This window comes from Crassostrea angulata, unplaced genomic scaffold, assembly GCF_025612915.1.
Source record: "Crassostrea angulata isolate pt1a10 unplaced genomic scaffold, ASM2561291v2 HiC_scaffold_74, whole genome shotgun sequence".
Taxonomy (NCBI): Eukaryota; Metazoa; Mollusca; class Bivalvia; order Ostreida; family Ostreidae; genus Magallana; species Magallana angulata.
The window spans coordinates 4,643-70,695 of NW_026441629.1; the positions used below are offsets into that span (position 1 = coordinate 4,643).

At 33.3% G+C, this 66,053-nt stretch overlaps 1 long non-coding RNA gene across 1 annotated transcript; it reads right to left on the bottom strand.

The window, feature by feature from the left end:
- Window positions 1–28,204: 28,204 nt before the first annotated feature.
- Window positions 28,205–41,960, bottom strand: LOC128168970 (uncharacterized). Its single transcript, XR_008241478.1, has 6 exons — window positions 41,826–41,960; window positions 38,789–38,906; window positions 32,276–32,368; window positions 30,239–30,260; window positions 28,997–29,095; window positions 28,205–28,874 (listed from the first exon to the last, which is right to left on the bottom strand). It is a non-coding gene; the product is annotated as an uncharacterized LOC128168970 (long non-coding RNA).
- Window positions 41,961–66,053: the final 24,093 nt, after the last annotated feature.

Consider the following 66,053-nt stretch of genomic DNA (forward strand, 5'->3'; position numbering starts at 1 on the left):
TAGCTTTGTTTGAGGCTTAAATGTTTAGTAAACACAATTCTTGAAAAAAATGTTTTAACTGTCATTCTCTATGAAAAATGAGAGAGATAAGTACAAATTTTGGAGATTTTTTTTATTTTTGACAAATGGAATATATCTAGAGCTAGATCAAGCAAACTCCGTACAAGAGCGGGAATTAACTCTCTACACATTAATATGATTTTAACAATTAATTTATTTTCACTCAAACAGTTTCTTCTTTTTGTATTACAAATTTAGTTTAACTAAAATCATGTATTGATTAACGTATTTACTGAAATAATAAAAAAAAAAAACTCTGTTCAAATCTTTGTTGTATCATATTTGTTTTATCTTTGCACTCGTTTACTTACACTTTAAAGCTGTTTTTTTTAATTACTAAAGAATGTGCCACGCCCCTGTTTCTCACGCTTATAGAGCTTTGCAGTTAGCTATTACGTTTACTGCTTTACATTATTGTGTTTATATTAATTGGACATACTTAAGTTGACATTCCTTGTAAACAGACAAGAAGTCATCAAAACATGGACGCGAAAGCTCCACAAATTATACAATTTCAACATAATAAATTTTCAATATAAAAGATAGCGAGAAAATTTCCACGCATTTATATAAATGCGACAAAATTATAACGCAGAATAATATTTTGACTTAATCAAAGTCAATAAAGCTTGAAATGAGCGGTTAAATCATCCAAAATATTTCGATTTGTATGTTTTTTCTTTGTACAAGTCGACATAATTTTGACAATATATACATTTTATAGGAAGATGACACTAATTTTATTTTGCAGTTTAGAGCTTAAACACAACATTAAGAGGCGGTTATACGGTTCCGTAGTTCACCGCTAAATTACATCTTTGCACTTTCAGCAGTGAAAAAAGTGACGTAATGAGTTCATAATAGAATATAACCCTTTTGCGATACATTATCATATTCCTTCTTTGATTTTATATATAAATCACATAACATAAAGAGGCAAAAGGAATTTACTAAACTCTGAGATATTTATCGCGCATTTGACAGCACAGTATTCTGCACCGCATAGTGTCCTTTCTGATATATTTCATTTTATCAAAAAAAAATATAGAACATGACTACTTTAAATTATGACTTTATAGTCATTTGTTGGTGTATCATAAGCTCTACGAATATTAGTCTGACCCTAAGTGGAACATAATTCAAATTACAGTTTGCAGAGTATCAAATCATCATGTACAGGGATCTTATTTTGTTAAGAAAAAAATCAACGACTTTCTTGCAGTTTACTTGCAATTTACAGGAGTAAACATTTATTAAAAAGAGGAAAAAAATGCAATGAGGTAAAATAGTATTGGTTACCTCAAAATGCGATGCCGTTCTCAGCAGCTGTTTGATCAGAAACTCGGAACAAATTATTGATTTGTGTTATATGTGTGTTGTTGTTGCGGGGAATCGATATTTTACTATCTGTAGAAAATCTGATGAGACACAATTTCAATTTTCCAGCATTCAATAAGTCAATACCTCACTAGTTTACTGAAAGCATATACTTAATCTTATCTGGTGTGTTAGAACCTACTAACCTGAATCCAAACATGTGTTAGAAATGTTGAGAGTCGTAATTTTGTGTTGTTTTAATTAGAAATGTTATAACCATGTCTCCCATGTTTTGATTATGACAAAAGTTTACAGTGATGACCTCCATTTCTTTACATGATAAACATATTGTGTAGACCCGCTAATGGACATAGGGAAAATTAAAATTTAGCGTTAAAAAATTGGCTGAGAAAAAAAAAGCAAATCAAATACAGACACCCAACATTGTTGTGATTACAATGGCGAAAAAAAATTAAGAAACCAAATGTAATGAAATATTTTAAGGTCTATTTTTTGTTGTGGATTAAACAAATTTTACAATTAAGAAGTTTTTTCGTCGAGATTTAATTAATAAATGAAATTAATTATTATCAACATGATTGTCAATATTACTACTTTGGATGGTAGTATCATTGTAACATGTACATGTATGAAAGGAAAAAATATCTTAGATAGAGCAAATCTAAATAAAATGTGAATTTTGTAATTGAATTAAGAGCATTTTTGTCATTTTGCCAGTTCTTAATACTCCGTTTATATTTGTATTACTTCATTTCTGGCTACTATCTACTGCACAGCTGGCCCGTAAAGGTGTCGGCTTGAATAACAACATTGTGTTTTCTTTTATTAGAGGGATGTGCGCTCCGGTGTGCAATAGATTGAAATTGTTATGCTTGCAAAATATTCCATTAAAATAAAATCTAGTTTTTTATCGATTATATTCTGAAACCAATGAAAGGATGATCAAATACAAAATTAATATAGCATTATGTTCATGTTTTCGTTATGTGTAGGGTGTCCCTCACTATTATCAATAGTTTAAGTTTCGGTTTCAGTTTCAGTTAAGAGCTCCATCTATTTTTGGTCATTTATTATTGACATAATAGAACTTTCGTCGAAAACCTGTTTTCTGAAAATCATGATGCACGTTGACATATCAGATAGAAAACTACAAGCATGAAAGTGTGTTGTTTCGTGGTAAACATGGTTTTGGTTTCTGTTTAAAGCAGTTTTTAAAAAGCAAATCTGCAAGTTAGTGTTTCTGTGAATCAATTTTAAAAAAGAAAAAGACCGTTTAATAAGACAGACAAGATGAATTCAGAACTACTTGCATGCCTATATATTTTTTTTATTGCTTAGCTATAGAAAAAGACAGATAAAATGGCTTGGGGTAAAATGCTGACGATGGACCCTCCACTTTGGAGGGTCCATAGTGGAGGGGGTGAAGCTTGGTATGTCAGTCTTAATTCAGAGTCCGTTTGATCTGTCATTCCAATTAAGTTATCAGCAACAAAATGGGGCACATTGTTTTATTTATATGACTTTTAAACACAAGCACATAAAACTTCTCTCCCCTAATTGACGATGACAAATGGTGGCACTTTCATTTTGGTGCTGGGTTTATTGTTCATTAGTTCTACACAAGATGTATATACCCGGTAGTAAAAATATTACAGTTGCATATCTTATTGCTGAAATGGACAAAATTTTTAAAATTTATAACAGCTTATGAATTTTATTCTACAAAAGTGTAAGTCTTGTAAAAATAATTAATTTATTTTATATTACATTTCCTTTAAATGTCCCTATGTTCTGAAGATAATTGTGCTGAAATGTCTAAATGCACTATGACATGGCGAGACATTTCAAACACCGGACATTGTCTCCGACAACAATCCGCATTGTTAATACATATTTTGCAACGAAGCTGACACTCTTGGTGACTTGGAATTCGGACTCGGATATTTCCGATAATCATACTGTTTGAGAACAAGATCATTGGGTGGTTTTCTAAAATTTTCTGTGAACAATTGTCCACATCCATAGCATTTTTTTTACTATTAATATATTAACATTTGTTACTCGGGGAAGAAAGATAAATCTCTCCCAACGTTGAGGTGAGTTAACTTCCTGTTCACAGTCTCACTGGACTCAGAATAATTGTTACACAAACATAGAGTAATTTATGTATCCTGATAAAGTTCATTTGAAGTTGCTAAATTCATTAAATGTAAGGACCTCCCTCTCCTTTTTTTTCAATTTCTAATAAACAACCCATATGTTTTAGCTATTAGGTGCATGATGAAATTGGAATGACAGATCAAACAGATTCTAAATTAAGATTGACACACAAAGCTCCACCCCCTCCACTATGGACCCTCCAAAGTGGAGGGTCCATCGTCAGCATTTTACCCCAAGCCAGATAAAATGTGTAAATACAGAAGACATAAATGTTTAAACTCAAAGTAATCGTTAGAAGCGTTAGTTGAATATGCGTTCAGGATGTTCTTTTTCTGTTTTTGTCTTTATTTAATAAGTCAAAACCTTAATCTACTTATTTAAAGATTTATAAGAGTTGTTGGATTTCAGGTTTGTCAAATTCGCCCTTAAGCTGTGTCGTATTATATAGCGTTGGCGTTTTTTTTTTTAGAAAACTTAAATGCATTTTTATTTTTTTTAACACCGATATCACATTTTTGAATATCTTCTTATTACTTCCTCGTTTTGTTTTGCATTGTTTTTTTCTTCTTTTTACGCATTATTTAGTCAAGAATTTAAGCAATGCATATGATGACCTACACATTTAAAAAACAATTTGTCGTAGCCATCTTGTTACATGCGCTGTGTAACTTCACAGCTGCTAAGGTCCATACCAATTTATTTTTTTTTCTTTTCCAAACAATACTCATTTTCACATCATTTATTCAAACGTTTAAAATAAAAAAAATACATGGATGTAGAATGGTTATATTTAAAATTTAATGTTATTAAACTACCGCAAATACAAAAAATAATTTTCAATAGAAAGTAAAAGAGGGGCATTGGATTCCGGTCACTTAAGTAGATAAAACACCATGAATCTTACCTTTTTTTTTTATTTTGGTTGCAGATTTTATGATAAATATTAGTACTTTCATGTATATTTTTAATTTAGCTAGATTTATGGGTAACATACGTATTATAAAAATCGAAATCATATTTTATTCTTGTGTTCTCATTTTTTTTCCAATTTTACTACATGTATAGGTAATAGCAATCGACTGGTATTCCATTTTATGAAATTACACAATAGGTTTCTAGTGCATATTACAACAACTATATGTAACCGATGGGAAACACATTAATTTTTCATATAAATGTACTTTCGCTTCCTACAAAAAAAATTCCCTAATAAACCCAGCAGGACATCAGAAACACGCAACCTTAGTATATAATTTTTTTTCAATTTTTGTTTAGAATTACTTCATTGTTTAATAACATCATGCAACCATTTTTCAGTTTTGAAGAAGACAAGTAAAAATATATTTGTAAAACTAATTATAATAGGTTTGATAGAAAATATTCCCTGCACCATGACTTATGATGATGCCATTATACATGTATATGTTATTAGTGTTGATTAGAAATGAAATCACTGCTTATTGAACAAAGCCACTTCTAAAATGCATAAATATACCGATAATCGCTGACCATTATTTCGATTGTTTTACTACATTTATATGTACATTGTCTTAGGTACTTATTTTAAGGAATTCTATTATTTCTAGTTTTTATTGAGAAATAAAATGCAAAAAACAACGAAAGAACATTATATTATTATAGTGTTAAATTGTATCAATGCAACCGAAGAGTTTTGACCGTCCTTTACACTTCATTGCTCATGAAGCTCAAGGGGAAATTCCCCAGAGTTTCCCCAGTTTTGTAGTTTGAGCGCAGGCTAACTTGTACTTATTTTTTTTTTATTTTATTGGTTAACCAAAATAATATCAACTCTGGGACTTACTTTTAAATAAAATCCCTTAAAAGCAATATATAACATTTCTAAATAAAGCACCCTTCTTCTATAACAGTGGCAGTGCAAGATGAAAAGAAAAATAACGATTACATGTAGCAAAAAAAATAACATCACAACTGACCGTCAGCTTGAACAACTCTTATGCAGTGCTATTGTTTAAAGGAGGCTAGATCGTCGTCAAATTGCCAGTCATATCTGCCATAACCATCAAACCCACTTTAATAAACTTTCATTATAAACGATGAGCTTTTTTTCTAGTTATTTGTTTTGTTTTGGTTTATTTCCGCTAAGATCGTCATAATGCTAGTTTTAAACAACGTGTGTCTTAATTGGAAGTGTGTATGCTTGATCTGTATTTTAAGGAACGATAATTCAGAATATCTTAAGATAATGCAGATTTATATTTCTTGACTGCCATAAATAATTTGGTTTTTTTAAGCTTTCGTTTTCTGCTTTACGTTTAATATTGTGCTGTATGTATGTAAAGACATTTAATATACAAACCATTTCGGATTTTTTTTAGAAAACTTTACACATGAGATATTATACGTATATCAAGTCTTAATGTGAAAAAATCACTTAACGATAAAATAAAAAGTTGAGCATAAAATAAATCAATGTACTGATAGACAGAGGTATCATTTTGAAGGAGATTAAACTAAAAATAAGTATTGAAGTACTGACAAGAATTGATTTATCAATTATTGTTTATCTTAAAATCAGTGATAATTAATTTCGCAACGATTCACAATCCATGTATATATTAAAGAACTATATATGATACGAGTCATATTTGGCCCCCAAAGTTAGCAGTTTTTGAAATTGTTATATCATTTTGTAGAATAGTTAATATACATGTATGTTTTTCATCAAATTATATGATTTAGAAGCATTTTAACCAGAGCTTTGGGTAGTTGTGTCAAACTGCAATGTGATGTAAGTTTGTCTAATTAATTGCTAGCCACTCAGCATTAGCTTTTTGAAATCAACAAGATTTGTCTAGCTTTTGAGCTAAGATTATGCAATCAGTGCATATTTCGCTTGAAACCGTGTCATTTTCAACTTGTTTTGACGGAAGAAATAGATAATTACTTCCTACTGAAAGTCCAATGTCTTGGTAAAATGGTTCTTTTTGCACTCACTGGCAGTATATGACGTCACATCTGACGCTATTTTTGTAATTCAATCAAATTCAGTCAAAAAATGACATTTTTCTTATATTTTTTGAATGGATAATTTAGAGCGACGTTTTAAACAAAAACAAACGTTTTGTCACTTATAAGTCTCGGATGGATACTTCTTTCATAAAAATATTTTATTTGTTTAAGCAATCGCTCAATGTCTGACAAAAAAAAAAGACTGCTTTAAAAAGCCGTGTTATGCTTAAATTGCGAAAATGGCGGGAAAAGGTCAACATTTTGATGTCAGATATCAAGATTTTGGGCATCCGGATCAAAATGAAAATTTTGCAAAAATCTTCATAACTGTATTTTATCTAAGAAAGCAAATAGTTAGAGTAAATAAATGATGTTCATTGAAAGAAGCCATATTAGGCCCATATCATATACAGTCATTTTGATCAATAATAACTCTTGAACAGTGAACTTTTTTCATATGAACAATTCGTTTCTGGTTGAAAACCTATAATGTTCGGTAATACATGCATGATCTCAAAAAAGCAAAGTTCTCATTTTTTTCTTTTGCAGAATGTACAATTCGTTTGTAGAGAGTAATCAAATACATAATTATATTTCTTAGCGTTTCCAAAAATTATTGAAATAAACTAGATACGATCTCGTTACGAGTAACGTTCTTTCGCCTATCTAAAATTTTTAATCATTTTTTTTTAGATACAAATGATTGAATATTATATGAGCCAGTCTTCTAGATCCTTAATGGGGACAAACATTGGTCTTTTGATTAGTGTATTCGATTAGAATCATCAATGCAGACATTTTCTCTTCTACAATGTTTAACAAAATATGTCTCCTTCCATAGATATATTGCGCCAAAGTTTAAGTACTTTGGCCCCTACAAATCCATAATTACGTAATAAATGGGCTTGGCAATGAGTTTACCTGATATATATTGTTACGATCAACAACTTTGCTTCTATAATGAATTACAAAATCGTTTTTTAAGTTATTTGTAATAGAGTTTACGAGTGTCTTGGCCCCTAATTTAAGGGACCAGCCACTTTTTCATGATTTTGTTGGGACGGTCTTAAGAATACAAATATTTTTTTTTTGTTCCTACACCCATCTGAAATTGTTGATCATTTTTGAGATACAAATGATTGAATATTTTAGGGGCCAGCCCTCTAGATCCTTAATGAGGACAGAAAATGGTGTTTTGATTAATGGAATCGATTAGAATCATCAATGCAAACATTTTCTCCTCTACAATGCTTAACAAAATATGTCTCGTTATCTAGATATATTGCGCTAAATTTTAAGTACTATAAACTTCTATGATGCATTGCAAAATCTTTATCATTTTTAAGTTATTTGTAATAGAGTTTACGAGTGTTTTGGTCCTTAAAAAAGGGGCCAGCCCTTTTTTCTTGATTTTGTTAGAAAGAACTTTTAATTCTCTACCACTTTTGTTATATATGTCTTCACAAAAATATCAACTGATAAAAAGATACAGATCAAAAAGTATGAAAATTTTGATTAAAAATTCCTACCCAATTTTCGTGCCTAGGCGAGCTCCAAAAAATGGCGCCACTGGCGTAAAACAACATAATAATGCAAAACATCAAACTATAGACTTTATATCCTGAAAATTTCATAGTCATATCTCTGATAGTTTCTGAGATCAGCTCTGCACAAAATAGGTCGTAAAAAATGGAAAATCGGCCGTAACTCGGTTCCGGAAGTGACGATTTCAAAAAACCAAAAAAAGTCTAGAATTATGACCTCTTGCAATCATCTCTGAAAAATGGTCGAAATCGGCCGAAAAGTTTCTGAGAAACGCGTGCACAAAATCTGTGGAAAAAAAATAATAAGAAGAAACAGTACGAAAACAATAAGGTCTTCCGTTGGAAACGGAAGACCTAAAATATTCATATTAAATAAATGCTACAGATCATTTTGCGCAAGTACCATTAAATGACAGTTTTACCAAAACTTACATTAATTTTAAAATAATGCTTTGTAAAATTTGAAAATTCTCAATGTACCGTAAGAGTAATCATATTAGACGGTGCAAACAGCAAATATTGCCAGTTCAGCCTTTTGATCAACAAATTAGCGCATCGACTGTAAACATTTCAGCGTCATTTCAGCGTGCAAAGGGGTGAACAGATTACGAATTTCTACAAATTTGGCATGTGGTCTAAACAAAAATTTTAAGATAAAAATCCTGTATTCAGGAAAAATCTTTAACGCGCAATTGCTAGCTTATTATTGCAGTAAAAAAGGATTCAATCTTTCAGTTCATGCACAATTCTATACTATTTGTTTAACTAAAGGGAAATAACCAAGATAAGGATAATTATCTTTAATGTCTCTTAAAAGCTTATTTCGAAAACAATATACCAGTAGGACTTCTATAAAACCCCTGTAATTTACTTTCAAAAGAAAACATATATATTCCGTCCAATGTTTTTACACTTAATTCACGCCCATTACTCGTATCAGCTTTTAAAACACACACTAACTTCCATCCTTGTTTTGAAATCGACAGCGCTGGCCGGACATGCAGGATTAATTAAATGTCACCGCACGTGGCCTGGGTACTCTTCCTATGCACCCACTGACTGTGGGGTTTTTATACGCTAAAGGATGAAATCCGGATGCTTAAATTTTTTGATTCATTATACCCTTGTAATTGGGTTAGATACATGTCAAACGCTTTACTGGTTATAGTCAAAATGAACAAAGGTAATGCTCGTAAATATCAAGCGCAGGAGATTAATTGATAATGCACAATTAACACACGATACAGACAAAAAATCACGCCATGGTTATTCATTGAATCTCATAATTATCAAATATCCCGGTCTAAGAACATAATTAACATAATCAACTCGCATGCTGACATATATTTGCTTCGTGTCTACATAATTATCGCCATATCAACATAAATAATTCGTTTGTAGTCACTGTTATTTTGCATCTTGCATTTATGATGACAGAGCCTGGCATTAATAACTCAAAGTCATTTTACCCATATAAAAATCAGATCATCTAAACATATATATTTGTAACTTGCATTTTAACATAATCATCTTGCATGTAGACATAATAATATTTCATGTTGACATAATTTATCTGAAATATGCAACCATACAAATCATATCCGAGTTTAATTGACGATGGTTTTCGTTCTGTTTATACACAAGTGTCGCTTAAGCTTAAAACATAAAGCTCAAAGCTTTCATTTTACTAGTATTTCTGTTTGAGCCTTCATGGTACATGTTGCATGCAATTGTGCAATAACATCCTTACATCTTACATCCTTCGAATGAATTTTATCTATATGTAACATTAATTTTACAATAGTAATCCCTATTAAATTAATACATTGAGCAGTATGACTTATTGATCTTTCAACTTTTCAATATCAAATATCCATGGAGGCTGCCATCACTGCACCATTGACGTTTGAATTACACGTCTGATTTATTTACAGGCTAGGTATCACGTGACGAAAAAATTCTCGACTTCTGATTAGTCAGCCCGCGGGATGACTTATTAAGTTAGGATTAGTTAGATTGAAAAGTAAATATTTTGGAAGTAGTTTGCCACCATACCATGAAAATCAGAGAGCTATGTCTACAAAAGAACAACTTTAAGTATTAAGACTAAAGTAGGCGTGCATTCATACATTGCACGTACACAGCTACACGCTTAACTCCTCACCTACATGTACAGCCATAAAAATAAGGCTGCAAACTAAATGTGCATCCGCATATTACTATTGTTCTAAAAACTATTTATCTAGTATTTTAATAGACTGTGTATTCACTTTTGCCCCCAAAAAAATTCAGCTGGCTGACTTTTTTCAAGTTAGCAGAAACCGAAAGCGAAGCAAAGATATTTAAAAAAGGGCAACTTAAGTTACACGTGCAGTACTTGGACTGTGAACTTTTATTTAGATTATTCAATTTTACACAGACCTATGAATACATGCACGTTCTTTACATCTCTCATTTCCAGTGACCAAAAATATTAAAATTCAATTGGATGGAAATATTTCAGAATTACTGACATTAATCTTTAAAAAAAAAAGCATTGCTGATTTTGATAATTGGTGCTGGAATTAATGTTGAGAAAAGCTGTAATCATGGATCTTCTAGTATCTTATTCAACATGAACTACGGTTTGAATGGAAAAGGGGGGCAGACTCATCCAAAACATTTGAAATTGATATTTTAATACAATTCGTGGAATTAATATTTAATAATGGTTAACAGGGTTATGAAATGATCAAATGCGGTCGGAGGGTGATCAAATTAAAGCCCGAAGGGTTTTGTAAATGATTTGATTATACAACTATACTTGATCACTTCATACTATTCAAAGAATCATTCTTTATCTTTTTAACTTTAAGGAATTGTGCGATATATTATGGGCAAATAATTTGATGAGCTGTCTTGGACAATACATGATAAAATCGACTTGCAGTTTAATCACAGTCAATTATTGATGAAACCACTATATATATATATATATATATATATATATATATATATATATATATATATATATATATATATATATATATATATATATATATATATATAGTGAACACTTAGAATTTCGGTTGAATGTATACATTTACTAAGTAACCTGCACGATTAACCCATGACATAACTTTTATTAAATAGTTACGGTTATTCGATGTTATTTCTGAATTATAGGAATAACATATGTGTATGCACTTTTTTTTAATATTACAATTGTGTTGTTGAGTTTGTTTATCAAATGATAACAGTAAATTTGACGAATTACCTTTTTATGCCGGCAAGCTGCGCTCTTTGTTACATGTATAAAAGACTAACCATTAAAGACCTGCATCTCACTTGTTATCAAACGTTTACAATTTTCGGCACTTGGGGTTGGGTGTAAAATTTCGAGATTCTTTCGACCCCTGTCCATACCTCCTCTATCTCGATTGAATATTTTATAAACATTTAATTCTGATTAGGGTTTAGACTCCAAAAAATACCTGAAAAAAGTGTTAAAAATATGACCCTTAGACATGTCAATCTAAGATTCGTGGTACTCAGGTGACTGTTAAGGTATGTGTGTCTCTTGTTTATCGATTATAACCTACCAAAAGAATGATACAAAAAAAGATAGGAAATTGATGCAGTTATTGTATTTTATTTTAATTTTCCCGTCTTGCAGAGGCTGCTCTTTGTGTTGATTGTAGTAAATGGAGTTTTGGTTTTAGTTCCTTAAAGTGCTTTGTTGATGTGTCGTTATATAAAGAATGGACACCATTTTCTACTAAAGAATGTTATGATGTGTCGTTATATAAAGAATGGACACCATTTTCTGCTAAAGAATGTAATGATGTGTCGTTATATAAAGAATGGACGCCATTTTCTTCAAAAGAATTTTTTTGGCTTAAAGGTTTTTAAATAATAAAAAATATAAAACCATAAGCGTGAACATTTGCATATGAAATGGGTTGCTTTCTAAACAAGATTTGGCTTCTTTTCAGTTTTTAAAAACATTTTTTTTCACATGCACGTTTGTATGGCTTTTTTCGTATATCAATATCCATTAGTATCCATCATATAATCGTGTCGTATTATTAAGTGTTGGACTCACTGAATTTCTGAAAACCAAAATGAATCTGAGATAATTTTGATTTTAAAAAATATTCAATGTTCATTTTCATTATGTTGAATTGCTTCTTATTGTATTTGTGTTGTAACAGTTGTTATTTCACACTAGAAATGTCCAAAATGTTTGTTAAATGTTAATAAGCTTTCAAAACGTATATATCTCGGATTCTTCTTGTATCTTCTCCTAATGCCTGGTATTAAAAGACATGATAATAAAACTTGTTTAAAAAAAGTATTTCCTGATACAGTCGACATTTTTGCTGACAACCACTACTGCTACTGATCTCAAATATGCCCTTCAAAATACCAAAGTCACATACGTCTATATGGTAAAGAGACTGTCTTACTGACGCCTAAAAGGTATGTAGGTTGAAAATGTTTATGCAGAGCTAAAACATAAATTAAACATTACAATGTTTTATTGTTGTGCCCCATTGTTAGCAGACCTTTTTTGTATTCTGATGAAGCAGAATGTATTCAAAAACTTGTACGTGAAAAAATTAAATCACTCGCTGTGGCCTTCAACTTAATATCCAGGTATATCAACGACGTAATATCAATTATTACCTCCTAGTGTAAACAGATAGCCATGCTATGACCTTGAATTGCTAGTATTACATAACGGTCACTGTGATATTTATGTGTACCTAGATGCTGCGCACTGAATGGTGTTAATGATAATTGACAGAATGAACTCTATGCTTGTAGCAATGCGTAGTATTCCTAAATGATGTTATGAAACCAGGTGCATAATACGGGCAGAATAATATCCAAATTGAGAGTTTAACAACATGTGACATATTTGGCGATTCTGTGTCTGCAACGATAGCTCTAGTATTCTATATTGAGTCATGTATTGTGTATTCTATATATTAACCTTTGTAACCTTTTATGCCGTGTATGAATGAACGTATTGTGAGTAAGTGATGCCTCATACTAGGTGGGGGACTCCGAGACCCAGGACTCGGAGACTCACATCCTGCATCCAGACTCTTTGATTGGCAGTTTTGACGGTTTTGTTACTTTATTTAGAAATAAAAAATTAATCTTAATTTTGAACACTAAATGTTCACTCATGATCGTCGTATATGGGCCGAACTAGTCAAAACTGTCCATCATAAGTAAAACCTTATATATACCCATATGAAATGAGATTGTGCAGACTCCTGATTTGGGCTGCTATTAGCTGATGTTATTGTAACTATACGATCACGCTTAATAAAACCGCTTGAGAAAGAAATACTGGACTTGTCATCCATAAGCTTGAGCTGACCCTCAATAGGATCCTGTAAGACAGAAGGCTTACATGAACTTTCTTGGTGCCGTGACCAGGATTGAGCGAAGTTCAATACAGAGTAAGGTAAGAACCATTTCTATATGTCTCTTATAGCTATCTCGAAGTAAACAACTTTGTCTAAGCAACCAATATGGCGACAGGTGATGGGTTTGATAAAAAAGAATTTAAAAATCAAATGGAGCAATTAGAAAAACAATTCGCGGGGTTGGGTCAGAACAAAGAAAATAAAGGGCAAGAAACAGGTCAAAAATCCCCAGAAAAAGAGCAGATTAAACAAAATACTTTTGAAACATATCATGATGCTAGGCCGTATGAAACTCGTGAAACTCGACACCGAGTCCCAGATCAGGATGATGAAAAAGATTTTTTTATTAGTCAAGTTAAAGCTATAACAGCTGCACTCTCAGTGCCCCTATCTTCTGTGATAACTCCTTTTGAGGGAGATGCTCAAAAATTTAAACAGTGGATAAAGGAAGTTGAAAAGTACAGTGTTATGTCTGGGAAACAAGGTCATGAGATCCCCATGCTTGCATACATAACGAGCAAGGGTTCAGTTGGGGATTATATTAAAAGGTATTTAGATGAAACAGATGCGTCTGAAGAAATCCCATCTTGGAACGATCTTAAGGAATCCCTTAAAAATAGATTTGCAGAAATAACAGACCCCCAACACGCGTTAGCAGTAATGCGTAAGACTCGACAACATTCAAATGAAAGTGTTCAGTTGTTCGCCGAGAGACTATTGCAAATCGCGGAAGACGCCTACAGTAATGACAGACTAAAAGACCCTTTGATACAACAACAGTTAGTAGATATCTTTTGTGACGGGTTGACATTCGACTACCTCAGAATGAAAATTTTGCGAGAAAACCCTAAAGATTTAGAATCCGCAATTCAAATAGCAATGCGAGAACAAAATCTGAGACAGAGGCTAGCGATAAGAGGGTCAAATATGACAGAAATTGTACAAAGTAATGACAACAGACGAACTCTTTCAAATTTTGATACTACTCTTCCCTTATTAAAGGATAGAGCAGATAATCTTACCTCAGTAGAAACAAGGCATGTAGAACCAATGGAAATTGACCATGCGCGTAATAGTAGGTGTTTTAAATGTAAACAGACGGGTCATAGGGCTCGATTTTGTACTCAAAATAAATCCAAAGTCAGGTCCCGTCCTCAAATAGATAAACGACCCAGTCAAAACAAACCCGTCCATAATATAGAGCAGAGACCCCGTTCGCCTGTGGAATGTTGGAATTGTGGTAAAGTAGGTCATGTGCGTGCAGATTGTTGGGGCTCGCATATGTATCAAAGAACGCAGCAAAATCGGGGCAGACCATCAAATCGTCAAGGCCGAACATATAAATCTAGCGACCAAGTAAATAGGGGATCGTCTCAAAATTTCAAATCGCGCTCTTATATTGACAAACAAAAACAGGAAAACTAAGACGTTCTTCCTTCGTTGAAGCCCGAAGAAAGAACTTTAAACAAAGACCTACATATGAAATTAATTTTACTAACAACCCCAGTAGCTGTTTATTAAAAGTAGGTAAAAATAAATTTAGAGCTTTGGTAGATACAGGTTCAGCCGTATCTCTAATTAGTAAGAAAATGTATGATAATCTATTTCCCCGCCCCAAGTTGTTTAATAATGACATCCCCTCTTTACAAGCAGCAAATGGCAATTCTTTAATTGCGATAGGGTATGTAAATATTTCCTTTAAGATTTCAGGGTTAACTTTAGACCACAAACTTTATGTGACAAAGGGACTCAACCGAAACATGATTCTCGGTCGTGATTGGCTCAAGAAAAACAATGTTCGTTTATACTTTGATCTTGGACTCATGCGTATTGATGGCAAAGTATACGCGGAACTTAAAGAAGATTTACACATCTCAACTATTGTAAGAACTCCTAAGAAACTTATTATGAGACCAAACACGGTGACTGTATTCTATGGAAAAATAAATAACAATTTTCCTCTGGAAAAAAATGACTTGGTTGAAGTGAACAGCATAGACAATAACTGCATTATGGAAGACCCAGGACTATATTTAAAAGACGCCGTTTGTATAGTTCGGAAGGATAAGAAAGTTCCAATGATCTTCGTTAACCAAACTAACAAAAATTATTAAACTCCAAGAGGCTACATAGTAGGACGAATTACCGCATTAAAACAGAAGGAAATCTCAGAAATACAGACTACTCAAGACACAAAAGAAGAAATTGATGTACCTAGAAGATTTGAACACTCAATCAAAAGACTTGTGAGCAAAAACAATGATTTATTTGCAAAGAAAGACAGTGACCTTGGAGTGACTGATACTGTAAAAATGAAGATAGAAACTGGAGATCACCACCCAATAAAGAACAAACCCTACCGTGTACCCTTAAATAAAAGACAGATAATTGACAATGCCATACTGGAAATGATGGACGCAAAGATAATTGAGAGATCACAATCGCCTTGGTCATTTCCCTTAGTAGTGGTGAAGAAAAAGGACGGATCAGACCGGATGTGCGTTGACTTTAGAAGCTTGAATAAGATAGTGAAACCCGTATCATTCCCGCTACCGTTAATTGATGACATCCTGTGTTTACTAGGTAAGGCAAAATATTTCACTGCACTAGACTTAAAGAGTGGATATTGGCAAGTGAAATTAGAAGATTCAAGTAAAGAAAAAACGGCCTTTGCATGTCACAAAGGACTATTCCAATTCAACCGGATGCCATTTGGGTTGAGTAATGCACCAGCAGTCTTTCAAGAGCTGATGAACATAGTTCTTCAAGGACAAGAGGAGTTTGCCATCGCATACCTGGATGACATTCTTATATTCTCAGAGACACCGGAAGATCATCTTCGGCATATTCAAGACGTTTTCAACCGCCTAAGGAAGCATGGACTTAAAATGAAGCTAAAGAAATGTAGTTTCTTCAAGGAACAGACAGAATATCTTGGTTTCATCATTGATGAACATGGCGTTACACCTGATCCAAAGAAAGTCGAAGCTATAAGAAAGTTACCAGCGCCCACTACAGTCCGAGAAGTTCGTGGCTTTATAGGTATGTGTAGTTATTACAGGAGATTTATACCGAACTTCTCTAAGATTGCGGAACCATTGATTGACTTCACCAGAAAATATGCAAGGTTCAAATGGACGCCATGTTGCCAAAAAACGTTTGACTTTATTAAAGAAAGTTCAACGGTAGTGACTTTACTAGCATATCCAGACACTAATAAGCCTTACATCCTGTACACCGATGCCAGCGACAATTGTATTGGAGCGTGCCTTACTCAAAAGACAGATGAGGGAGAAGATAAGCCAATATATTACTTATCCCACAAGCTGAGTAAAACTCAAGAAAAGTGGTCAACCATAGAAAAGGAGGCATTTGCAATCCATTACGCCCTTCTGAAGTTAGACCATTATTTACACGGTGCTCAGTTTACTATAAGAACAGACCATAAGCCGCTCAAGTATATCTTAGAATCTCCAATGCAAAATAAGAAAATTCAACTATGGGCATTAAGTATTGCAGGATATAACTGTAAGGTAGAGTACATAGAAGGAAGATTTAACTGCTGTGCAGATCTCAAATCCCGATTACCGACAGTCAACCTCGAGTGTGAAGAGGAAGAACAATCAGAGCATGATGAACCAGATGTTAAGGACAATTTCTTTGAAGTGAACGTACTTAACTCCAATGCCTTTTCGCCTAAGAGAAAAGCCAGATGTGAAGTAAAACAACACGACGAATTGGTCAAACCCTTTATTGATCTACCAGAAGAAATCAACATCAAAGAAAGTCAACAACACGATGAGCAGATCAAGAAACTGAAGAATCGGTTAAATAAAGGAACAGCAACGGCAACCGAAGAAAAGAAGTTTTTGGAAATTGATGGTTTAATGTACTATCTTTCAGATGGAGACTCAGAAGGCCCAAAACTTCGCCTGTATGTACCACGTGAGTTAGAACTTTTAGTAGTGCAGCAATATCATGACGGACTTGGACATATGGGAGTGGACAAAACCTATGACGTAATCAGACAAAAGTACTACATACCAAATTTGTACAAAAGGTTATACTCTTATATAGAAGGATGTGTAGTATGCCAAACGAGGAGCAATAAGAAAAATCAACCTCCACTTCAAGAGACAGATATACCACCTTTTCCAATGGCTAAAGTAGGACTTGATCTATCAGGACCATATCCAACATCCTTGTCGGGAAACAAGTACATAGTTTCTTTTATTGACATTTACTCTGGTTGGCCAGAAGCTTTTCCCGTTCCTGATAAGTCAGCTGACAACATAGTACATCTAATCTTAGAAGAAATATATCCAAGATATGGCTGTCCTCTTCAAATCCTCACAGACAACGGAACAGAAAATGTAAATAAGAAAGTGGAAGAAACTTTAAAAGAATTGAATATCAACCATATCAAAACATCTTATTACAGCCCTCAAGGTAATGGTAAAGTAGAACGATTTCATAGAACTCTACATGACGTGATGGCTAAGAAAACAACAGACAACGCTCAAACATGGGATATTCATCTTAATCAGACGTTGGCAGCCATTCGTTTCCATCCTAACGATTCGTCAAAATTTTCCCCATATTACCTTATGTACAACAGAGATGTCGTATTACCTCTTGATACGTTAATGAAACCTCGAAGGAGATATGCGGGAAAAGATCAACACAAGATCGCCCTACAAGAACAACATAAAGCTTTCCTGCTGGTACATCGTAATATGAAGGAAGCCAAGAAGAAACAGAAAGCTCAGGCCGATAAGAAAAGCAAAGACGAAAATTTTCAGGTAGGTGACCCTGTCTACCTTAAGAACAACAGGAGACAAAATAAGTTAGATAAAAAGTGGCTACCATATTATCGAATCATAGAACAGAAAGGACCAGTTAGTTTCGTGGTGAGAGACCAATTGACTGGATTAACCACCAAATGCCATGCACGACAGTTAAGACTGGCAGACATTTCGCACTGGCCCCTTTCACAAACTACTGAAGATGGTGGAAGAACTCTAAGAAAAACTAACAATGTGGTGCCACCAGAAGATGAATCGTCGTCAGAAAATGAAGACATGCAACCAGAACCATTAGAAAGAGCTATACAGTCCAAACAATGGGAAAGAGAAGGATCTTCAGACGAAGAAGATATACCCCTCGCAGAACTTCAAAGACGTATAAGAGATAAGAAGATCATGGATGATCAGCAGTATAAACACGAGAACGATCAGACCGTAGATTCAGAATCGGATGAGACCCGTGAGTCAGAACAATGTGGTGAAAATAGTGGTCAAGACTATGAAATACCCTTAGATAATCCAAATGTACCCTTAGATGAAAATATGGAAATAGATGAAATAGTCCCTAAAATAGGTCGAGGCTTCAAACCAATTCCTAAACCGTGTAAACTAATCCCTAAGCCCCGTAAGGAAAATAGCAAACAAAGGCATACTGAGGATTGTTTGGCTATTATGAAGCAATTACTCAATTTAGTAGGATAAATAAGTTAAATTTATCGTATATTGTAGATGTAAATAATCTTGAATAAGCTTAGCTTTGTATATATAGCACGCTTTTAAAAAAGATATGACAGGATGACCCCCTGTGACATAAAACATGTATTGAGATTCGCCGACTAGCAAATGCGGAATCAGCACCTCGGTTATTTGTATGTATGTGCGGAGTTAAAGAGATTTAACATATACTCGAAATACATGAAACGGCGACTAAGTAAGGAAACTATACGACTGATTTTTGTAAGTGATTTAAAGATAATTCGTAAAAAAAAATCAAAAATTGTGACCGACATCTTGAGTATGGGACAAGGTTGCTCAGATTTTCATGGTTTAATGTCTTAAGACTAAAGTTTTCCCTATGAATTCACTTATGGCGGAATTGCCAGTAATTAATTTGCAACCCATGTAATTCTAGTCTTGGGTGGGAAGCCCCTAGTTTTATGTGTGTTTAACTTTGGCAGTAACAATAACGATAGGACTTTGTATTAAGAAACGTAAAACTATTAAAAAGTGGGGTGGTATATGCTGTAGTGGTTGCTGGACAGGTTGTCGAAAAAGGGGTAGTGACGGAGATAAGAAAGGTTCTTCCAAAGACACTGTATTTTGTTGTGTGAATCCAGAGAAATGGACCACTAGTGACATTATTGAACTTGAACCAATCCCAAAAACACTAGGATCCAAGAGAAACCCCGACGAAGCGGAAGAATCGCAACTCGCAAATTGACCAGTAACACGGGGACAATTTCGACTAAACAAGCACAACAATTTCTTGGAAAGGAGGAAAATGAAGACTATCTATGGACCAAATACTATCGACCGGACCCAGAGCTGGCACGTAAATACCTGGAAGAGAAGGCCGCGATGTCTACGCAACAGAGGAACGCAGGAGACGCTCCGCGAGAAGTCGCCTCGCCATCCGCGCCGACCTTCTATCCACGGGTGCCGATGATGGATGAATTATTTTAGCTACAGCCGCGAAGAAGTTGTGTATTCCTTATGAAAGGATTGTGAAATTTAGCGAAAATTAAAAAATGTGAAATGTGTTAAAGTAGAAATTGGCGTTATCTTGTGCTAATGTAAATCTTGTATTTGTTGATTCACTCTGGAGAAATTCAGGAAGAAACCGATGGACTCCGAACTTATGACGCTAACCTCGCCCCTAGGAAGGAAGAGATATTTTTGTGAACTTATAAGCATGCACTGACTTTGTATATATATATGTGACATCAAGCTTAACCATACTTAGTATATATTACTTTGATGATGAATTACGATTATATTCAACTATGGTTATTTCATCTTGGTCATTATTATCATACTTTATTCATTATTAGGGTCTTCCGTTTCCAACGGAAGACCCTATTGTTTTTCTTCGGATTTTTTTTCATTATTATTATTCTTCCTCTGACTTTTTTTGTGGTTTATATCTCAAAAACTATTCAACCGATTTCCACGAAATTTTCAGAACTTATTTGGTATTGTAAATACTCGAGGTTATTAAAATTTAAACTTATGACGTCACTTCCGGTTTCAGAAATTGACGATTTTGTAATTTTTTGAGGGTCATTTTGTCCACGCATCTTCTCCGAAACTAATCAAGATAGAAGCTTGAAATTTTCAGGGATTTTAGATAAATGTATGTAGATGTACCCCATTACCTTCACTTATGCAAATTGTGCAAGGCTTCGAAGCTCGCCTGAACCTGAAAATAAGCACCAATTTTTTCCACGAAATTTTTAAACATTTTCTGAGATATCTTTTGATGTATACATATTTTGTGAAATAATGTAGTGCAAAAGATGTTTATTTTTTAAAGACCTTTAATTTGTTATGTAAGAAAAGGGGCTGGCCCCTCAAATTAGGGGCCTAGAGGGCTCTAAAGTCTTCTTGCAATAACCTTTTACTGAACAATAATTTGTTATCAATCATAGAAGCAAAAATGTTTATTGTACAACTGTTTATCTATACAGTACCCTAGCTTAGTCATATATTACGTAATTAGGGGTTTCAAGGGGCCAGAAGTTGAAAACTTTGATTATTAATATCTGAAAAAGGAGAAACATTTTGAAAAGCAATGTAGAACAAAAGTTGCTCAGAATAATGTTTTGTACAATATGCCACCTTAAATTTTTTGATGATGGCCCCACTAAGGATTTGAAGGATCGGCCCCTAAAACACATTTATACAGATATCTCGAGAACGGTTAACAGTTTGTGAACACTTGGTGAACTAAATATGTTTATATTTGCAAGACCTTTAATTTGATATCAAGAAAAAGGGGCTGGCCCCTCAAATTAGGGGCCAAGAGGGCTCTAAAATCTTCTTATAATAATTCTTTACTGAACAAAAATTTGTTATTAATTATAGAAGCAAAAATGTTCACTGTATAGCTGTTAATCTTTACAGTACCATAGCTAAGTCATATATTACGTAATTAGGGGTTTCAAGGGGCCAGAAGTTCAAAACTTTGATTATTAATATCTGAAAAAGGAGAAATATTTTGAAAAGCAATGTAGAACACAAAATGTTAAGAATAATGTTCTTAACAATATGGCAATTAAAAATTGCTTGTTGGTGGCCCCGATAAGGAGTTAAAGGGTTGGCCCCTAAAACACAGCTGTTCAGATATTTCGAAAACGTTTAACAATTCGTGAATACATGTGAACAAAATATGTTTACATTTACGAGACCTTTTATTTGATATAAAGAAAAAAGGGCTAGCCCCTCTAATTAGGGGCTAAAAGGGCTAGTAAGTCTTTTTATGATAACTTTTATTATAACCGATAATTTGATATTTTTCATTTAGCAAAAACAAAGAACTGTTTAAGCTTACTCTAACGCTGAAATTCATTTTAAAATCGGACGATGCACTACAGAGAAATTTGGGTTTAAAATTTGATTTTTCCGGAAATTTTGATTCCGCGTTCTTTGTTTTAAAAAATAATTCGTACAAAAAAAATCGTGTCAAGTCGTACATGAACACATTCGGGTTTATTTTGTTAAGCATTCTTGAAATCAGAAAGGTTTTTGTTAAGTCGTACTTAAAATCATTCGGATTTTGTTAAGTCGTACCAAGAATTATTCGATTTTTTTCTTATTGTTTTAGTTTCTCATGTTCTTGGCTTATAACTCTGCTTCTTACAGGTACTTCTAGCTTATCTCTTGACATTAACGGAAGACCCACTCGTTGCTTTGCAACGAGCTTTGCTCTAGTTGTTTTCATGATTGTAATGCGATATAATCAAGCTATGTGATTTTATGAACATGTATACATTCTGGTTATAGATTTGTTTTTATAGATGAATGGTGTTCCAAGCCGGAGGTGGAAACATGTCACTTGTTACTATCTCTTAACATAGATGTTCTGACTGGTATGTCACTAGGAAGTTCGTCTGATCAAGGGTAAGATCAAGGACGCTTTCCTATTCCGGGCGCCAGGCATGAGAAATCTCCCTTCGGGATATTTCTTTTGTTTGGGGGACGTATGTAAACAGATAGCCATGCTATGACCTTGAATTGCTAGTATTACATAATGGTCACTGTGATATTTATGTGTACCTAGATGCTGCGCACTGAATGGTGTTAATGATAATTGACAGAATGAACTCTGTGACTCTGTAGCAATGCGTAGTATTCCTAAATGAATTTATGAAACCAGGTGCATAATACGGGCAGAATAATATCCAAATTGAGAGTTTAACAACATGTGACATATTTGGCGATTCTGTGTCTGCAACGATAGCTCTAGTATTCTATATTGAGTCATGTATTGTGTATTCTATATATTAACCTTTGTAACCTTTTATGCCGTGTATGAATGAACGTATTGTGAGTAAGTGATGCCTCATACTAGGTGGGGGACTCCGAGACCCAGGACTCGGAGACTCACACCCTGCATCCAGACTCTTTGATTGGCAGTTTTGACGGTTTTGTTACTTTATTTAGAAATAAAATATTAATCTTAATTTTGAACACTAAATGTTCACTCATGATCGTCGTATATGGGCCGAACTAGTCAAAACTGTCCATCATAAGTAAAACCTTATATATACCCATATGAAATGAGATTGTGCAGACTCCTGATTTGGGCTGCTATTAGCTGATGTTATTGTAACTATACGATCACGCTTAATAAAACCGTTTGAGAAAGAAATACTGGACTTGTCATCCATTAGCTTGAGCTGACCCTCAATAGGATCCTGTAAGACAGAAAGCTTACACTAGGCACCTGATCCTACCGCTATCTTTTTAGAGTTCTGAGTTACTCTGCTTTGAATTTGTGTTTCGTTTTATGGATTTTGCTTTGAATTCGTATTTCGTTTTATGGATTTTTTTAGATTGTTGACAGTTTGCTATTGTCAATTTTTATTTATGGTAAACATATAGAAAAGAAAAAAAATAAACTTTCATTTTTTTTATAAATTAAAGAACCCAGAACAATTGAATAATTGTTTGATTTAGTAAAACTTTCACAAAGGCAAACATTTTGGATATAACATATTTATGTACACTTATCTGAAATTAAAAACCAAAACGTGCAAAGAAGAAAACATACATACATGTATATATTTAAACTTTGTAGGGACTCAAATATTGCTAATACTAAAACAATATACAATCATAGATGTTAAACATTTTTGGTATTTTTGATTAGTATATTTAAACAATAGAAAATAACCCTTGCACAATTACTTATAATTGGAAGATTATATATGTTGTTTGTATTGATAAAGTACTAAATTTACTAGTTATCGGAAAAAACAGTTCTAAAAGCAATAAACATATCGGTTATCGCTAACCTTAAATTTCACAATTTTGAAGAAACTACATTTATCTCTACCTACATGTACATGTATGAACTGGGCTAGACGAACCCTATCATTTTTATGTTTAGTTTTAAAATGATACATGTATGACATAACATTTGTATTGAAAATTTTAACAAAAATATAATATATTGTATTAAATTGTATCAACAATAAGATATCTGAAACGTCCTTTAATTTGACCGTCCTTTACACATTATTTCTTACGAAGCGAAGGAGGGAATCATAAGTGTTTCCGAATTTTGCAATTTGTGCGCAAAATATCCTTGTACTGAACGTCCTTGTCCAGCACTTCCATGTTAGGAAAAAAAAAATCTCACTTATTTTTATAAATGTAAATTGATAACAGTTTATGGTTGTGATTATATCGTTAAAAATAATATCAACACTAGGACTAAAGCACAACAAAACTTCTCCTTATGGTCCACCTGTTCATTTTAAAGGAAATAAAGCACGTTTCTAAATAAAACATGCTTCTCCTAAAGCAAGAACAGTAAAAGACGAAATAAAAATAATGATATACATGTAACATACAGAACAAAACATCACCATCCCAACAGTCACAACTGATCATCGTCTAGAACAACTCTTCTTTAGTGTTATTGCTTTAAATTAGTCTTTGTCATTTAAGTATTAGTTCCGTTCAGGTTGATTGTTTTTTTTTTCTTTTTTGCTCCTGCTCAGATTGCCATAATGACAATTTTGAAAGATATGGGTCTTAATTGACTGTACTCATGCGCGATCTGTATTTGTAACGAACGATAATTCAGAATATCTACCTCGTTCCAGGTAATGCAGATTTATATTTCTTGATTACGATGCTAGATTTGTTTCATGGCTGTTTCCGTTTCCTATATTTTTTTTAATTGTGCTGTATATATATGTATATAATAATGTAATTTTGTCTACAAATCACCAGGTAAACCTTTCGAGGCAATATAAAATTCTTTTGCCAGATTAATAGGACCTCGCACATAAAAAATTACATGTCAAGCATTATCACAGATAATCAAAATATCGCTTAGAGTTGACACGATCGTGTACAGAAAAAAACTGACAGATCAACGAGTCAAACCACTATACACCACGCGTCGTGATGCGCGGGTGAAAGGCAATCCAAGCATTATTAAAAGATAGGTATTCAATTTCCAAGGTCAAATATTGAAAGCTTTTCAACTAGACAGAATTCGCAGAATGTAACATACCAAACGCTCAAATTAAGCGACATGGGAAAACAACTAGGAAATGTAAACAATTGCCTGTATGACATATCTAGTCTGATTATGTCCCCATGGTCATTGCCCTATTGTTTTTATTTTTCTACAAAAACACCCAGATGTATAGACAAGTTACATAAAGTGTACTTACACTGGATATTTAACACAAAATAGCGTAATATAAGGGTGTGAGGTATATACATCCTGCATAGGAATTCATTGTCTACACTATGTAATATTCTTGTCTACTTTAGATAACAGAATAGTGTTTATCATTTCCATTTCAATAATCATTACTTATCTGATATTCTTAACAAGCATGCTTGGTTTGTTTTGTTTTTAAATATACGTATTTCTTTTTGAAGACAAGAAAGCTTACTGTAACTTGATGCACCAACCTGTCTATATCATACACCTTTCTTTCAGATACCATGAAAAGCACACGATGGCATAGTTTACAACAATTTACATTCTTTAATATCCATATACATGTTTTATACTATACAAAATACCCGGGGAATACTTACCGTGGGATTTGAATTTTCTAATGTATTGTCAGAGGCCCTTCGTTAAGGACCAAGAGTCGAACCCCTTTGGTTTCCTTTCCTATCTCGCGATATTTAGTCCAGTGTTTTCATCTTTTGTCACTTTATTTATTTATTAAATAAAAAAAAGACATAAATTTAAGTTTATTGATGACAAAGACATTTTTCATCGGATATTATTAAAAAAGGTGTGCAAAGTTTACCCAAGCCAAAAATGTGACTCATGCTCTTCCGAGGATATATAAATATTGAAGAACTTCCAAAAAATAATAATAAATAATAATAAAAATAATAATTTCTTTATATACATGTAGAATGTAATTCATATAAACTGTTATTTGAAAAAATGATGTTGTTTACATGCCCATGCAAATGTAAACTTTATACCTAAGGAGTCATCCAATTCTTTGAGAAAATTCTGCATACAGACCAAAACTTCTCAATTTACTACTGCAGTATTCGAAATCGGGACCATCAAATCACTAGAAAGCTGCTTATATACCCATAAAATAACGCAATATTAACTGTGTCATAATAAGTTAAATAACAATGTTGTGAAGTACGATCATAGCACGTAAATATTACGGGGGGTCGAGGATCCTTAACTTCATATTATTTTACCTTACCGGCAATAGGTACTGAAATCGCAAATCGGGAACACGGTATCGACAAAGTGAAATGCAAATGAAAGTGAAAAGAATTGTCAGTCATGTAACGAAAACATTCCTAATTGACACTTTAAAGGTTACTGTAGTACATCGATACTTCAATACCATTCGTGAAATCTCTTTTTGACCTAATCCAAAAATTCAATGTTCATTGAAATGTAGTATATGTTACTTGAACATAAGAGTTTGATAATGTTTAACAGGATTATGAGGTGATCAAATACGGTATGAGGTAATCAAATCCAATTAAGCCCGAAGTGCTTCAGGTAGTGATTGATTTGATCATGCAATCGTACTTGATCACCACATTTTACTTAAAGAATCATTCGTTATTATTTTTATTTTTAGCAATTATGCGATATACTATGGGCATTGACTTTGATGAGCTTTCTTGGACTACATGTATATATAACAAACTCGACTTGTATTTAAATCACAGACAAGGACACTGGATCATGTAAAATTTAATGATGACACCACATAAATATTGACAAATATGTAAAAGCTATATATTAATCAGATTGAGGCCATAATTTGAGTCCAATCCAAATGAGTCTAAATCTGAGGCAAACAACAGCTTTCAAAGTATTCAAGTAAAATTCTGAGGCCATTCAATGCTTCTGCAAAGGCCGATGTCGGAGCTTAGAGTATGTTGACTAATATTCGGGCCTAACTTAAAAAGACGTTTATCTGTGTTTATTTTAGCCAGTTCTTTCGAAACAGACGAGTTTATATGTTTATATTTAATATGTTGCTTATAATGCGAGATCTAAATTAATAAGCCGGATGGAAATGTCCGTACCACCTGCTGAAGCCAGGTGTAAATAAAAAGTGGCGTCACAATGCACTTCTTGTTTATATCTTTGGTCAAAATATATTAACGTTAAATGAAGTAGATGAATAAATGATATTACAAAACCCCCTTTTCTTAACATTCTAGCTATTGGTGTGAATAAATGATTTTTATCAAAACTTCAATTAATATCAATTTTCTATTCTATGTATCAAACTTATATTCACTTGTAAAACAAAATAGTTTTAAAATTTGTACAACATACAGGAAATAAATTTGTTATCAAGATACAACCAAGGATGTACAGGGATTAACCCCCGTTATGTTCCACGCATCCTTCGGCCTGCGGCTTCGGGGTGTATGGAATACAACCTGTTGTAAATCACCGGTACACCCTTGGTTGGACCTGGATAACTAATAATGTTCACCATCGTATCAGATCGTCTCAAACATTCTTATCCAAACTTTATCATATTTCCAACTTAACCTTTTGGAGGTAATACTATACAGACATCATGGTGGTCATTGTAAGTTGTAATATTATGTTAGTTGTAATTGTTGTTACACTTTTATTAACTCTTAACCAACATCAACATATTTTATGATGCATGTACACGTTTTGAAAAAAGTGTCTATACTCTGTCCCGAGTTTTTGCTTCCACCACTTTTTGCTTGATATTTCAATAATAGTAAATACCTTTGAACTCAGACTACGTTCATCGACTAATATGAAAAATGTCCAGATTATTTGTTTTGAAACGCCCCCACTACCGCTTCTGGTTTCAATACACATCCCGAAATTGAAAGTCTACGGAGATTTTGCATTGCAACAACCATTAAAAGCCCGGATGGTAACGTTAAAAAATTGTGCGATGTATTCCGAGTGTATTCCGAATGGAGAAAAGATGTAAACATTCTCCATCATAAATCTCCGTAAGGAATCTGTTTTCGTTCCTGTGATTTTTTTCTGAGTGGAAAGTGATAATTGTTCAATGAAGATATCTTGGATATATTCCCTATTAACGATTCCAACTGTATTTCTTTCACAGGTATGTGTAATTTTATTAAAAATCACCAAAAAGCGATGGAAGCAATAAATTGGGACAGACTATAGTATAAATTGTCGAATATGAGTGTACTGTGTATGAATGTACATGTATGAAAAATTATTGTTATTGGATGAATAAGGAACCATGTTATGAGTATTATGAGGCGATAATCTCGATTGGAGCGTGGTCATATCTGATAAAACCCACGGTCTGAATTGTAGAATAAACCACGCTCCGACCGAAATTATCATCTCTTAATATTTTAAGACAGATTTCTTATAATTATATAATTCGAGCAGCTGTACGATAAATCATAAGAATGTAGAAAAAGTTTATAAGCCATTTTTATTTTTGTTACTTGTAATTATGCAAACCCCCTTTGTTCCCCTACTGTACGCCGTTTTAATATATTGGACTGTACATTTAAGAATCAATTCGTAGTGTTATCACAGAAAAAGACATTGAAAAATGTAAACATTAATAGTTGGTTAGAAAAGAAAAACCTTATTAAATTTTTGAATTTTTTTCTAAAATTGATTTTTTGTAATATTATTGTTCATCGGTCTGCTTTGTTTCAATAATAAAATTATGCTAATATTTAAAAACATGATAACAAATATAAATATTATAATAGACATTGTAATACAATGGTTGATGTGACTCTTCATTCTTCATGCTTCTTTTCAAAGGAAAGTGATTCAAAGCTATACGTAATGCGATAGGTTTCCTGCATTGCAACTGAAAATCAAAATCGTGAATCGATGATGTAGTCTTAAAATACGCTGGCTTTTTAAAAATACAACATGAAACAATCATTAATTACATTGGAAATATTACTGTATGTAAATGGATATACTTACGACTGCATCTCAGTATGTTTGTTTCAAATATTTTGGCTACATTCGGGTATTGTCATATCTGTGACCTGATAATCGATTTAAGATAAGGGTCCTCTCCCTCTAAAAAAATTAAACAACAAACAAGTTAGATGTATATTATAAAACATTGTGTAGTGACAAAATAAAAAGACTAAAGATTGATATATCAGGAATAAAAGCGACATGACTGTATTTATGTTAAAAAAGAAATAAATTATAAATTAATAGTCATAATTATAAAATTCGTTTATAATACCGTATATCAGGTTTTTTCCGCGTGTATCCAATTTCCGCTTTGTTCGCCACGATTTCCGAATCGCGGAAAATATATCAGCGTAAATTTGATACAAAGTGTTGTTCTTATTATATAATTCTCTCTTTCCTTATGAAGTAAACAGGTATGTAAAAGTACATTGAACTGTGTTCAGTAAGTTTAGAGTAGAACTTGCGGGATCGGAAGCGCAGGATAATAGGTATGTAAGACTCATAGTTAATTTAATAATCCATTGACAAGCTAATTAAAACGGTCGCTTTTCTTGCGTAAACCGATGTCTAATTATACCTGAGCTACTGGTATATGTAACGGTACATGATCTATTTATCTATGACTGTTTGCGTCTCTGAAAATAATTATCGGTAATTATTTAACATTAAGGAAATCGTGTAAATGGTTTGTCCGATATTTTTATTATAAAGAGCGGCAATTAAGATACGTTTACCCTCTTACTTCACAGGGTTAAACAATCTTGAATTATATTTTCACTATGAATTTGAAATAGTGAAAATTTCATTCGCGTAAATTTTATATACCGTTCCAGGTTCAGAATCGCGGCAAAAACATGACGCGGAAAAAACCTGATATACGGTATATTAAAATTTAAAACAGAATATTGCTTCTTAAATATGATAAATGTAAAATATCAATATTTAATTGACAAAAGGCGTATTAACTGAATTTGTGATTGTGAAATGTGTACAACATGCAATGAGTGAATGAAGTGTTTATTACACATGTGTTGATGTATTCTTTTTTTTAATGACAATTAAAATAGTTAAGAATAAATAAAATAATAAATCCAGTTAGTTGCTAACATTTGTTTTGGCAAAGATTGCACCAGTCATTTAAGCAATAATTCTTAGATGTTAAAACTGATTGACATTGAAATATCATAGCATACAAGTTATTGTATATAGTAATCATAAATCAAAAAGTAATGATCATACCACACCCTCTACAAGTCTTCGTCTAAAAAAATACAAACGATTCAGAGGATTTATTCATCAGTTTATGACATATATTATATACATGTACATTGTAAAAAAACACATTTTCTTAAGAACCTACGCATAACATTTCTACGGAATGCATACATTACATTAGTTAGATTTTAGTTAAAAATAAAACCGCCTCAATCGGAATAAAGTGTAAAAAATTTATATACCACTGGTAGTTTTAAGCACAAAAAGGGACCATCTGTACAATTTCGATTGTTTGGTTATTAATCGATTTGTCGTAATATCGAAGTTGAAAAATGACTTATTTTTGTTAATTGTTTGTTTGTTTGTTTGTTTTTTTTTTTTTTGCAATTCAAAGAAGTCTCTCAAAATCGGTCAAAAGTTGAATGTTCTTATTTATAAAGTATGCTGTAGCATTTTAAAATATTCACAGATATTCACATTGTCCTGATTAAACATATGGATCGATAAATAAGTTGAGTTCTTCAAATTCATTAAAAATACGTGGACTAAGAAATGATAAAAAATAATCTTTAAGGCATAGCAGTTCTATAACAAATGACAATAAATTCAGAAACTAGGTCACATGTATTTGGTATATTGTTTCAAAAACAACAGAACAGTTAACTTCATCAATTTACCACTACAAGGCGTTTCAAACACACATAACTAACAAGTTAAGAAGACTTCGTGCTTGAAATACACGTAATTTTGTAATCATAGAGACCATTCATTACTCGTTTTGGGCGAACATGTACATATGACGTCATCAAATTATGCGTACTATGCACACATGACCCGATATTTTTACGTGTTTCTCGTTTTGACCTTGAGAGAAAGTCCAACACGTACGTAGTAAAATTGTAACTATGTTTATTAAAAGATTTCACAACACCTATCAAATCCCTTGAATTTTTAGTAACAAATTTTATCAAAATACTTTGTCTTGTAACTTAATTTATATTCAGTGAACGAATTGTGAAAAATACATGTATATCTAGCCACTGAAAGTTGTGCTTACATGTTGTAAACAACATGTTGATCCACGACATATGTTTATTCTTTTATTTGTTTTAAAAAGTAAAAACAGTTTTATCATGTTGAAAAGAAATACCCCTATTAAGCAAAAACACTACGGTGTCAATAATAATATTTTTCGAAATCCAGACTTACCTTCTACTTACCAACACCACCCTCGCATATCCTAATGAGAGAATTACATTACAGTATTTTCATGTATACGTATTATAATTTTTGTTTCGGTTCAGAACAGTTCAAACGGTACTGACAGTCTCTATTACGGTAGGGATACAGCATATCAACGATAAGGAAGTAAACGATAAATTTTCAATGAAAGTTGACATAGATTTATGAAACGAACTAGCAGCTTTTAACCCATTTTTCGGTGCTGGATGCAACAATTGGGCCGAAATTGCAGATAATTTAACGATAAGTCAGAAAGGCATTTTCCTGGACGGAAGACGTTGCAGGGAGAGGACCAGATCTAGAGGACAACTCTTCGCTGTTCTTTTTTCAAGGCAGATGACAGTAAAAAATTGTACAGGTGCATAAATAAAACAATATTTTACCACAATATTTTACCGGGTACATGCATATAGCAAGTGAACCTTAATCGAGCAATCTTATTCATTTTGCTTGACAATATATTTTTGTTCAGTTTAAAAACATCTTCTGCTTTTAAAATCTTATGCATCTAACTATTTTTTTTTTATATTTTATATTTTTATTTTTTTAAATATGGAACTGAAGAGGAATATGGCGAAACGCGGATTTGAATTTCCTAAAAAATGCAGCATAATGCCGTTTACCCTCAAAAGATAAATTTTGTTGATTCTACTATTCTAATATTTTCTACTAAGTTTATTTATCAAAATCTTCTGCAATTGTTTACAATTCATCACGGACAAAAACGCTGAAAATGTTTACATTGATTTGCGACGAATAGATAATGAAATTGAAAAAAAAAAACCAAAACAAAATAAACTCTGATTTGTGTTTACTCACCTGTATTTTATACATACTGCGATTCCCACCAAAATGCCAATACATAGCAACACTACCGGGATGTATTTCAAGTAACCATCTCCACCTATGTGGCTTAATATTCGGAAAAAATATAAACTTCTAGTTTAACAAATATCATACAACATCTATATTTTAGAACTAAGAATACAGTAAGCAGTGTGTTCTGAAGACACCCTCGCAACACGTATGGGTGACTCATTGTTGTTGTTGTTTTTAAGTAAATATAAGAGCACTTCACAGGAACTCTGTGGTGCATTTTCGAAGAAATGTTTTTTAATGGTCCATTCATTTTATAAACCTTGCCGAAACTGTATATCAACCTGCTCATGTTAACCTATAACAGAGGAGATAACTGAAATCAGTTTGCGGCCTCTCAAAACCTTTCAAATTTATTAACTCAGATTATTTTTTTCTGATCGCAATCTCCCTTTAATGGATGGTCAAATCCATCCTTGTCGTGTGACAGAACTTGTTTACTGTTCAATGCGACGCAGGTGCAAAGCGTAATAATCCGCTTGTTGTTACATTTGAATTCAGTACACGTATACGTCGCTTCTTTAAAGAACTTGTCTAACGGCTGCGTTTTAAAAAATAGCATAAAAGTAGTGAAGCTAATTTGTATCTATACGAGTGTAACATAAATTGGGACTCTTAAGGAGGTTGATACCTGATATAATAGTTATGTCAATTATCCGAAAACGATATGGATATGAAGATAGGGACCTAAAACGTTCATTTATTTTATTTATTACCCATGTCACATGCCATTTTTTTTCAATATAGAGCCCCAAACAGAAATGATAATTTTCCTGAAATTTGCGCTAAAATGTGACATGGAAATTGATAATTAAAAGAAATCAAACAAATATATGTAGTTTGAACTATTACATGTATTTGATTATGATTTTAATACAGTATGAAGTTGAACATATGTAGTTACTATAAAAATAAAATATCAGTAAAAGTTTAAAAAGTCTTGCTTTACTGGTTGCTTCACAGGCCAGTACATAACGAACCCACCAAAACATGTTATTAAATTTTGGAGTAATTAAATTATAACGCAAATAACAACAATAATAGTAATGTCATCTTTCCAAACTTTTGCATACAAAGAGACATACAACTAGAGCAAAGCTCGTGGCAAAGCCACGAGTAGGTTTTCCGTTGTTGCTGCGGGTTAAGAATATATGTAATATGGTGTCAAACGATTATAATGACTAAACTTTCTGTTCTGCTTTTGTTATCAAAACGTGTTGTGATTGAAAGCCTGTATATAAAATGTGTTTTGAACAAGACAGGAAGAAAATGTTTTAGGAAAACTATTTGTCGAACACAGTCTGAGTAATCGTTTCAAAAATTCTATAAAAAGTGAGATGTTTAATGGCGAGTTAAATTTTCAAATGGTAGCAAGCATTGTTATAAACAGTATGTACTCATGATTCATGTCAGGAATTGCAGTTTCTTTTTTAAAAACCTAACCCGCCTACAAAACACGTAACCTTTTCTCTAAGATAACTTGTTTATTTAAATCTTTCTAAATTTTTGAAGACTATTTGCAAGTTTACAATTGTTACGTACTGACAACATTTAGTAATTAGTCAAAATTGATGGCATCTTTGAGATTTTCTACAGGGAAATGTGTGTCGTCTGATATTATTTAATGATACGAGTAGATTTGGACATTCAAAATAATATATAATCAGCTAAAAAAAAGATGAGCGGGAGAATTTTTGCAAAGGCGAGCATCTAAATTTTACACCAGGTGGTGCTGTTTCATAGAGACACCGCTATGTAATGTGAATTAATTAACCTTATTTACAGAAATGAATAATACTTCTCTCGACGATATAATAATATGCAAAATCCTTATTTTTATGTCAGTGGGTTGACTAATTAAATTAAAAAAAAAACTTCAATTGCGCTTGGGTAAATTGGAATTCTGGGAAGGAATTAGACAGTCCGTGTTAGAGAAATTTGAAGAAGTTATGAAACTGGTCAGTTTCTAGATCAAACTGTGCATTGATGTATTAAAAGATTATCATTGGTATGGTCTGTAGCCATGGTCCGGAATCCGTATGTGCAGTCATACATTGTATGTACATTGATACACCTATACCTCCTCACCTACAGCCATACAAATGAGGGTGCAACCTTCATATACACAAGCATATTAGTATTATAGTTCTGGAAACTATTTATCTTGTATTTTAATATATTGGGTATTCATTGTTCACATAAAAGCCACCTATATTCCACTGGCTGTAGCTAACCTTGTAAGTAAATTAAGTTGCATTACAACCTCATAATACACAACTTCAATTAAAAGTTGTTTTTTTTAATCAATTTCCATACAATTAGCAATAAATAAAATTCCCAATAACGCACATCTATCTCACTTAAGTGTAACTTTGAGAATTTTTAAGCGCATATATTTTTGGGAGGCAGATATGTCGCTATATTATAGTCTGCAAGTCAAGTGAATTATCATGGTCTTTCAAAGAAATAAGAAATCCGTCGACAGTTGCAGTACTTTGATGATTTCTATGGCGATCGACTGCATTGCATAATGTAGTCGTATTTCCCAAGAAAAAAATTGTCTTTGTCTTCAAACTTTTAATTATAATATATCACGAATTATTATGTTCATAACTATAAAAGTTTAGCGTGTTCAACAGGTTAATTTATTAGCCACATTCTTAGGTTACGATTTCACATCTTTAATGTGAAGATGATTGACTTCGAATAATAGTCTTATTGTTTATAAAAGCACCCTTCCAACTGTTACTCAACTACATATGTTCTGAGTTGTGTGCGCTGAAGCGACACAAGATCTTCGGTCGCACGTGGCGATTGAATTAACACAGACTGACCGAATAAACACACGGGTGGGAAAATTAAATACGTTGAGGAGAAAATGTTACACATGAGAAGAAGTCACCAAAAATGATTTTCGACAGATCTGGATATCTTTTCGCCAATTTAAAAAAATCCAGCGCGAGCACTTGTCAGAGGGGCGGGAGGAGGGGGGACACAGCACTGAGTTCGCTTCCACACTGAAACGAACAACCATGTAGAAAAACTACAGAGTGATTAATATGTGTCAAGTTGTTTAAAACTCATGTGAATATTCTTTTAAATAATTATAAGAATGCCTCAATTCAGGACATTCTTTTATTGTGCTAGCACCTACCTCAAACATGTAACATGGAACTTTGATTATAATTTGATTTGATTTTTAAACTACCTTGTACGCTATAGTATAATTAAATCAATGCTTAATCAACTGTACAAGTAAAATAAATTTATTTATTTTCGTCTTAAATCTATATTATAGTTGAAAACATAATAAAATATAGTTCTGTCCGTGCAAAATATGAAACATGAACGCGTGATAAGGTACATGAAGAAGAACACGAGCCGACCGCAGATCACTTGTCCACTCGCGCTGGATCTCCTCGGCCATGTGCGAGGGATAATCATCATTTAATATTTGTGGGGGGGGGGGGGGGGGGGTTAAATTTGTTTAGAAATATAAACCAACCATTAATTTATGTCTAACTATGTTTCCGATTTGGAGTAATATCTTTCATTAATATTCAGTTACACTCAAATTTTAAATAATACAAATACAAGATGGACAAACTTTAATAATATAAAATTAATATAAAATTAAAACAGTTCTTGTATTTACGGCTATATAAACTCAAACACATTCATCTTCATCTAAGTGTGGGTCGCGGTTTGCGAATCCTGTGTATTAGATAACCGCTTATCGCTAGTAGTGCAGCCGTGGCTGATCTCCTCAGCCGTGGACGAAGGATAGATTACGTAAAGGTATAACGCACAGACACGCACATCTCAGAACCCAGGAAGATTTGAAAAGTTTGCAGTGTAATTACCGTACTCTATCAAATAGAAGTTCTTTATTTTAAACTTTTTTTTTTTATTATTTATTTCAACTTTGAGCAATAAGCTCATCAGCATTAAACATAATAACATTTATAAACATATACTTAAAACCGACAATTGATCTATGTCTGATATTGCTTTAGATTGAGAATGACATTGCTTTTATTAATTAACTGAACGATTTCTTAAATGACACCCAATCGTTTATTCCATAAACTTTTATGTGTAATCAAAACTACAACAATTTTTGAGTTCGCGACTACATAAACTTATTTGTGAGAGACGCAACTCTCGTGTTTTAGATAACCGCTGACAGCTAGGTAGCCCAGCCGCGACCATGGTGACCGATTTTCTCGGCCGCGGGCGAGGGAGAGTTTCGTTAACTTGGCCAAATTGCCGCGAGTACTGGTCAACACGTATTACTTTTTACCCGAATATTATGCAATAGCCGAACACAAAAACAGTTTTATGAGATCAATAAAGTCACAAACAACATTTTTTGCAGCGACGCCCATATCGAAAAATTTACCGTTTTAGAGTTATGAAGCAAAGATCTAAAAGGGATCTAGACCACTAATTTTAGGGGCTAGCCCCTTTTTTATGGTATCAAATGAAAGCTCTCCATATTCTGCACAACTTTTATTCTATATGTGTCTAGAAAAAATTTACAACTAAAAAGTTATTGAGCAAAGATATAAGCAAAATTTAACATTTTTTGAAACATAAATTTCGATGTAATTTTTTAAGCAGTATACGTGTGTTAATCAAACATGTAAAACTAGGAGGACAAAGTTCAAGATGTCTACATGAAAGATTTGTAAATTAAAACTACTTGCTACGGATCTACTCGGAGCCTTTGCAGGTACACGAGACCCACTAAAAAATATTCAAAGGGGAATAACTCAAAACTGGAAGTAGCGATTTCACTATATTTTTTGCTAAAGTAAGCTATTGTCATTTACAATAAACTCTGAAAATTTGAATAAAATCTAATGACAAACAAGCGAGATATTACAGTTTAAAGAAACGTCTAGAAGAAAAAGAAGAAGAAAAATAATAATGAAGAATTTCCAACAGAATCAGTACAAGGTCTTAATTAATTAATGTTTCATTTAAAAACAAATCAAGTAGGGGTCACATCTCGAAAATTTGGAATATAGCATGAAATAAGCTAATTTTTGACTAAAATTGGAGTTAATTTCTTCTTAGCTTCTATAAAATATAAGCTAAATATGCCAAAATATATCGATAGAAATAATAAAATATTGTTTAAATATGTTTTTTAAAACATTATGAATAAATCGTAATACACAAACTATCTAGAATTTCGGTATGCGCTGAAAATTAGGAAGCTAAAGTACTAGTACTCTAAACCTAGTGAGTTATGAAAATTGTTCATTTCCTTCTTATATTTACATTCTACTGTGTTTTTCCATTAAATTCCGTGATGGTTAAATGCCTCTAAATGCAACACCTATTAACTGCGTATGAATTTACGAGTAATTTACATAAGTAGTTCTCAAACAGTGATTTCTATGTTATCGGTTAAAAAATGTATTTTATGAATGTTGTCAAAACACCATGTTTTATAAATATTCGACAAAAAAGTTGACTTTATTGTAAAAAGCAACATTTCAAGAGTTATTTATCATGGATTATATTTCCATGCTCGTTGATCTCATCTCAACAGTCTATGTGAAAACCAGTTTAAACTGGTTTAACAAAACAGTAAGTAAACAATTGATTTCTTCAGTAAGGGAATGTAAATATAAGTGCTATAGAAAACCTTCTGCCAAAAGTATAGTCCCGTTCTAATCTCTGTTAAAATGTAATTTTTCAAAACCTATTTTATTCAATAAAGTTTATTGGCATTGTAAGATATGAATATCCTACTAGAATTAATATTTGATGCAGATTTTTCAGACTATAGGTGACCCAAAATGGCTACCCAAAACCCAAGAAATAATGTCAAATAAATTCATCAAGGTTACATTAAACTACCTCTGTTAGAGGTAGTTTGATCATAGATCTTCTCTTTAGAAATATCCTAACGAAAAGCATTCTTTCCAAATCATTAAAAGAACAGAAAAATTGTAATACTTTCAATTAGAACGAATGGTTTGCAAGTAATTATAATATTTCGCCCATACTTCTATGCGTAACCATATACGTACGTTATTTGAATATATATATATATTTAAGAGTTAGTACATTACCTTGATCTAACTATACAAATAAAAAAAAAATCCTCAAATGATATTCCAAAATCGTTTAAGGTGACCTGCTTTCTATAATCTTCTTATGGTTATAAAATATATATATTGGAAGATAAATGTAGCTTATCTGAAAATCAGGAGTCCTTAAAATCAATGTTGAGATTATATGCGTTTTCAGACAGACGGGTGCCGATTAAGGAATGATAAAATACCGTATGTATGCTTACAGATAGGCTGAAGTAAGTAGTTTCAAAAAATAGCATCATTTTCATACATTTAAGAAATTTAAAACAATATATAACGCTATTAATGAATATTCGTATACATGCTGCTAAGAGAGGTGATTATCATTAAATTTCATACATACCTTTGTAAGACTGGACTAGTGTTTGACATCATTAAAACGATAACTTCCTGTAATTATTTTGTTTTCGTGATTTTTTTCCTTTTGAATGGAATTTGGTATACTTTCAAACAGAATCAACCTGTCCGATATATGTAAGTTATATGCATTAGAATGATCAAAATGAAAGTAAAATATATGATAAGATTGTCAAGTGACAGAAACACTAATATTTAAAATTATCACAAAGAAATAATGTACAGAGAAGTGATTTTCAAATAATACAAATAAAAATAAATGATGTATTACATTTTTCTTCTTTTCCCCCCAATGAATAGTTTTAATATTTAAAAAGTTATATCGGTTTTTATAGCACATTTGTATAATTAACAATAAACTACAGTTGGGACTTGTTTAAATAGTGCAATGTCAGTGTTTTGGGCGGTACGGTTAATATTTCGAAACAAATGTAAAATCGTTTTAGAGTAAACAAGTGAAAAGCTGTCAATGTGACAGCAAACCGGGTTTTCTTTTATGTGAACTGTATCCATAATCCATGACAACCCATATCCAGTGAAATGGTGTACCCTATATGCAATATTTTGCCAAAAAATGAATAAGTTCAAAAGCTGGTATTTTTTTCATAAATTATCAGAAATCAAAATCCTAGCAATATGCACACCTCTGATATATGTACAATTGATCTGCAAAAGAACAACTTCCTATCTTGAAAACTGTAGGAGGAGTTATCCGTACAATGAGGGTACCGTATATGCCTGATTTTGCCAAAAAATGACTAAGTTCAAAAGCTGGTATTTTTTTCATAAATTATTAGAAATCAAAATCCTAGCAATATGCACACCTCTGATATACTGTGGAATCATTAGAATTCGAGGTGGCTCAATGTTCGTGGTATTCGTTGGTAGCCATCACCCACGAATTTACATCATCCACGAAAACTATTTATTAAAGATTTAGTTTACCTACTGAAACCGAAAACCGACGCATCCACGAAATTACATCCCCATGAATAAGCAAAAATCCCGCAATCCACGAAAATTGGCCCCCACGAAATTAAATGATTCCACAGTATGTACAATTGATCTGCAAAAGAACAACTTCCTATCTTGAAAACTGTAGGAGGAGTTATCCGTACAATGAGGGTACCCTATATGCCAGATTTTGCCAAAAAATGACTAAGTTCAAAAGCTGGTATTTTTTCATAAATTATCAGAAATCAAAATCCTAGCAATATGCACACCTCTGATATATGTACAATTGATCTGCAAAAGAACATTTTCCTATATTGAAAACTGTAGGAGGAGTTATCCGTACAATGAGGGTACCCTATATGCCAGATTTTGCCAAAAAATGACTAAGTTCAAAAGCTGGTATTTTTTTCATAAATTATCAGAAATCAAAATCCTAGCAATATGCACACCTCTGATATATGTACAATTGATCTGCAAAAGAACAACTTCCTATCATGAAAACTGTAGGAGGAGTTATCAGTACAATGAGGGTACCCTTTTGGCAGCCGCCCGCCCGCCCGCCCGCCATTTTCACCATTTTAATAACCGGATTTTTCCTTCGGAAAACCCGGTTAATAAAACTTTTAAAAATCGCTCACAAATGCATTATGTAAGTAAAGAGTCAAGCAATAAAGAATTGATTTGGATTAGAAAGATGACATCAAAAGAACAAAAAAAAATAAAACCATCAAATGGAAGAAACGAACAAAATGCTTATTGGCAAATTTCAAGAAAAGAGACTTTATACAAAAAGAAATACTGGGTATTTCTTGAATCGGCAGATCGTTTGTTTTTAAACAAAAGAAGAAATGCATCGTCAATATGAATGCGGTATACATGTCAAGTTTTCGAGACACTGTCGTGAATATAACTTAAATGTCATCAAAACTATATGAAGAGTCTAACAATGACATGATTACTTAACATTGCCGCACGTCGCCCACTCTGACAATTATTGTTTTTACCAATTAAACATGTGCTTAAGAAAGAAATTAATTACATTTTTGATTTGATTATTTTCTTTATTTTTTTTTTTCACGCTGTTTTATTTCAGTACATTTCAACCTAAAATTAATAATATTTCTCATTTAATGAGAACATTTTTTATGTTCCGTGCAGTCGTCGTACATGTAGAAAAGCCGTCGGTACAATTGACTCGTGGGGCAAACGTAGGTTAATTACACGATAATCGTATTAGTAAGATACAAGCAAGGCTCCTACCGGCGTTCCATGTTGCAACCCGTTTTCAAACGCAATTGCAGGTGACACTTACGACTGGCACGTCAAACGTCAGTTTGTCATACGTTGCACTCTTAATCACTTTAACAAGATTTTGAACGCTACGATCAGTTACGGGAGTCCCGACTGACAAAGCTCTTAGCACACGCACTATCACCGGACATTTACGGCCAGTTGTGACTGAGGCTCAAGCTTGCTAGCAGCATGCAGACCCCGCTCTCACACCGACCTCTTATATATATACTAAGTACATGTAGGCTTGCAACATCAGGTGATAAACTGATAATGATTAATTATTAATATCACATGTACAAACTAAACGTTGGTCGATTAGTAAAAAATAATAAGAAATTCATATTCAATACTTATAAAAGTGTTTGAATTTAATGATATTATTATATAGATCATCACAATGAAAACGTTGAGGTCGGGTATGCAACATTCCTAAACAGCGTCAAAAACGGTCTGTGTGGCTTTAAAGAAAGAAAATTCACCGTCTGGATTGTTATCTTTCAATTTTATCCAAACCTTTACTTGTACATTATCTTTTTGTTACGCCTAAGCGAACTTATGATGTGGTATTACCCGTATCTAGTCTGCTTAACTGTCAGTCACCTCTTCAAGAAAGACTTAGTACTAAGAAAAAATCCAAGTTGACAAAATTTTCATTTTTTGGTATTAATAATGAAAATGATTAAACAAACGCCGAACGAGCAAATGACATTGATAGAAGAAACATGATATTAGGTAGTAATACATGGACAAAAATGTTATACATATACGTATGTTACCTTAAAACTAGACTCCGCTCTGTCCGATTGTTAGTATTTCATCTGAAGCGGCTGACGGTTCGATACTGTTTTTGTTTCTATACAGGCCGATGTTGAATTCAAAGAGTTAAATTTCGTAAAAAACTTGAAGCATAGAAATTCGATCTGCTATGTGCGATCCTTGGTATTCAAACTATTGTCTATTTAACTACATTGTTTTTGTTTTGTTTTACTTACATGCAGAGTTGATATATGCTCAATATTTTTTTCATTATTGTTTACTTTGATAATGACCAAAACCTGATATGATGACCTTTTTGTACAGCAAAGTTTGTGTAGCCCGTAGTTCTAACTAGGAAAAATAATGGATGAAAATTACAGATATTCATAGTACGTATCACTTGTTATGCAACATGCATTTGAATCAAATGAAAGTAGGTAAGGATTTATTTCACCTGCAACTAGTTTAAACTTATAGAAGTCTAAAACGCAGTGATATGCGATTGCTCACATGTAAAATGAGTAAGAGCATTTCGAACACTTTGCATCTATGTTTATATGGGCACAATATAACTTCAACGCATAGGTAACTGTCTTCATCAAATTCCTACATATTATTAAAACACAGATATGCCCTTTAACCCAAAATTCCAAAAAGTCACATGTCATCAATAGAATTACCGATACACTGTATTATTGACGCCAATAGCTTTAATTTAATTAGGTTTCGGTTTATAAAATGTGTGTGCCGAGGTAAGGATACAGAACCTTTACACGGGTTAATTACGCTAAAGATCTAAAAAAAAAAAAAAAACTAGTAGGCCAATTGTTCTCGAACAATTAGAGGTCTTTTCATCTTAATGTTTTTTTAATGGATTACTAGATTGCTCAGTAGGTTTTACAAATTTTTTTATACCTATAATATATGTTGTACTATAAAATGGGAAAACCACAAAGCCATAAAATGATAAAGGAATTAAAAGAGTTGTTTATTTTTTTATTTTCAAGCCATTTTTTTAAGAATTCCAAGTTGTATATATCGTAAACATTTAGTAAATTACTTTTCTGAATTTTTTTCCACTTCCTCTGAACAAAACTTAGCCAGTGAATATTCTTTACACAATCATATAAGCAGTACACCTAACAATAGTAGAGAGTATTCTAGAGGCTAGCTGTTTTTGTACAAAATGAATGGGTTGAATGTAAGAACAAGTTCCAATTGAGTAACCACAGGACTTGATATGATACCTGGCTGACCCAGTTAAATACCCTATTGCGCAATTCAGCAAGCTATTAAAACCCTTACTATAATTCAGTATTTAAAAAAATATGAAAATTCATTCATGAATAGATTACCAAATGCACTGACCTTTAACCTTTATGTCATTTTGTTTGGCGAAGGTAGACGCTTCTATCCTAAGATGTTGAAGTCTCTATGATAGATAGTAAAAAATTTGGAAGTGATTTTATCGAAGTTTCAATACTTTCAGGGGCAATAACTGCTAGAAGGGGGCCTCAGATCCTTTCGGTATGATTGATTGAAGAACTCTTTAAGTGAACTGAATACATTGGTAAACGTTGCAAGTTTCTATCTCTTATGGTTTCAGAGGAGTAGCGATAACAAGTACATGTATTTACTATATATAATAGTGGCAATAACTCTGTAATTATTCAAAAGTGTGAGTCAAGGGGCTATGTTTTTAAATGTTAAATTGTCTAGCACCCTAAACAAAAGAGATCTAAAAACTCGTTAATTAACAGATTTCCAAATGACCTTAACCTTTGACCTTTATGTCATTTTGTGTAGCCAAGGTAGACGCTTCTATCCCTAGCAGTCCAAAGTCTCTATAAATAAAAAAAAACAAGAGGCCAAGGGGCCACATCGCTCACCTGAGCAACAATTGTCTTAATTCTGATTATATTAACATTACAGTATCAAAATATCTTGACAACTAAGTACAGTAGATCTTGTTAAAAAAAATTGAAAATCTGCCAATTTTTATCCACCTTTTCTTTTGGTAAATACGAAGCTCCTTTTGTTGTTGCACCTGTAAGAAGATTTTTCTCTATTCCTATATACCCCCCCCCCCCATTTCGTGGCCCCACTTTTCTCTATCTGCTATCACACAAAGTACTGAGTTTTGGAACGAAAACTTTTCCAGAATGTTTTTAAAAAATTTCTCTATATATTCCTATGTAAAATTTCAAACCGCCATCCCGGCCTTTCCCTACCACTAGGGACTGTGATTTTGCAAACTTGAATTAACACTACCTGAGGATGCCTCTACACAAGATTAAGCTTTTCTGGCCAAATAGTCTTTAAAAAGAAGATTTTTAAAGATTTTCTCTATATATTCCTATGTAAAATTCATCCCCCATTGTGGCCTCACTCTACCCCTGGACTTTTATTGAAACAAACTTGAATTTATATGATCTGGGGATGCTTCCACTCAAATTTGGGATTTCCTGGCCTGATAGTTTTGACAAGAAGATTTTTAAAGATTTTCTTTATATATAAAATTTGATCCCCCATTGTGGCCCGCCCTACCCCCGGGGACCATGATTTCAACAAACTTGAAACTACATTATCTGAGGAAGGTTACACGCCAATTCGAGCTTTCTTGGCCGAAAAATTTTTAAAAGAATTTTTTTTAAAGATTGTCTCTATATATTCCTATATAAAAATTTATCCCCCAATTGTGGCCCCACCCTACCCCCAGGGACCATGATTTGATCAAACTTGAATTTACACTACCTGAGGATGCTTCCATTTTAATTTGAGCTTTTCTGGCATAATAGTTTTTGAGAAGAAGATTTTTAGAGATTTTCTCTATATATTCCTATGTAAAACTTGATCCCTCAATTGTGGCCCAACCTATCCCCGGGGACCATGATTTGAACAAACTTGAATCTACACTATCTGAGGATGCTATCATTTTAATTTGAGCTTTTCTGGCCTGATAATTTTTGAGAAGAAGATTTTTACAGCATTTCTCTATATATATTCCTATGTAAAACTTGATCCCCCAATTGTGGCCCCACCCTACCCCCGGGGACCATGATTTGCACAAACTTGAATATACACTACCTGAGGATGCTTCCACTTAAGTTTCAGCTTTTCTGGCCTAATAGTTTTTGAGAAGAAGATTTTTAAAGATATTCTCTATATATTCCTATGTAAAAAATTATCCCTCAATTGTGGCCCCACCCTACCTCCGGGGACCATTATTTGATCAAACTTGAATTTACACTACCTGAGGATGCTTCCATTTTAATCTGAGCTTTTCAGGCCTAATGGTTTTTGAGAAGAAGATTTTTAAAGATTTTCTCTATATATTCCTATGTATTACTTGATCCCTCAATTGTGGCCCCACCCTATCCCCGGGGACCATGATTTGAACAAACGTGAATCTATACTATCTGAGGATGCTTCCATTTAAATTTGAGCTTTCCTTGCCTAATAGTTTTTGAAAGGAAGATTTTTAAAGATTTTCTCTATATATTCCTGTGTAAAACTTGATCCCCAAATTTTGGCCCCATCCTACCCCTGGGGACCATGATTTGAACAAACTTGAATCTACACTACCTGAGGATGCTTCCATTTTAATTTGAGCTTTCCTTGCCTAATAGTTTTTGAGAGGAAGATTTTTAAAGATTTTCTCTAAATATTCCTATGTAAAACTTGATCCCCCAATTGTGGCCCCACCCTACCTCCGGGGACCATTATTTGAACAAACTTGAATCTACACTATCTGAGGATGCTATCATTTTAATTTGAGCTTTTCTGACCTGGTAGTTTTTGAGAAATAGATTTCTAAAGATGTTCTCTATATATTCCTATGTAAAACTTGATCCCCCAATTGTGGCCCCTCCCTACCCCCAGGGACCATGATTTGAACAAACTTGAATCTACACTACCTGAGGATGCCTTCACATAAGTTTAAGCTTTTCAGGCCGAATAGTTTTTGAGAAGAAGATTTTTGAAATAGACCAACAAATTTTCAATAATTCTCAATTATCTCCCCTTTAAAGAGGGCGTGGGCCTTCGTTTGAACAAACTTGAATCCCCTTTACCCTGTGTTGCTTTGTGCCAAATTTAGTTGAAATCTGCCCAGTAGTTCTTGAGAAAAAGATGAAAATGTGAAAAATTTACAACAACGACGACGACGACAAAGACAGACAACGGACAAATTGTGATCAGAAAAGCTCACTTGAGCCTTTGGCTCAGGTGAGCTAAAAAAGTTGGAAGTAATTTAATTGAAACTTAGATACTTTCAGGGGCAATAACTACTTGAAGGGGGAGTCGGATCCTTTCAGTATGAATAGATTGAAGAACCGTCTAAGTGTAATGAAGACATTGGTAAACATTCCAAGTGTCTATCTCTAATGGTATCAGAGGAGTAGCGATAACAAGCATTTCCTGCTCAAAGGGCAGTCACTCTGTAAGTACTTGGAGTTTTTTGACACAGGGTCCATTGGAATCATAACTTTTAATGAGCAATTACATAAAGTTTAAATTGTTGGGATAACTCTAATAACAAAAAGTCACTTCGAGGTAAAAAGAAAAAGAAGAAGAAGAACTACATTGTAGTATACTAATTTTTCTCGAACAATTCGAGGTCTTTCCACCTCATTGTTTTTATGTTTGAAATAAGATTGCTTTAATAGAATGAGTATTTTTTTCTGCGTTACTTCATAAAACAAGTGTCAAACGATTAAGTTTGCAATTTTTTTTATTCTTGACCTTGACCTTAGACCTTTATGTCATTTTTATCTGACAAGGTAGACGCTTCAATACCAAGCAGACCGATGTATCTATGTTTATTAATTTAAAAGTTATTTGTGTTTTTATTGAATGTTCGAAACCTTCAGGGGCAATAACTGCTAGAAAGGGACTTTGGACCCTTTCGGTATGAATAGATTGAAGAAGCGTCTAAGTGTACTGAATACATAAGTAAAAGTTTCAAGTCTCTATCTCTAACAGTTAATCAGAAGTAGCGATAACAGCATTTTGTTCTAAAATCGTTACATGGTAAAGGTCAAAGGGTTATGTTTTGAAATGTCTTAAGATGTCCTACTACATCCACAAAAAAGTTTTTCTGTACCACCCTAAACAAAAGAGATCTAAAATTCTTTAATTAAGAAATTTCTAAATGACTTTGACCTTTGACCTTTATGTCATTTTGTTCGGCCAAGAATGACGCTTTCATCCCAAGTGGTTTAAAGTCTGTACAACAAGTAATAAAAAAGTTGAAAGTGATTTTATGGAAATGTAAATATTTTAGGGGCAATAACTACTAGAAGGGGGGCTCAGATCCTTTCAGTATGATAGACTGAAGAAGCGTCTAAGGGTACTGAAGAAATTGTTTAAAGTTCCAAGTTTCTATCTCTTGTGGTTTCAGAGGAGTAGCGATAACAAGCTTTTCGTAAATAGGGGCAATAACTCTGTGATTAGTTAAAGGAAGGACCCAAGGGGCTATATTTTAAAAATGTCTTATGATGTACTATTACATTCATGAAAATGTTTTTCTTTACCACCCTTAACAAAAGAAATCTAAGAAACTCATTAAATAACAGATGTCCAAATGACCTTGACCTTTGATCTTTATTTTGTTTGGCCAAGGTAGACGCTTCCATCCCAAGTGGTCCAAAGTCTTTAAAAAGTTGGAAGTAATTTTATAGAAATGTAAATACTTTCAGGGGCAATAACTACTAAAAGGGGGCCTCAGGTCCTTTCGGTATGAATAGATTGAAGAACTCTTTAAGTGTACTGAAGACATTGGTAAAACTTCAAAGTCTCTATCTCTTATGGTTTTAGAGGAGTAGCGATAATAAACTTTTTGTACACAAGGGCAATAACTTTGTTAGTTCTGGGAGTTATCAAGCAAAGGGTCATTTGGTACCAAACTTTTAATTGCCAATAACATAAAGAAAAAAAATGTTTCAATATCTCTTGAAATGAAAAAGCTGTCCCTGGAAAAAAAGAGAAGAAAAAAAATAATGTTAATTAAAAAAACATAAGAAAGGTCTTTCACCTGAAAGGTGGAAAGCCCTAATAAGAAACACTAGTAAGCTAATTGTTCTCGAACAATTAAAGATCATTCCACCTTAATATTTTTAATGAATTGCTAGGTTGCTCTATAAGGTATACAAACAATTATTATTCCTATGATACATGTTGTACTATAAAAAGGGAAAACCACTAAGCCATAAAATGATAAATGATTTTTAAAGAGAGTTTTTTTTTTAATTTTTTTTTTCAAGCTTCTTTAAGAATTTCATGTTGCATATATCGTAAATATTTATTATATTATTTTTCTGATTTTTCCCCACTTACTATGAACAAAACTGAGCCTAGTAAATATTCTTTACACAATTATATAAAACAGTAAAACTAACAATAGAATATAGTGTTCTAAAGGCTTGCTGTCTTTGTACAAAATGAATGGGTTCACTGTAAAAACAAGTTCCACTTGAGTAACCACAGGACTTGATGTGATACCTGGCTACCTTGCGCAAGGAAATCGTTTTTAGTTATCGTCTTTGTTACATTTTTGAAAATAATTTTAAATGCATATTTTTACAAATCTGTATCTTATCGTCAGTTTCACGGTCCTATCAATTGGTTCTCGTTTATAAAACACACATGCTTTTATGTTATTGTTGAGACTAACATTAAAATGGAAAATTATGTCAAACATGTCTCTAATTTTTTTTAATTTTTTTGAGACACTTTTTATTCAAAATGGAACGCTTTGTCACTCTGAGTGGTGTTTAGTTTCGTACATGGATTTTTTATTCATCATTTTTTATTAAAGTATGGTATTTCATAATATCAAATGACACCCTATGTATTACAGCAATCAACTGAAGGGAAACATATTTATTTTACACACACACTTCGCCTCGCCATCTATGAGATTGATCAACCCAATATATTTCCGTAGTGAGTCAGTAACTAACCTAATAAGTAATAATATCTTCTCAGTCAGAAATAAAACAAATCCACTCACTTACCAATTACAGTAGCAACATACATATTTAGTGCACATTTCTAATTTTGCTTAGAATTACTTGAATGTTTAAAATTGTTTTATTAGCTACCAGGTAAAAGGTAGGTTACTAAACAAATTAGAGAAATCTAATCATAGTTTTCATAGTGTCAATGCATTATGATACTATGATTATATATGCTTTTTTCAATAAGATTTCACTGTTTGTCCGAAATAGCCGCTTCTTAAAGGCATCAACATAATCTCTAACCAAAAAATCCACAATGATTGCAAACTACAATCTTAATCATACCTATCATAAATCTGTACCTATAGATTCTTTAATAACTATGATATTTTATGTTCTTTTATTTTGATAAAAAATGATATGACGTAAAAAGTTAACAAAAAAGCAAATGTGTAAGTGTGAAATTGTATCCACAATAAGATTTCTGAAACGCAAAAAAGTTTTGACCGTCCTTTACACTTCATTTCTTGTTTAGGTAAAGGGGGAATCTTTATAAGATCAAGTGTGTGTGTGTGTGTATATATATATATATATATATATATATATATATATATATATATATATATATATATATATATATATATATATCCACAAGTGTATTTGATATGACGATATTAGATTCGTAGTAGTTATACCTAGCTATATTTTAATTGATGTTCCCCGTAAATTTCAATCTGGTGGCGGAACTGGTATGTTGTTTAGAAACACGCTTCAAATAAAATTAGCTGACTCTGGACAGAGAGATTCATTCGAATAGCCATTGTTTGAATAAGACTTTTATTTGAAGATTATACACATTCTGATAGTTTATCGTCCCCCATACTCAAGAGCGCATCCCGTGACCACAACAGCATTTTTTGGTGAATATACACGTTTTCTGGAAGATATAATAACAACACATCGCATTAACATTGATTACAATAAAGTTAATGACTTTCATGTAGACACGATGGCATTAAATGAAATGTGTGGTGTCATTGGATTGTGTCAGCTTGTTAACTGCCAAACACATCGATCCGGAAACACACTTGATCTAATCATGATACGAAACAACGATAAAATTGTTTTGTCTGAACCAATCGAAAATTTTCAGATTAATGATCATAGTTTCATTCATATCTATGTATCTCTTCCCAAGCCTAAGATAATCAGGGAAACGAGGAAAGTTCGGAAACTCAGTGCCATAAATTCGACAAAATTTATGAACGATCTCCTCCAGTTCAATAAAAATGCAACCAAACATAAAAAGTTGGAAGATTTAGCAAAATATAGAAAACATCTCAGATACAACAAATACAAGCACATTAATTCGAACATTACTGAGTGTGGAAAAGATGCATCTAAAATGTATAAACTTGTGTTTGGATTGATAGGTAGAACTAATAGTAATCCCATGCCGCAAAGCACAAGCGACGAATCACTAGCAGACGAATTTAATTCATTATGTCTCCCCTTTCAAAGGGGAGACATATTGTTTTTGTCGACTTTCTTATTCTTCTTATTAAGGTCTTCCGTTTCCAACGGAAGACCTTATTGTTATTCTTCGGATTCTTTTTCTTCTTCTTCTTTTTTTTTCTTAACACTTTTTGTGCACGCGATATCTCTGAAATGGCGCAACCGATTTACACGAAATTTTCAGATCTTACTACCTATGTTCTGAACCTTATCGGAATTTTTTTTGGTTGATGACGTCATATCCGTTCTTAAGATATTGGCATTTTAAAGATTTTTAGGGGGTTGGTTTGTCCAAGAGTGTTCTCATAAACTACAAACGATATCAATTTCAAAATTTCAAGGATGATAGACAAAAGATTGTTTGTATGCACAAAAGCATTCCTGTTTGCCTAGCACAAGAAACGCCGGAGCTCGGTAGGGCTCGAAATTTGAGATTTGAAAAGCGTCGTGAATTTTCGTGCTTTTCTTTGTTCATCTCCTTTCTGGAAAATATTTTGTTATAACATATAATGTAAAAAAAGTTTAAATTTACAAGACCTTTTAGCTGAAATCAAAAAAAAGGGGCTGGCCCCTTCGATTAGGGACCTAGAGGGATGTAAAGTCTTTAATCTATAGCTTTTCACCGAGGGATATTTTGTAATAAATTATAGAAGCAAATATGTTTATCGTACAGTTATGAAGCCCAACAGTATAACGATGTTATCATGTGTTACGTAATTAGGGGTTTTTAGGGGTCAGAAGTCCAAAACTTTGATGCTCAATATCTCAAAATGGAGGAAAATTTTGAAAAGTAATATTGAACAAAAGATTCTCAAAATATTGAGCTTAACAATAGTCAACCATAATTTCTTTGTTATGCAGTCTTTAAAAGGACTTAGAGGGTCGGCCCCTAAAACGACCCTCTCAAGATATCTCGAGAACGGTACAAAATTTGTAATTACTTTTTGAACAAAAAGTGTTTGAATTGACAAGAGCTTTCATTTGAAATCATGAAAAAGGGGCTGGCCCTTCAAATAAGGGGCTGAGAGGACTCTAAAGTCTTTAAATGATAACTTTTTACTGTGAACTATTTTGTGATACGCTATAGAAGCAATTATGTTTATTCTAACGGTATTCACCTATACATGGCAATTGTTTACTCCTATGTTACGTAATAAGGGATTTTAAGGGGCCAGAAGTCCAAAACTTCGATGCTCAATATCTTAAAATGGAGGAAAATTTTGATAAGCAATATTGAATAAAAGATGCTCAAAATATAGAGCTTAACAATAATCAACCATAATTTCTTTCTTATGCGGTCCTTAAAGGGAGTTACAGGGTCGGCCCCTAAAACGACCCTCTCAAGATATCTCGAGAATGGTACAAAATTTGTAATTACTTGTTAAACAAAAAGTGTTTGAATTGACAAGAGCTTTCATTTGAAATCATGAAAAAGGGGCTGGCCCTTCAAATAAAGGGCTGAGGGGACTCTAAAGTCTTTAATGATAACTTTTTACTCTGAAATATTTTGTGATACATTATAGAAGCAATTATGTTTATTCCAACGGTATTCACCTATACATGGCAATCATTTACTCCTATGTTACGTAATTAGGGATTTTAAGGGGTCAGAAGTCTAAAACTTTGATGCTCAATATCTCGAAATGGAGGAAAATTTTGATAAGCAATAAAGAACAAAAGATGCTCAAAATATTGAGCTTAACAATAATCAACCATAATTTCTTTGTTATGCGGCCCTTAAAAGGACTTACAGGGTCGGCCCCTAAAACGACCCTCTCCAGATATCTCTCGAGAACGGTACAGAATTTCTAAACACTTCTTGAACAAAATATGTTTGAATTGACAAGAACATTCTTATGACATCTAGAAAAAGGAGCTGGCCCTTCAAATAAGAGGGTGAGGGGGCTCCAAAGTCTTTTTTAATGATAACTTTTTACTGTGAATTATTTTGTGATACGTTATAGAAGCAATTATGTTCATTCTAAAGGTATTCACCTATATATGGCAATCATTTACTCCTATGTTATGTAGTAAAGGATTTTAAGGGACCAAAAGTCCAAAACTTTGATCCTCAATATCTCAAAATAGAGGAAAATTCTGGAAAGCAGTATTAAACAAAAGACGCTCAAAATGATGTGCTTAACAATGTACAACCATATATTGTTTGTTATCTGGACCTTAAAAGGAGTATTAGGACCAGATATCAAAACGATTTTTCCCAGAAATCTCAAAAACAGTAACCAATTTCTAAACACTTATTAGCGGTACACAAAAACACCATTAAATAGAATGAATGAAAAGGAGCTGATCCCTCAAACAAGGGACATTTAAGGGATAAATAGTTTTTCACCCAATACTCTTAGATCCCGCCTCCTTTTCCGGATAAGTTTCGTTGGCGCAGATCAAGAACAAGGTCATTCCATATTCTAAAAATCGGACGGAAGACCTCCTCGTTGCTCGCAACGAGATCGTGTCTAGTTAAGGTCTTCCGTTTCCAACGGAAGACCTTATTGTTATTGCTTTGTTTCTTTTTCCCTTTTATTATTTTTTTTTTCTTACGCTTTTTTGTACAAGCGATTTCTTGAAAACGGCTTGACCGATTTTCGTGAAAATTTCAGATCTTGTAGATATTGATAAAAACCTTATATATAATTTTTTTATTTTAATAACGTCATTTCCGTTCGGGAGATATTGACGTTTTAGTGATATTTAGGGGGTCATTTTGTCCTGCTATCTCCTCCTAAACGAAAAAAGATATTGAATTTAAATTTTCAGGGATTGTAGACAAAAGATTGTAGATGTGTTTAAAGGCATATATGGTTGTCTGGCTTCAAAGGCGTCGAAGCTCGCCTGGACCCGAAAATTGAGTTTGAAAAAACGACGTAATTTTTAATGGTTTTCGTTCTTTATCTCCTTTCCTGAAAATATTTTACCATAACATATAGAGCAAATAAAATTTATATTTACAAGAGCTTTTGTTTGATAACAAGAAAAAGGGGCTGGTCCCTCAAATTAGGGCCAAAAGGGCTCTAAAGTCTTTCTTCCATTGCACTTTACTGAGAAATATTTTGTAATATGTTTAAGAAGCAAAAATGTTCATCTTTCATTAATAAAACTATACATTATAAAATTTTTATTATGCGTTACGTAATTACGGGTTTTAAGGGGCCAGAAGTCCAAAACTGCGATCGAATATATCTCAAAAAGGACAAATATTTTGAAAAGCAATATAGAATAAAAGATGCTTAGAATGGTGTTTTAAACAATATTCAATCATTAAAATTTCGTTATCTGGCCCCAATAAGGAGATTAGGGGTCGGCCCCTAAAACGTCCTATCCCAGATAGATCAAAACGGCAAAGAATTTCTAAACACTTGTTGAACAAAATATGTTTAATATCAAAAGAACTTTCGTATGATGCCAAGAAAAAGGGGCTAGCCCTTCAATTTAGGGGCCAAAAGGGCTCTAAAGTCTTTCTTCCATAGCACTTTACTGAGAAATGTTTTGTAATATGTTTAAGAGGCAAAAATGTTCATCTTTCACTAATAAAACTATACATTATAATTATTTTATCATGCGTTACGTAATTAGGGGTTTTAAGGGGCCAGAAGTCCAAAACTTCGATCGAATATATCTCAAAAAGGACAAATATTTTGAAAAGCAATATAGAATAAAAGATGCTTAGAATGATGTTTTAAACAAAATTCAATTATAAAAGTTTCGTTATCTGGCCCCAATAAGGAGATTAGGGGTCGGCCCCTAAAACGTCCTATCCCAGATAGCTCAAAAACGGCAAAGAATTTCTAAACACTTGTTGAACAAAATATGTTTAATATCAAAAGAACTTTCGTATGACCAAGAAAAAGGGGCTGGCCCTTCAATTTAGGGGCCAAAAAGGCTCTAAAGTCTTTCTTTCATAGCACTTTACTGAAAAATATTTTGTTATATGTTTAGGAAGCAATAATTTTCATCTCACATTTATTTAACAATATGTTATAATTATTTTATCATGTGCTCCGTATTAAGGGGTTTTTAATGGGTTTTAAGGGGCCAGAAGTACAAAACGTTGATAACGTACCTCAAACAGAACAAATATTTTAAAAAGCATCATTTTGAAAATCAATATAGAATAAAATGCTGAGAATGATGTTCCTAACAAAATTCAACCATCAATTTTTTTTTTATTGTTGCACCGATAAGGAGATAAAGGGTCAAATATCAAAGTCAAGGTCATATAACCTTAAAAAAATCGCACGGAAGACCTCCTCGTTGCTCGCAACGAGATCGTGTCTAGTTCTTCTTATTCTTCTTCTTCATCCAAATTTGTCCAGGCCGTAACTTAAATACCCTTTGACATTAAGACTTCAAACTTGTAACATAGGTAGATGGTATTAAGAAGAAGTGCACGCCACCAAAAGTTTTGACCTTGACCTATTTTGTTTTTCAAGGTCAAGCTTTTCATAAAAAATATTGTTCGGACCATAACACAAGACTCCTTTAACTTAAAGACTAATAACTTGTATCATAAATAGATAGTATATAACCTAGTTGAACCTTACCAAAATTTTTGACCTTGACCTAGAATTATTATTTCAAGGTCATATTAGAAAAAACTTCATCGTTCAACTTCTGAATATACTTTGACAGAAGGACTTCAAACTTTAAACAAAGAACAATAATAATACTCTTAGGTGTACTATTGAATAATATTTCACCTTGACCTTGTTTTACTCAAGGTCAAATTAAGAAAAAATAATAACATTTTGTCTGGGTCATAACTTTAATACCCTTTGACATTAAGACTTCAAACTTGAAACATAGGTAGATGGTATTAAGAAGGAGTGCACGCCACCAAAAGTTTTGACCTTGACCTATTTTGCTCTTCAAGGTCAAGCTTTTCATAAAAAATATTGTCCGGACCATAACACAAGACTCCTTTAACATACAGACTTTTAACTTGTATCATAGATAGATGGTATATAACCTAATTGAACCTTACCAAAATTTTTGACCTTGACCTAGAATTATTATTTCAAGGTCATAGTAGAAAAAACTTCATTGTTCAACTCCTGAATATACTTTGTCAGAAGGACTTCAAACTTTAAACAAAGAACAATAATAATACACTTAGGTGTAATTTTGAATAATATTTCACCTTGACCTTGTTGTACAAAAGGTCAGATTAAGAAAAAAATAAATTTTTGTCTGGATCATAACTTTAATACCCTTTGACATTCAGACTTCAAACTTGAAACATAGGTAGATGTTAATAGGAAGGAGTGCTTGTCACCAAAAGTTTTGATCTTGACCTATTTTGTTCTTCAAGGTCAAGCTTTTCATAAAAAATATTATTCGGACCATAGCACAAGACTCCTTTAACATACAGACTTTTAACTTGTATCATAGATAGATGATATATAACCTAGTTGAACCTTACCAAAATTTTTGACCTTGACCTAAAAATTTTATTTCAAGGTCATATTAGAAAAAACTTCATTGTTCAACTCCTGAATATACTTTGACAGAAGGACTTCAAACTTTATACAAAGAACAATAATAATACACTTAGGTGTACTATTGATTTATATGACCTTGACCATGTTTTACTCAAGGTCAAATTAATTTTGTCTGGGTCTGGGTAACATACAGCTGACATCATTTTTTTTCAATTGTTAAATTTGCCCCATATAACAATCCTTGGGGAGAAGGGGAGACATGTGTTTTTTTTGTAACAAAACAATACCCACTCGTTTTTATGTATAAAATTCTAACCATTCGCAAAACTTTAGATAATTTTGAAATATTTGACCCAAATCTTGGATCTAAGTGCACAAACGACTTTAAACATTTTGATTCAGTATCTGACGAAGATGTTAGGTGTGATCAAAAACTCAAAGTCTACTACCTGTCCAACTGACCCAATCCCATCAAAACTGATCAAGGGGGTTCAGTACCGAAACAGCTCTACTAAAATTATCAGACATTGTGTGGAAAATGGAGAGGCAGGAAGTCAACGCCTTAGTCGCATTAGATCTTTCCGCTGCATTCGATACGGTTGACCATTCCATACTTAGTAAAGTGTTACAAATTACCTTGGAGTCTCCGTGTCAGCACTTTTTTGGTTTCAATCGTACCTTTCTTCGAGGAAGGCGGAAGTGCATACTGTAAATTCATAATTAAACGCGAGGAATTAATATCCGCGTAAAATCGCAAGAAGCCCGTCTCGCGAATTCTAAAATCTCGCTTTTAATTTTGGGAGACATGTAAACTAATGAAACTATGATGAAATTTCGCCATTCGCGATTTTATGTTCTCGCGATTTTATGGTAAATCGTTGAATCGCGGAATTAAGTACCTGCGTAAAATAAGGAATCTACAGTATCAATATCTCTAAATCTCAGTCTAGATGCCTGGTCTTTTCGGTACCACAAGGCAGTATATGTGGACATGTGCTCTATACTGTATACGCAAGTACTTTAAAACAGTTCATCAAATACTCGGTCGTATTACTAAGTTATGCCGATGACCACTCCGCATATGATACTTTCAATCCAAAGGCAATCGTAGATGAAAAGCGTGTAATAACAAATTTAGAGAATGTCTTAGTTAATATCAATGACTGGATCAATGTAAACAGACTGAAACTTGACCCAAGTAAAACTGAGTTTGTGTTATTTGGAAGTCCGCAGATGCTATCTTTGTCTTCATTTACTTCCATAAATGTTGTGGGTGCTAGTCTAAATTCATCTCTGTGTATCAAGTATCTTGGTTGTTATCTAGATGAACATTTAACTTTCAAGAAATTGGTCAGCGAAAAATGCAAAACAATATCATTGAATTTGTACTTTTTTTTTTAAATTTTATTGTCATTTTCAATTTATTGCAAGAAATCAAAGAAACAAAGTAATTTTTTATTGGCACTCACACACCCTTTCATACACTTGTACACATAACTATCAGAAACATTCTAATTGTTTACATGAAAATTACAGTTCAAAAATATTTTTCCAGTTTGACAATTGTTTGTCAAATTTTACAATTTCACATGATTTTATTGATATGTACATGTATCTTTAATCCTTATATTTGAAATAGATATGTTGTAGTAGTCCCTTAAAGTGAGGGATCTTTTTTTTGTTTCAAACAGTTAAAAATATACTGTTTGGTATACAAAATTATAAAGTTTACAACTTTGTTACCCCAATTTAGAGGTATTTCACCAACTATTACATTAGTAATATTAAATCCAATCCTATTTGTAGTTTTACAATAGATATGCATGCTGAGTTAATTCCATAAGGGCAGTATTTCTAAACATTTCATAAAAACATGTAGAATTGATTCTACATCTGCTTTGCAAAAAGAGCAACAATCATCAGTGCTTACATTAATTTGTTTAAGATATCATTTTGTAGGCAACATTCTGAAAAGAATTCTGTACTGAAGCCACTGTACTGAGGTATCAGCACTTGTTTTAAAACATACTTTAAAGAACTCTTTAACTGAGACATTAATTTCCAGATGCATGAAAAAGTTTCTAGGTTGCTCGGTGAGCTCGGAGGGGGTTGATATGGGTGACCAATATATTGAAGCAGTTCGAGACTGGCCAAGACCCGAAAACACCAAGGCAGTTGAGAGATTCTTAGGGTTCGCGAATTATCACCGGAACTTTATCCCTCATTTTTCAGAAGTTGCAGTCCCGCTTTATGCTATCACGGGCAAGGCTGCCTTCCGGTGGGGAAGTGAACAAGAACAAGCCTTTCGAGACCTAATATCGCGTCTGACTAGCCCCCCAGTATTGGCTATCCCGACCCAGGAGGGGTACTTCATTCTGGATACTGACGCCTCAGACCTCGCCATTGGCGGGGAATTATGCCATGCATGTAATTGCGAACCTGTGTTACTTTTATTTTGATCTACTTTTTTACAGTTTTAAAACACAAGAAAAACACTAGGTTATAAAGATTGAAAAGGCTTTTCTGAATTTCAGTGTCAATTCATTAATTAAAAATACTGGAATGACTTGAAGACAATGTTTTTCTTCATTTTTCCTCATGTTACAGAGGTGGTATCTCATTGTTTACCATGATTATAATTAGCCATAGAATTTAAAATTTGAGACAAAACGAATACATGTATGTCTTTCTAAAGCGCAAACATATATGGAGGTGTGTTATAAATAAATAAATAAATAAATAAATAAGGGAGATTTTGAAATAATTTTTACATTATAAAAGATTTGAAACTTTTTATCAGACAGTTTACAAAATCTCAGCAATTATGTTGGATTCCTATAAAAAATGAGAAAAATCTCTATGATTTTTATATGCACTAAGAGAAATGATATAATTGAATTTCATATTTAGGTCTTTCCACCTTTCAGGTGAAAGACCTTTTGTATTTCTTATGTTTTTAGGTCTTTCCACCTTTCAGGTGAAAGACCTTTTGTTTTCTTTATGTTTTTTATTCTTATTTTTTTTTCTCTATTTTCCAAGGGACAGCTTTTTTATTATAAGACATATTGAAACAATTTTTCCTTCATGTAATTGACCATTTAAAGTTATGATACCAAATGACCCTGTTCCTGATAACCCCATGAACTTACAAAGTTAATGCCCTTGTTTAAGAAAAGCTTGTTATCGCTACTCCTTTGAAACCATAAGAGATATAATCTTGGAATTTTTACCAATGTCTTCAGTACACTTAGAGGGTTCTTTAATCTATCATACCGAAATGATCTGAGGCCCCCTTCTAGTAGTTATTGCCCCTGAAAGTATTTGAATTTCTATAAAATCACTTCCAACTTTTTTATTATTTGTCACAGAGACTTCGGACCACTTGGGATGAAAGCGTCTACCTTGGCCGATCAAAATGACATCAAGGTCAAAAGTCAAGGTCATTTGGAAATCCGTTAATTTATGAGTTATTAGATCTCTTTTGTCTAGTGTGGTAGAGAAAAACTTTTTCATGAATGAAATAGGACATCTTAAGACATTTTAAAATATAGCCCCTTGGCTTTTTCTTTTAAATGTTAACAGAGTTATTGCCCCTATTGTACAAAATGCTTGTTATCGCTACTCCTCATTAATCGTATGAGATAGAGACTTGAAACTTTTACCAATGTCTTCAGTACACTTAGAGGGTTCTTCAATCTATTCATTCCGAAAGGATCTGAGGTCCCCTTCTAGTAGTTATTGCCCATGAAAGTATTTGAATTTCTATAAAATCACTTCCAACTTGTTTATTATATGTCATAGAGACTTCGGATTACTTGGGATGGAAGCGTCTACCTTGGCCAAACAAAATGACATAAAGGTCAAAGGTCAAGGTCAAGCAATAAAAAAATTGCAAACTTTATCGTTTGACACTTTTTTTATGAAGTAACGCAGGAAAAATACTTTAATCTATTAAAGCAATCTTATTTCAAACATAAAACAACAATGAGGTGGAAAGATCTCTAATTGTTCGAAAACAATTAGTCTACTAGTTTATTATTATTTTTTTTCTTCTCTTTTTTTCCAGGGACAGCTTTTTTATTTCAAGAGATATTGAAACAATTTTTTCTTTATGTTATTGGCCATTAAAAGTTATAGTGCCAAATGACCCTTTGCTCGATAACTCCCAGAACTTACAAAGTTATTGCCCTTGTGTACGAAAAGCTTGTTATCGCTACTCCTCTGAAACCATAAGAGATGGAAACTTGGAACTTTTACCAATGTCTTCAGTACACTTAGAGGGTTCTTCAATCTATTCATACCGAGCGGATTTGAGCCCCACTTCTAGTAGTTACTGCCCTTGCAAGTATTTACATATCTATAAAATCACTTCCAACTTTTTCATTATTTGTTGTAGAGACTTCGGACCACTTGGAATATAAGCGTCTACCTTGGCCGAACAAAATGAAATAAAGGTCAAAAGTCAAGGTCATCTTGAAATCCATTAATTAATGAGTTTTTAGATCTCTTTTGTTTAGGGTGGTAGGGAAAAACTTTTTCATGAATGTGGTAGAACATCTTAAGACATTTTAAAATATAACCCCTTGGCTCCTTCCTTTAAAAAGTTACAGAGTTATTACCCCTATTTACGAAAAGCTTGTTATCGCTACTCCTCTGAAATCATAAGAGATAGAAACCTGGAATTTTTACCAATATCTTCAGTACACTTAGAGAATTCTCCAATCTATACATACCGAAAGGATCTGAGGCCCCCTTCTAGTAGTTATTGCCCCTGAAAGTATTTACATTTCCATAAAATCATTTCCAACTTTTTTATTATTTGTCATAGAGACTTTGGACTACTTGGGATGGAAGCGTCTTCCTTGGCCGAACAAAATGACATAAAGGTCAAAGGTCAAGGTCATCTGAAAATCTCTTAATTAATGAGTTTTTAGATCTCTTTTGTTTGGGATGGTAGAGAAAAACTTTTCCATGGATGTGGTAGGACATCTTAAGACATTTCAAAATTTTACCCTTTGACCCTTACCATGTAACAATTATAGAGTTATTGCTACTCCTCATTAACCGTTAGAGATAGAGACTTGAAACTTTTACTAATATATTCAGTATACTTAGACACTCCTTCAATCTATTCAAACCAACAGGGTCCTTAGTCCCTTTCTAGCAGTTATTGCCCCTGAACGTTTCGAACATTCAATAAAAAACACAAATAACTTTTGAATCAATAATCATAGATACATCGGACCACTTGGGATTGAAGCGTCTACCTTGTTAGATGAAAATGACATAAAGGTCAAAGGTCAAGGTCAAGCAATAAAAAATTGCAAACTTAATCGTTTGACACTTTTTTATGAAGAAACGCAGAAAAAATACTTTATTGAAGTAATTTTATTTCAAACCTAAAAAAATAATGAGGTGGAAAGACCTCTTATTGTTCGAGAACAATTAGTCTACTAGTCTTAGTTACATTTGGAAAAGAAGGATTAGATTTTGATATCATTTATGTGTAAATATTGTTATTTTAACCATTACCTGCTTGAAAATTTGATCTTAAATCATTATTGATCGGGACCGGAATTCCAAATAGTGTGTACCAAATTTCCTCAGAGTTCTAATAGATACGCTTGTATGTTCAGATAGTTTTCAAAAGTTTAGTTTTCAACAATATTTGATGATGTAACACAAATCTTAAAACAACATACAAGAATGTCTATCAAAAATAAATCATTGAAGTAGCCTATGTTAACAAGCCTTACAATACATGAAACAAACTCGGAAAAAGAGCCGAAATGTCCGACCAGCTGTATATAGTGAGTAGTGTGCACACAGTACAACCAATAACAAAACATATATACAGAATATCTTGTCTTGGTTAATAATACCTGAACCTACTTGAAAAAGTTATTATACATTTTTTCGTAATTTAATATGAGGTCAACTTTTAGAAGAACGGGGGAGGGTTGACTGTTTAAAATTACACATTAATTCTTTTTATTAACAAAGATGTCTGCAGGTTTGTTAACCATGTTAATCATATCAAACAGTTATAATGAAATTATCATATTTAGAGGAGCACATAATTAAGTTGTATAAATTTAAAATATCGCCCCAGAAATATCGTTGCCAAATTGTCATTCTTCAAAGACCGTGAATTCATACGGACACGTGCACCAAGGAAACTCAATGGATCCCGTGTCTGGATAAACGAACAGTACCCCCCCCCCCCCCCAACACAAAAAAAAATTATACCCAATCATGAGAAAAATGAAAAAGGATGGCAAACAAGAGGCCCATGGGCTACATCGCTCACCTGAGGAACAATAGGTATGATAAAATCAGCTTAATGTAGTCATAATACGAACTATCTGGACAATGTACAATACATGTAGATCCTGTATAATTAAAATCCATTTTACCCTGGATATTCTTATGTTTATAATCATTAGTCCCTTTCCTAACAGGATGATTTTATAGTCATATCATATGTTGAGTATTGCAGTTCTCAAAAAGATCCCTAACGATAGTTAATATATGAGATATAAACGTACATCAAACTCTGAACCTTCTCGTGAGGCCAAGAATTGTCCTGGGGCCAAAGTCTTAACAATTATAAAGAATCATCTGGCTGATTAGTTTCTGAGAAGATTTTTAAAGATTTACCCTATATATTCCTTTGTTAAACTTTGACCCCCCCATTGTGGCCCCACCCTACCCCTTGGGATCATTATTTTCACAACTTTGAATCTACACTACCTGAGGATGCTTAAACACAAGTTTCAGCTTTCCTGGCTAATTAGTTTATGAGAGGAAGATTTTCAAAGATTTACTCTATATAATCATATGTTAAACTTCGACCCCCCCCCCCATTGTGGCCCCAAGCTACCCCCAGGGCTTGTTATTTTCACAACTTTGAATCTACACTACCTGAGGATGCTTCCACACAAGTTCCAGCTTTGCCGGCGGATTAGTTTCTGAGAAGAAGATTTTTAAAGATTTACTGTATATATTCCTATGTTAAACTTCGATCCCCCATTGTCGCCCCACCCTACCCCCGGGGGTCATGATTTTCACAACTTTGAGTTTACACTACCTGCGGATGCATCCACACAAGTGTCAGCGTTCCCGGCTCATTAGTTTCTCAGAAGAAGATTTTAAAAGATTTACTGTATATATTCCTATGTAAAATGTCGACCTCCCATTGTGGCCCCACCCTATCCCCGGGGGTCATGATTTTCACAAATTTGATTCTTCACTACCTGGGGATGCTTCCACACAAGTTTCAGCTTTCCTGGCTGATTAGTTTCTGAGAAGAAGATTTTTAAAGATTTACTCTGTTTATTCCTATGTAAAACATCGACCTCCCATTGTGGCCCAAACCTACCCCCAGCGGTCATGATTTTCACAACTTTGAATCTACACTACCTGAGGATGCTTAAACACAAGTTTCAGCTTTCCTGGCTAATTAGTTTCTGAGAGGAAGATTTTTAAAGATTTACTCTATATAATCATATGTTAAACTTCGACCCCCCATTGTGGCCCCAAGCTACCCCCAGGGCTTGTTATTTTCACAACTTTGAATCTACACTACCTGAGGATGCTTCCACACAAGTTCCAGCTTTGCCGGCGGATTAGTTTCTGAGAAGAAGATTTTTAAAGATTTACTGTATATATTCCTATGTTAAACTTCGATCCCCCACTGTGGCCCCACCCTACCCCCGGGGGTCATGATTTTCACAACTTTGAGTTTACACTACCTGCGGATGCATCCACACAAGTGTCAGCGTTCCCGGCTCATTAGTTTCTCAGAAGAAGATTTTAAAAGATTTACTGTATATATTCCTATGTAAAATGTCGACCTCCCATTGTGGCCCCACCCTATCCCCGGGGGTCATGATTTTCACAAATTTGATTCTTCACTACCTGAGGATGCATCCACACAAGTGTCAGCGTTCCCGGCTCATTAGTTTCTCAGAAGAAGATTTTTAAAGATTTACTGTATATATTCCTATGTAAAATGTCGACCTCCCATTGTGGCCCCACCCTATCCCCGGGGGTCATGATTTTCACAAATTTGATTCTTCACTACCTGAGGATGCGTCCACACAAGTGTCAGCTTTCCTGGCCGATTAATTTCTGAGAGGAAGATTTTTAAAGATTTACTTTTTATATTCATATGGTAAACTTCGACCCCCCCCCCCATTGTGGCCCCACCCTACCCCCAGGGGTCATGATTTTCGAAACTTTGAATCTACACTACCTGAGGATGCTTCCACAGAAGTTTCAGCTTTCCTGGCCGATAAGTTTTTGAGAAGAAGATTTTTAAAGATTTACTCTATATATTCATTTGTTAAACTTCGACCCCCCATTGTGGCCCCACCCTCAGGTGAGCTAAAAAGGTTAAGTTTACAATTCAATAAGTTGGTTTCTAGAAGAACAGATTTTGAAAATTTTCGTAATAAATATTGACAAATTTTTTACTTTTTTAATCTTTAGCTTTTAAGATCTGTGTATAAACATAGAATTGTGAGCAAATCTCTGTATCTTGCTTATAATTCAAAGCTTAACACTCAAATATGGTTAGTAAATAGAAATTGTAAACAATTAAACACAAGAAACATGCACTACATGTATAACAAATAAAGAACACAATTTATTTTTTCGAAATGAATCATATACATGTATATACCTACATATTTCAGTCAGCGATATCAAACTCTATTTAAACTGAATAAACTCGAGAAAATGACGAGCATCTCAACAAAACCTATTGCATTAATCTACCATTACGCAAAAGATAATGCCGAATTACCGATAGAATGAATTGTATTTCAGTAGCCCTACATCAGATTTTGCTTAATTTGCGCAGGTAAATAGTTAACGTAACTGTTTGATTTACCGAAGTCTCTGTTTGATTTGATACGTAAAAATCACGAAATACAAATGATAGTTTCCAGGTTACAAAGCATAAATAATGAAAACGAAACGAAAATCAGAACAAGCTAACACCAACGTCATGTGTGAAAACTGTCAACGCATTGAAATATTTAGCCTCAATTTAATTCACAAAATCGGCACCAATATATTTTTCATGTTTCAAAATTTCCCTTCATACGCGAACTGTTGCACAACAAGCAAATTCATCATAGTCAAATCGACCCTTTTTCGTATAATGTCATGGCTGCTTTAAACAAAGAACCTCGTTTTAGAAGTATGGAATACGTGTCTTGGTAAAATGGGTATGCAAACCCGGGCCGTGTGCAAAATAAAAGCCGGGGCAGATCGGCAATCGTCAATTCCAAATACGCATTATTTTGCAGCAATATTTACAGCGAATACAAATATACTAGTCCATCAAATATCCTGAAATTTTAATGAGATTGGCAGATTAATAACTGCCAATCTTTTGTTTTGCCCAGGCCAAGTCTTGCCTACCCATGTTACCGGATGCCGAACTCGAAGCTATTAAACTGATTGAAACACGCCTTTCCTTTATTATTATTTTCGTAATAACTCAGATTTGAAACAGAATTACCCCTTTATTTTTGCAATTAATATTTTCCTTCCCATAAGGATAATGTATGCTAAACTACGTTGAATTTGCCTCGGTAGTTCTTGAGAAGAAGATTTTTAAAAATGCACCCCCCTTTTTCTACAGTTTCAAGGTTTTCTCCGCTTTGAATACAGATTGGACTTTTATTTTTGCAATTTATATTCGCCCTCCCATAAGGATGCTTCGTGCCAAATTTGGTTGAAATTGGATAAGCAGTTTTAGAGAAGAAGTTCAAAATGTAAAAAGTTTACAGACGGACAGACGGACGACGGACAAAATGTGATCAGAATAGCTCACTTGAGCTTTCAGCTCAGGTGAGCTAAAAAGTGAATCTAGTTCGTGACACCTTGTTTATTGATGGCGAAGTTTTCACGGAGACGCTAATGAATCCGTGCGTGGATAGCCAGACGTACAGTCAAAAGAACGCCGGTGACCGACTGCCAAAAAACGCCCGCGCCAGGCATCTACCCCAAACCGTGATGGATAGGGACACGAGGGAGAGCAGCTAAAACTCAAATTTCTGTCACACAATGTTTGTAGACTGCGGCAAAAATTACAATACCCAGAGTTCTCGAACTTTATTTCTTGTTATGATATATTATGTCTAACTGAAACAAAAACAGATAACACTGGCGCCATCGACATATCAGGTTTCTGTGTGTTTATAAAAAACAGATTTGATATAGCTTAAGTTAAATATGGAGGTATTATTATTGCTGTCAAAACAAATCTTGTTAAGTTTTTGACTGTAAATAAACAAACTCTCCA